This window comes from Lissotriton helveticus, chromosome 5_1 (genome assembly GCF_964261635.1).
Source record: "Lissotriton helveticus chromosome 5_1, aLisHel1.1, whole genome shotgun sequence".
Taxonomy (NCBI): domain Eukaryota; kingdom Metazoa; phylum Chordata; class Amphibia; order Caudata; family Salamandridae; genus Lissotriton; species Lissotriton helveticus.
The window spans coordinates 631,167,811-631,239,899 of NC_136065.1; positions in this window are offsets into that span (position 1 = coordinate 631,167,811).

Sequence of the window (72,089 nt, forward strand, 5' to 3'; positions counted from 1 at the left end):
AGGTGGGGAATGAGCAGTGAGTTGACAGTCATGGGCGCAGAGATGCAAGAGTAGACACCACATGGATGTGGTGACCCAGTCCAACAGACAGGTGACATTGCCAAGGCAATGTGGGGAAAGATAGTCCAAAACAGTCAATGCAGTTGGGGAGAGGGTTGTCTTCACGGCTGGCTCCGTGACTGGCGTGTGGCAGGTGCTTGGCTTCCAAAGACTCCCAGGCTCTTCTTCGGACGCCCCCTAGATCTTTTTGGCGGTGGGGGGCCTGCTGAATGGCCAGCGGCGTCAGAGGACTCGCCCCTCTCTGTTGGTGCAGGGGAGGATGGTGGACTGTCATCCTGCTGCACAACAGGAGGGGACGGCGGTGATGGTTGGGACACAGGCCTGTCCCTCTGCAACGCCACTTGCTGGCCCATGAGGTCCACCATCTGTCCCAGGCGGTTATCGATGGACCTCATCAGCAAGATGAGCTCCCTTAATAGTTCATCCGACCGGCCACTTTGTCCCTGGACCTCTTGGTAGGCGTCCACAACTCTGGTGAAGTGGTCCAGGGATGGTGTCCACTCCTCCCGAGGTCTGGTGTTGACCCTAGCCCTCCCACCTGCTCTGCTGCCACGGACCTCTTCCCTCGCCACTGGTGCGCCACGCACTGGCTCCCTGCCCTCCACAGTTGTTGGTGTGGGCTGGTCATCCCTAGGAACACGGAGGGTGCTGCAGGTGGTACTGGTGGTAGTGGTGGTGTTGGTGCCAGTGGCTGCGGTGGTGGTTGCGGTGGTGGTTGCGGTGGAGGCAGAGGCCGTGACAGCAGGGGTCTGCTGCGTTGTTGTTGCAGCAGTGGTGGTGGTGGGGAGGATGGGGGCCTGGGACCTCTGGGTCTGTGGAACACCGGATGGGCCGGCCTGGAGCTCATCATCCAAACTGTCCTGGGAGTCTGCATCTGTGAGTCCATGTGCCGGAGTTGGAGACTGGCTCTGCTGGTCGTTGGTGTTGTCCCCAGCAGTGAGTTCTTCATCACCTGTGGAGTAGATGGGGAGTGGTCAGTGTTTGTGTCATCTGCGTATCATCAGCTGTCTGTACACTAGTGCATTTTGCTGTCCTCAGTTGTACAAATCATGGCAACACCGTGTTACATTACATAGTGGAGAGTTACATCATGGTGTCCTAAAGGTTGATTGTCTATGCATTTTGTACAATAGTAAATTGATTAATACACACACACACTTCATGAAGATATACGGTAGTTACATACCTGTAAGGTGAGTGTGCAGGGTACAATGGCTGACACTTTCTCCTGGGTGGGGCAGGCCTCCATGCTGCTGGGCTGTGGGACAGGGGGGCATGCTGGGAGTAGTGAGACAGGCCTCCCTCCACACTCCCACCCACAAACAGGCTCCAAGTGAAGATGGCTACCAACCTGTAAGTTTGTTTGTTCAACAGTGCAATGGCTGACACTTTCTCCCTGGTGGGGCAGGCCTCCATGCTGCTGGGCTGTGGGACAGGGGGGCATGCTGGGAGTAGTGAGACAGGCCTCCCTCCACACTCCCACCCACAAACAGGCTCCAAGTGAAGATGGCTACCAACCTGTAAGTTTGTTTGTTCAACAGTGCAATGGCTGACACTTTCTCCTGGGTGGGGCAAGCCTCCATGCTGCTGGGCTGTGGGACAGGGGGGCATGCTGGGAGTAGTGAGACAGGCCTCCCTCCACACTCCCACCCACAAACAGGCTCCAAGTGCAGATGGCTACCAACCTGTGAGTTTGTTTGTTCAACAGTGCAATGGCTGACACTTTCTCCTGGGTGGGGCAGGCCTCCATGCTGCTGGGCTGTGGGACAGGGGGGCATGCTGGGAGTAGTGAGACAGGCCTCCCTCCACACTCCCACCCACAAACAGGCTCCAAGTGCAGATGGCTACCAACCTGTGAGTTTGTTTGTTCAACAGTGCAATGGCTGACACTTTCTCCTGGGTGGGGCAGGCCTCCATGCTGCTGGGCTGTGGGACAGGGGGGCATGCTGGGAGTGGTGAGACAGGCCTCCCTCCACACTCCCACCCACAAACAGGCTCCAAGTGCAGATGGCTACCAACCTGTGAGTTTGTTTGTTCAACAGTGCAATGGCTGACACTTTCTCCTGGGTGGGGCAGGCCTCTATGCTGCTGGGCTGTGGGACAAGGGGACATGCTGGGAGTTGTTGTACTGACATTCCGGCCCCATACAGGCCTCCTCAGCAGAATGGCTGGCTACATGTTGGTTAGGGATGGACAGTGTATTGGTGGTTGGGTATTGCAAGGAGGTAAATGTCAATGTGGTCTTAAACATTTGTCTGTACTTACCAGCCTCCGCTCCCCCGGCTACTCCTGTGTAACTCTCAGGTAGCAGGATAGCAAGCACCTTCTCCTCCCATGGTGTGAATGTCTTCATTGGGATGGGAGGGCCACTGCCAGTCACGTTTGCCAGATTCCAGTTCTTGCTCCTCTTCTCCTTGACAACCCTCTTGAGATCATGCCACCGCTTCTGGATCTCCTTCTTGGATCTTGGGGTGGCCCCAACTGCATTCACCCTTTGGACAATCCTTTCCCACATTTGTGTCCTGGTGGCTAATGGTGTCTGTTGGACCAGGTTCCCAAACATTGTGGTTCTACTCTCACAATCTCGTTGACCATGACTGTCAACTCACTCTCTGTGAATTTTGGCATTTTTAGTGATGTCATGGTGTGGGGGGGTTGAGGTGTTTGTGGGTGCAGGGGGGTGTGGGTGCAGGGGTGTGGTGATGAGGTGTGTTATGTGCTGGGGGTTTGATTGTGATGGTGTGATGGTGGTGTTGATGGTGGTTTTGGGTGGGTGGGTGTGGTGTGCGATTTTGCCTCTCCTCTCAGATGTGGTGTTTGGCCTTCTGTTCTGGAAAGATGCAAAGGATTGTGGTGAGTGGATGGGGTGGCTTTGTACTCAGCTGTGTGGGTGTGTCCAATTGGATAGTGGTTGTCAGGTGTGTTGTGGGTGTTGTTATGTAGTATTGTATATTTTTTTCCCATTTCTGTATCTGTGTGTGTGTGTTGTATCTATTGGAGGCTGGGCTACTTTGTTTATGCAGTATTTGGCATCACTGCGGTGTTTTGACATCGACCGCCATGGATTTCATGTTCGTCCGCTGCGGTGACTTTGCTGGTGCTTGTCCGCCATTTATCCCATGCAATCCTGCCTTCGACCGCGGTGGTCGGTGCCTACGGTTCCGCCCGCGCCACCCTCGGGGATATCGTAATTTCCTGTGCGGTGTCTCCGCTTTCCCTGTGGGCGGTTTTGTATTTTCCGCTGCTTTTCCGACCGCCGCGGTCGGAGTTTTGTCATGACCGCACACGTCGGGCGGTTTTATTTTCACCGCTACCGCCGTGGTCGGTCTCTAGTGGCGGTCGATCCTAATTTGTCTGCCGGTTGCACCGCCTCCATGGCGGGCGGTTGTTTTCTGCCTCCATGGCGGGCGGGGTGGTTTTCCGCCCGCTATCCTAATGGGGCCCATAGTATTTAATATAACATTTTTAAATATATTAATTAAAATGAATTTTCAAATTTCTAATTTCGAATTTTAAATTATTTGTCATTTAATTTGTAAAATTTCAAAAAAAATTGCTAACAATATTTTTTATTTACTACCCACCCTTATCCCCTATATAACTAACAACCCACTACTAAAACATTAACAGATTTTATTTATTATAAAAATTATAAATATATTAATTAAAATCGATATCCAAAATTCAAATTACGAAATAAAATTTGAACACACAAAATTTAAATTAATACCCACCCTTATCCCCTATATAACCAACAACCCGCGACTAAAACATTCACACATTTTATTTAATATAAAATTTATAAATATATTATTTAATTTTGAATTTCAAAAATCAAATTTGGAAATAAAAATTTTTTTTATTTACATTTTTGATTTTAAAATTAATTTTGAACACACAAATTTTAAATTACTACCCACCCTTATCCCCTATATAACCAACAACTCGCTACTAAAACATTCACACATTTTATTTAATATAAAAATTATAAATATATTATTTAATTTCGAAATAGAAATTTCAATTTTCGAAATACATTTTTTTAATTTAAATTTTAAATTTAAAATTAATTTTTAACACACAAATTTTAATTTACTACCCACCCTTATCCCCTATATAACCACTAACCCACTATTAAAACATTCACACATTTTATTTAATATAACATTTATAAATATATTAATTAATTTCGAATTTCGAATAAAAAATTTTTTTTCATTAAAATTGTAAATTAAATTAGATATTTTAATTTACTACCCACCCTTATCCCCTATATAACCAACAACCCGCTACTAAAACATTCACACATTTTATTAAAAAAATATTTATAAATAAATGAAAGATTTTAGATTTTCAAATTTCAATTTAAAAATTGATTTTCATTAAATTTGTAATTTAAAAAAATATTTTTAACGCACAAATTTTAAATTACTACCCACCCTTATCCCCTATAAAACCAAGAACCCGCTCCTAAAATATTTACTAAAAATGATTAAGAAATATTATATTGTTAAATTTATTACTCACATAAAAACATTAAATATGAAAATATAATTTACAGAACTATTCAAAAATATCCTAAATATACCACTAAAAACATAATATCGACATTATTTACATCGATATTTATATCAACTATATTAACTACAACGATATTTAAAAATGTCGATATTTCTGTTATACTAAAAAACGATATTTACAACATCGATATTAGATTCGTCGATATTTAACAAAGTCAATATTCTTACCTCAATATTTCTGCTTGTCGATATTTCCACGTCGATATTCATGCTGTATACCATAATTGTAGTGTCTTTGACTGAACCTCTTGATGGTATTCTTGTGTCTCACTCCACTTCTGTTTTACAGGCCTGTTGACTGTCCTCCCCTGGTGGAGTATGATATAGGTCATCCCACAAAGTGGTAATTTCATACCATCAATTTGGTAAGAACAGAGCCCTTTTCTTTTTAGTCCTGATGAATGCCGTGGAACCATTGGGCCAAGAAGGCAGAAACATGTCGACCATAGCAATCACTACAGTGAGGGGACAATAATATCCCCAAATTCACTGCTTTCGTAATTTTAGTACCATATAGCTACCTTTTTTATTAAATGTAATTTGGTAACTGTACTGGTTTTTAACTCCACTCACTTTCACAGGCCCCCACTTAGCTTTAAAGTGCCTCCCTGTCTCCAGGTAAAGGCCCGTCCTCTACCACACCGAGTTTCTAGAGGGCGAGGGCTGCCGATGATGATAAAGCATGACATGGTGGTGTGTGAGGACAGTCCTTCACTTTTTGTGAGATGCCAGCATTCTCAGATAATACCTAAAGAAGTTTTATTTGGTCATTATCTTAGGAGCAGCTTCTGTTGTGTAATATCATTAACTGCAGGACATCTGGCTCCCTTGGAATGAGGAGGATTACCACACCTAAGACATGAATTCAAACCCATAATAAATGTCGTTTTAGATCTGATGGACTTGGTAACAACATTTTCACTGCCTTTCCCTGGTTTTTTGTGTGGTTTAACAGAAGAATTGATATCGATAACATTAACGGAATCCAACACCTTGTCATCCAATTCCTTTAAAGAAACCATACAAATGTCAATGCTCTTAGCTAATTTGATTGTCTCTTCTAAGGATTGATCACCCATGCTCAATCATTTTTGCCTAATGTTCTTGTCCTTGCAGTGGCATGCGAATTGATCCCTAATAAGTTGGTCTGTAAAATGTTCGAATTTGCATTTGCCTGCCAACCTGCATAAAACAGAAATGTACAAATCAAAGTCTTCTGCTCCACATTTTTTCCTTTAAAAAAAACTCATGCCTGAGGACCCTCAGACTGGGTTGTCCGTCAAACCTAATTTTAAGTTTGAGTACCGTTTCTCTATATTCATCGTTTGTTACACCTTCATCTTGTGGTAAATTAGGTAAGTGTTTGAATACAGACCTTCCTTCAAACCTGAGGGAATGCAATATTAAATATTTCTTGGTGCCGCTCGCCTTGAGGTTTCCAGACAGACCCTTGAACTTTCTTCGTGGCTACAGGCGTAGCTTTTGCCAGTGTTCCAGTCCTTTGTGTGCCTTCGGTGAGAGGAGGATACCAGCTGCGAGGCCGCAGAGGAGGTGAGAGGCGCGGCCCCGGGACTGCGAGGATCAGCGTCTAATACCATCAGCTGTTTCCTCTTCCCGCGTGAGCCGCGCCCCCTCCCAGTGCCCCGCCCCCACCAAAAGTGCTCTTTACCTCTCGCGGCCCCCGCTTTGCGGGAGCCGCTCGCCTTGAGGTTTCCAGATAGACCCTTGAACTTTCTTCGTGGCTACAGGCGTAGCTTTTGCCAGTGTTCCAGCCCTTTGTGTGCCTTCGGTGAGAGGAGGATACCAGCTGCGAGGCCGCAGAGGAGGTGAGAGGCGCGGCCCCGGGACTGCGAGGATCAGCGTCTAATACCATCAGCTGTTTCCTCTTCCCGCGTGAGCCGCGCCCCCTCCCAGTGCCCCGCCCCCACCAAAAGTGCTCTTTACCTCTCGCGGCCCCCGCTTCGCGGGAGCCGCTCGCCTTGAGGTTTCCAGACAGACCCTTGAACTTTCTTCGTGGCTACAGGCGTAGCTTTTGCCAGTGTTCCAGCCCTTTGTGTGCCTTCGGTGAGAGGAGGATACCAGCTGCGAGGCCGCAGAGGAGGTGAGAGGCGCGGCCCCGGGACTGCGAGGATCAGCGTCTAATACCATCAGCTGTTTCCTCTTCCCGCGTGAGCCGCGCCCCCTCCCAGTGCCCCGCCCCCACCAAAAGTGCTCTTTACCTCTCGCGGCCCCCGCTTCGCGGGAGCCGCTCGCCTTGAGGTTTCCAGACAGACCCTTGAACTTTCTTCGTGGCTACAGGCGTAGCTTTTGCCAGTGTTCCAGCCCTTTGTGTGCCTTCGGTGAGAGGAGGATACCAGCTGCGAGGCCGCAGAGGAGGTGAGAGGCGCGGCCCCGGGACTGCGAGGATCAGCGTCTAATACCATCAGCTGTTTCCTCTTCCCGCGTGAGCCGCGCCCCCTCCCAGTGCCCCGCCCCCACCAAAAGTGCTCTTTACCTCTCGCGGCCCCCGCTTCGCGGGAGCCGCTCGCCTTGAGGTTTCCAGACAGACCCTTGAACTTTCTTCGTGGCTACAGGCGTAGCTTTTGCCAGTGTTCCAGCCCTTTGTGTGCCTTCGGTGAGAGGAGGATACCAGCTGCGAGGCCGCAGAGGAGGTGAGAGGCGCGGCCCCGGGACTGCGAGGATCAGCGTCTAATACCAACAGCTGTTTCCTCTTCCCGCGTGAGCCGCGCCCCCTCCCAGTGCCCCGCCCCCACCAAAAGTACTCTTTACCTCTCGCGGCCCCCGCTTCGCGGGAGCCGCTCGCCTTGAGGTTTCCAGACAGACCCTTGAACTTTCTTCGTGGCTACAGGCGTAGCTTTTGCCAGTGTTCCAGCCCTTTGTGTGCCTTCGGTGAGAGGAGGATACCAGCTGCGAGGCCGCAGAGGAGGTGAGAGGCGCGGCCCCGGGACTGCGAGGATCAGCGTCTAATACCATCAGCTGTTTCCTCTTCCCGCGTGAGCCGCGCCCCCTCCCAGTGCCCCGCCCCCTCTCACTCTAAAGGAACTTAAGCAAGGCCACTGACGCGCATCGCGGGACGCGCATCGCGGGACGCGCGCGGGCCGCAGCCCGGGCAAAGCCCGGGCCAAGGGCGGGCCCATTGTTGCCCGTTAGAGCCCGGTAGAGACCGGACCAGGCCATCTCTCTTGGTTCTTCTTTCTGCTTATAAATTCACTTCACTCCATTTTAGAAAGACTTTATATATGTTTGTCATGCCTGGAAGAACCAGAAGCAAAACTAAATCAGCGATGGCCGTATCCCAAATCACTGGGCCTATAGACCAATTTATTTCCCGGGTTAACGAGACAATTGATCATAGCATCTCTATACTGGAACGAAGAGTATCTTTGGACCTTATGAACGCTAAACGCTCGTCCTTGGGCCTTTTAGCAACTGCATGCTCACCTGCCCAGCAAATTTTAACTAATCGCTCCCTTCCTATACCTCAGCCTGTTGCTGATACACTCACAGTACCAAACTCAGTAGACTTATCAGTGTCTCAATTAGAGTCTGATCCATCCTTTGTTGACCTAGAGGCTACTCCAGACCTTGAAGCTTGCCAAACACTCGAAAGGTCAGAGTCTACCACAGATAAATGTTCTCGAGGATCAGGGGAAGGAAGCATTCCTGTTTTGCCAGAGCCAAGGAATATACCTAAGATCAAGAAAAAACCTAAAACTACCACTAGGAATCACAATCTTGTGTCACCAGCCCCAAATTCTGCATCAGGCATACCTTGTTGGGTTGAAAATATGGTAGCAGATCTAAAATTGGATCTTGAGGCTACAATAACGGCTCAAATCAAGCCCCTAATGTCCAAAATTGACAGACTTACATCTTTAATCAATACTAAATGGACCAATAAGGCAAGTGGAAATGTGTCCACACAGATACAAGGGAACACAAAAGAAGCGCCCCTGGTAAATAACACCAATAGCAATTTATCAAAAGAACTTAATGCAAAAGCTAATTCATTACCAGACAAATCAGGAGCAGCAACACAACATTTGCCACAAAGGGGGGAAAAAGCTGCTGTGCCCTTACCATCTTCTAGTGATATAGACCTCACTACAAAGCCCCAGACACCTTTTGGTTCTAAAAAAGTGCTTAATCAATCTGCAAAGGGCTCTAAAAGTTCAGCCACCAATTTGACAGCAACTACTTCCCCCAATAAGATTCAAGATCCAAAAACAAGGCCGGCTCGCTTTAAGTCAATCAACTTACCGCCGGAAGTTTCACCCTTTGTGGTTGTACTGACGGGTGTGCCACCACTGAAGGAGGGTAGAAGAGAAACCCTTGTTGAACTAAAAAATAAATGTGCCCAGTGGCTCCAACTGCACAAGCCACTACCCATTAACATGTGTGGGGATATACACGCAGTTAGAAGAGGAGATTGGGTGGGCAGAAATACTAGGACCATAGCAGGAGATGTTATAACTATTAACTTTAGGGATACAGGGGTAGTGAATTACATATGTAATACACCAAGTAGTGGGCCGGCTACTCAAATTCACCCACTTCCCTTGTCTTATTTTCTACCCATGCCCCAAAGACAATATCCCCCTCGATTCAGCTTCCCAATAAATAGAGGGTACACACATGCTCCACAACATACTATGCACCAGTGGCAGCAACCATGGCAAGGTCCACCTCCTCCTTTCGACCCCTTTGTATCTCAGTTTGCCCACTGGAATAGATTCAGTGTGTTGGAAGAGGTAGACTGACTCAACTCTGACGAAGTTTCCTCTATTCATTCTGCCACCATTAGGGGCGAGGAGGAGGGTTCTCCATGCACGTCTTTCCTGTTATGCCCTTATTCTTCAACTGCGGCAGCCACCAGCCTGACTAAGTCACCACTTTCTGTTTTAGAGAGGGAATGTTTAGCACCCCTAAGCCTTAGAGACACTGATGGTATTAGAGGAGAAACCACTAAGGATAAAATAAAAATCCTTAGTTGGAATCTTGCGGGCATTCATAGGAAACTGGGCCTGCCTGAGTGGAGTGATCTGGTTGAAGCACATAAGATCTGTATGTTTCAAGAGACCTGGAGTACAGAACCCCTCCACCGGGTTGGGTTTGTTACCTTTTTTGTCCCAGCACAGAAACCCATGCATGGGAAGGGGCGTCCCTCTGGGGGCCTTATTACTTGGGTAAGCATCTCCCTAAACTGCCGAATAACATCTAAGCAGATAAATAATCCAGATAACTTAGGCATTTCACTATGTAATCCCTGCAGAGGTCCGACTCTAGCTCTTTACAATGTTTATGCTAGAGGCACAAAAAATGGGTGCACCTCACCTGTAGTTTCCGATCTTGAGGTGCAACTTAGGGATTGCAAAGAAGCTGATCACACCCTAGTAGCAGGTGATTTTAATTGCACCTATGAGCCACTTCCTCTGGATGGCATCCCTGATCTGGGTGAAGAAGACAGTAGATGGGGTATCCCTTCACTTTCCATCCCTCCGATTAAGCGCTGGACCCGCAGTGCAGTGCAGTTGAATGCACTGACTCTGGAGTTTGGGCTAAGAGCCACCAATGGTCGTACATCTTCTGACCGGATGGGTGCCTCGACGTTCAACAGGGTTGGTCATACCTCGAGGATTGACTACATCCTGTTGGAGTTGGGGCTTTGGAGCAGGGTCGAAGACATGACAGTCATACCGACTGTTGAGAGCGATCATAATTCGCTTTCCCTAATTATCACGAATCCCTGGTCTAATGAAGCATTGGTAGCACCTTCCAAATGCTTGCACAAGGTCACTGTCTCCTCCTGTGGAAGGCGATTAAAGTGGAATAAAGTTGCCAGTAACCCTGACAAACTTTCCAGTATTGAGGTGGTACTTGTGGCCTCACAAACAGAACTTGATACCATTGATTTAGCCACGACAGCGGGCAGGGTAACACCCATTTTTGAAGCGGCTGTCAAGACTATAGGGGAAGTTTTTTGGGTTAAGGGTCATGCAGGGAAGGCCATGTCCCAGAATAAAACCAAGGGGATGCATGGCTGGTATACAGTAGCATGTAGGAAAGCTAAGTCTCGGCTAATTGAGGCCGTTAAGGGTAAATCTCATTCCCAAATACAGTTAGCTAGGAAAGAATATAAGAAAATACTGGAGCTAGCAAAAAAGGAGTGGGAAGAGGCCTACTGGTCTATCCTTAAAGAAGCTAGCTCTAAGAAAGATTCAAAATGTTTTTGGGATACCATTAGAGCTCGTAATAGGCCTGATAGTGATTTAATAACCTGTAATATCCCAAGTCAGGCGTGGGTCAAACATTTTTCAAAGCTCTACACCCGCCAAGTTGACCAACCGCTGTTGAGCGACCCCCAAGGGGGGGTCGTGTCCCCATCATTCCTCCCTCCAATTTGGAACATCCAGCCTAGCGATTTCGACTTTACCATTAAGGAGGTCGAATATGCAATAGGCACTATTATTCCCCACAAAGCGGCTGGCCCGGACGGTATCCCTGGCGACCTCTTAAGATCAGACACCTCAAAGTGGGGAAAATTGATCCATTCCCTACTTGTCGCTATCTGTAGGGGCGCCCCTGTCCCCTCCTCGTGGAAAGGGGCGGAGGTGGTCCCTATTTATAAAAAAGGCCCCAGAGAAGACCCGTCAAATTATAGGCCCATTAGCCTGTTAGACATCAGCCAAAAAGTAGTCGGCAAGGTTCTACTGGTAAGAATCTTAAACTGGGTAGAAGAAAACAAAATCCTTACTGACTACCAGGCGGGCTTTAGAGTGGGAACTGGGACAATTGAGCAAGCTTTTAGGCTCATGATGGTCTACTGGAAAATTGTGGTCATTGGCAAGGGCAGTCTTTATCTCGCGTTCATCGATTTAAAGACTGCCTTTGACCTTGTACCTAGGGAGACCCTGTGGAGCGTATTGGCCGATATGGGGTTGCCGCACTATTTGCTCGCACTACTTGTTAGGTTGCACGAAAATAGTTTTGCCCAGATTAGGTGGGGCCCAGGAGGGGAAAAAACTAATAGTATCCCGGTTGAGAGAGGAGTTCGCCAGGGATGCGTGTTAGCTCCCACCCTGTTCTCCCTTTATATCAATGGGGTGGTTGAGCACCTTCGAAAACACCCCTCAGATGAACCATCCCTGGCTGGTGAGCGTATACCAACCCTCCTCTTCGCGGATGATACGCTTTTAATATCCAAAACCCCAATAGGCCTCCAAAGACTCCTAAATAACTTTCAATCTTTTTGCGCTAATCGAGGCCTGGTAATCAACACAAGTAAAACAAAATATCTTGTACTGAATCCTCCGAAAAAATCAGTCCGCCCTCCTACCCTGAATGCTGAACCCCTGGAGAGGGTAGATGTCTTTGATTATCTTGAGATACGCCTTTCACATAAAATGGAATGGACACCTCACTTGGACAAAATGCTCCTAACCCATAAGAGAATAACAGGAGCTCTCTTGAAAGAACAACGCTACTGTATAATAAGACCAATAGCTACAGTCTTGGAGATCTACTCGGCCAAGGGTGTTAGCTCTGCTCTCTATGGGGCTGAACTCTGGGGGTCATCCATTTCCGATGCTCTAGTAAGATCTGAGATGAAATTTTGTAGAGCGATAATGTCTTTACCGCAGGGCACTCCCACGGTCCCGCTAATGTTGGACTTAGGCTGTCGCCCAATTGATGACCTCGCAAAGTTTCGTCCACTTTTGCTATGGGCGCGTCTGTGGCGTGTGGAGGAACTCAGCAAATATGCCCAAGGCCTTGCAGAAATCATGTCACTTCCAGGGTGGCATAAAGTTAAATGGTTGAGAGACATGAAGTCGCTGCTATTTAATCTGGGCTTAAATGAAGCTTGGATAAATAGAACTTCACCCCCGAAGCTAACCCTCAAGAAACTCTACTGGGACTGGATCTCCACACAAAGAATCTCTAGTACCACTATGGGCAGACTTACAGAGGATTTCTTGAAGTTTAAAGATCAACCTAAACGGGAAGTGTACCTTGATATTATTGAAAAACCCTTCGATAGGGCTCTATATTTTAAATTTAGAGTAGGAACCCTTCCCCTTTATTCTTTTACTTCGAGTTGGAAATCCAGTGCACAATCTACAGAGCTTTGCCCAGCGTGTTTAGCTAAACCAGAGTCATTGGCACATTTTATGTTTGAGTGTAGAGAGTATGTAACACCAAGGAGGGTTTGGCTTAAAAACTTATGCCGGCAGTTGGGTACCAAGAGTCATGTGAATGCAATCAGGATATTAATGTCTGATAGTCGTGCCACTTATGCTTGTGTTTTAGCCAAATTTTTAGCATGGGCTTGGTCCATTCGAACAAAAAGGCTAAAATTGACTGTTTAATTCTTTTTTAAAAATAAGTTGATTGCTTAATGAACTGCTTGTAAATTTGTAAAAAGGTTTACATATGCTTCTCTGATTTTATAAATTGTCCTATTGTGATTTATGTGTTGCTTTTATGATAATTTTTTTTATCGAAATAAAGCCTTTTTGACTTTGACTTTGAAATATTTCTTTCTATCAGCACTGAATCTGGATGTGCCAATTGGCACCTAGGTAAGTTTCGAAGGCATCCTGCCAAACCTCCCATCTAATGGATGGTTCTCCTGGAGTCTCTAAAAACGCAGCAGGATTTACAGAGTGTAAGGTGCACACGGTCAAGGCCAAATAGATATGACACAACATTCTTTTTTACAAATGTGAAAGTTTATGAATGTGTGCGCACCACCGTATATAACAGGTAGATAAGCAAGAGAAGGCAATAGGTGTAACTAAAACTCTATAACTGTAAAAAACTAAGTGTGATACTTGTACTTCATATAATAGTATACCGTACTGGGAAAAGAGAAAAAAAATAAGTGTCAAGGTGTGCCCATCACCGCATGATGGGCACTAACAACAGTTCAAAGTATTTGCCAATTAAATAGCAGAAAGATAAGTATGAGGTGTGAACACCACTGAATAGTACACTGTACTGAAGAAAATATAAATGTCAAGGTGCGCACCAAGGGATGAGCACTAACAACTGTATGAAGTAGTTGCTAATAGCTTCATGAAAAATACAAAATCCTTAGGATGATGATAGTCAAGGTGTACACATCACCGTGTGATGAGCACAAACAAAGATGTACAGAATTGCCAAGGATTGTAAACCAAAGCGTTGTAGTCTGTAGAAGCTTAATCAGTAGTGTGATTATCCCAATCAGTTCAAATTGTTGCTGCCGTCTGTAAATACAAGTGAGCCCCAGTAGTTAAGATGATTCAGAAAAGGGGGTGGTGATGAACAGAGTGCCCGAACTAAGCAGACCACTCTAACCCAGTCCAAAGATCAGGGCTTGATCCATCACCGTTTTTTAGCTCACTGCACCATCCCAGCTCAGAACTTGGTTATATGCAAGTTAGTCTGTTCCTGTCCCAGTGCATGATGGGAACAGGGCAAACCAAACTACCAAGCCAATTCTTATACTGGGAAGGAAACAAGCTTCCGGGGACCGGTTTCTGCCATTTCAGGCGTCGTCGGCCCGGCTTCCTTGAATCCTGATGGTGCAATGAGCAAGGGACTCACATCTGAGTATACCCTTCCACGCTTATGGTGGACAAAATGATTCAGAAAAGGGGGTGGTGATGAACAGAGTGCCCGAACTAAGCAGACCACTCTTACACAGTCCAAAGATCAGGGCTTGATCCATCACCGTTTTTTAGCTCACTGCACCATCCCAGCTCAGAACTTGGCTATATGCAAATTAGTCTGTTCCTGTCCCAGTGCATGATGGGAACAGGGCAAACCAAACTACCAAGCCAATTCTTATACTGGGAAGGAAACAAGCTTCCGGGGACCGGTTTCTGCCATTTCAGGCGTCGTCGGCCCGGCTTGCTTGAATCCTGATGGTGCAATGAGCAAGGGACTCACATCTGAGTATACCCTTCCACGCTTATGGTGGACAAAATGATTCAGAAAAGGGGGTGGTGATGAACAGAGTGCCCGAACTAAGCAGACCACTCTTACCCAGTCCAAAGATCAGGGCTTGATCCATCACCGTTTTTTAGCTCACTGCACCATCCCAGCTCAGAACTTGGCTATATGCAAATTAGTCTGTTCCTGTCCCAGTGCATGATGGGAACAGGGCAAACCAAACTACCAAGCCAATTCTTATACTGGGAAGGAAACAAGCTTCCGGGGACCGGTTTCAGCCATTTCAGGCGTCGTTGGCCCGGTTTGCTTGAATCCTGATGGTGCAATGAGCAAGGGACTCACATCTGAGTATACCCTTCCACGCTTATGGTGGAAAAAATGATTCAGAAAAGGGGGTGGTGATGAACAGAGTGCCCGAACTAAGCAGACCACTCTTACCCAGTCCAAAGATCAGGGATTGATCCGTCACCGTTTTTTAGCTCACTGCACCATCCCAGCTCAAACCTTGGCTATATGCAAATTAGTCTGTTCCTGTCCCTGTGCATGATGGGAACAGGGCAAACCAAACTACCAAGCCAATTCTTATACTGGGAAGGAAACAAGCTTCCGGGGACCGGTTTCTGCCATTTCAGGCGTCGTCGGCCCGGCTTGCTTGAATCCTGATGGTGCAATGAGCAAGGGACTCACATCTGAGTATACCCTTCCACGCTTAAGGTGGACAAAATGATTCAGAAAAGGGGGTGGTGATGAACAGAGTGCCCGAACTAAGCAGACCACTCTTACCCAGTCCAAAGATCAGGGCTTGATCCATCACCGTTTTTTAGCTCACTGCACCATCCCAGCTCAGAACTTGGCTATATGCAAATTAGTCTGTTCCTGTCCCAGTGCATGATGGGAACAGGGCAAAGCAAACTACCAAGCCAATTCTTATACTGGGAAGGAAACAAGCTTCCGGGGACCGGTTTCTGCCATTTCAGGCGTCGTCGGCCCGGCTTGCTTGAATCCTGATGGTGCAATGAGCCAGGGACTCACATCTGAGTATACCCTTCCACGCTTATGGTGGACAAAATGATTCAGAAAAGGGGGTGGTGATGAACAGAGTGCCCGAACTAAGCAGACCACTCTTACCCAGTCCAAAGATCAGGGCTTGATCCATCACCATTTTTTAGCTCACTGAACCATCCCAGCTCAGAACTTGGCTATATGCAAATTAGTCTGTTCCTGTCCCAGTGCATGATGGGAACAGGGCAAACCAAACTACCAAGCCAATTCTTATACTGTGAAGGAAACAAGCTTCCGGGGACCGGTTTCTGCCATTTCAGGCGTCGTCGGCCCGGCTTGCTTGAATCCTGATGGTGCAATGAGCAAGGGACTCACATCTGAGTATACCCTTCCACGCTTATGGTGGACAAAATGATTCAGAAAAGGGGGTGGTGATGAACAGAGTGCCCGAACTAAGCAGACCACTCTTACCCAGTCCAAAGATCAGGGCTTGATCCATCACCGTTTTTTAGCTCACTGCACCATCCCAGCTCAGAACTTGGCTATATGCAAATTAGTCCGTTCCTGTCCCAGTGCATGATGGGAACAGGGCAAACCAAACTACCAAGCCAATTCTTATACTGGGAAGGAAACAAGCTTCCGGGGACCGGTTTCTGCCATTTCAGGCGTCGTCGGCCCGGCTTGCTTGAATCCTGATGGTGCAATGAGCAAGGGACTCACATCTGAGTATACCCTTCCACGCTTATGGTGGACAAAATGATTCAGAAAAGGGGGTGGTGATGAACAGAGTGCCCGAACTAAGCAGACCACTCTTACCCAGTCCAAAGATCAGGGCTTGATCCATCACCGTTTTTTAGCTCACTGCACCATCCCATCTCAGAACTTGGCTATATGCAAATTAGTCTGTTCCTGTCCCAGTGCATGATGGGAACAGGGCAAACCAAACTACCAAGCCAATTCTTATACTGGGAAGGAAACAAGCTTCCGGGGACCGGTTTCTGCCATTTCAGGCGTCGTCGGCCCGGCTTGCTTGAATCCTGATGGTGCAATGAGCAAGGGACTCACATCTGAGTATACCCTTCCACGCTTATGGTGGACAAAATGATTCAGAAAAGGGGGTGGTGATGAACAGAGTGCCCGAACTAAGCAGACCACTCTTACCCAGTCCAAAGATCAGGGCTTGATCCATCACCGTTTTTTAGCTCACTGCACCATCCCAGCTCAGAACTTGGCTATATGCAAATTAGTCTGTTCCTGTCCCAGTGCATGATGGGAACAGGGCAAACCAAACTACCAAGCCAATTCTTATACTGGGAAGGAAACAAGCTTCCGGGGACCGGTTTCTGCCATTTCAGGCGTCGTCTGCCCGGCTTGCTTGAATCCTGATGGTGCAATGAGCAAGGGACTCACATCTGAGTATACCCTTCCACGCTTATGGTGGACAAAATGATTCAGAAAAGGGGGTGGTGACAACAGAGTGCCCGAACTAAGCAGACCACTCTTACCCAGTCCAAAGATCAGGGCTTGATCCATCACCGTTTTTTAGCTCACTGCACCATCCCAGCTCAGAACTTGGCTATATGCAAATTAGTCTGTTCCTGTCCCAGTGCATGATGGGAACAGGGCAAACCAAACTACCAAGCCAATTCTTATACTGGGAAGGAAACAAGCTTCCGGGGACCGGTTTCTGCCATTTCAGGCGTCGTCGGCCCGGCTTGCTTGAATCCTGATGGTGCAATGAGCAAGGGACTCACATCTGAGTATACCCTTCCACGCTTATGGTGGACAAAATGATTCAGAAAAGGGGGTGGTGATGAACAGAGTGCCCGAACTAAGCAGACCACTCTTACCCAGTCCAAAGATCAGGGCTTGATCCATCCCCCTTTTTTAGCTCACTGCACCATCCCAGCTCAGAACTTGACTATATGCAAATTAGTCTGTTCCTGTCCCAGTGCATGATGGGAACAGGGCAAACCAAACTACCAAGCCAATTCTTATACTGGGAAGGAAACAAGCTTCCGTGGACCGGTTTCTGCCATTTCAGGTGTCGTCGGCCCGGCTTGCTTGAATCCTGATGGTGCAATGAGCAAGGGACTCACATCTGAGTATACCCTTCCACGCTTATGGTGGACAAAATGATTCAGAAAAGGGTGTGGTGATGAACAGAGTGCCCGAACTAAGCAGACCACTCTTACACAGTCCAAAGATCAGGGCTTGATCCATCACCGTTTTTTAGCTCACTGCACCATCGCAGCTCAGAACTTGGCTATATGCAAATTAGTCTGTTCCTGTCCAAGTGCATGATGGGAACAGGGCAAACCAAACTACCAAGCCAATTCTTATACTGGGAAGGAAACAAGCTTCCGGGGACCGGTTTCTGCCATTTCAGGCGTCGTCGGCCCGGCTTGCTTGAATCCTGATGGTGCAATGAGCAAGGAACTCACATCTGAGTATACCCTTCCACGCTTATGGTGGACAAAATGATTCAGAAAAGGGGGTGGTGATGAACAGAGTGCCCGAACTAAGCAGACCACTCTTACCCAGTCCAAAGATCAGGGCTTGATCCATCACCGTTTTTTAGCTCACTGCACCATCCCAGCTCAGAACTTGGCTATATGCAAATTAGTCTGTTCCTGTCCCAGTGCATGATGGGAACAGGGCAAACCAAACTACCAAGCCAATTCTTATACTGGGAAGGAAACAAGCTTCCGGGGACCGGTTTCAGCCATTTCCGGCGTCGTCGGCCCGGTTTGCTTGAATCCTGATGGTGCAATGAGCAAGGGACTCACATCTGAGTATACCCTTCCACGCTTATGGTGGAAAAAATGATTCAGAAAAGGGGGTGGTGATGAACAGAGTGCCCGAACTAAGCAGACCACTCTTACCCAGTCCAAAGATCAGGGATTGATCCGTCACCGTTTTTTAGCTCACTGCACCATCCCAGCTCAGAACTTGGCTATATGCAAATTAGTCTGTTCCTGTCCCAGTGCATGATGGGAACAGGGCAAACCAAACTACCAAGCCAATTCTTATACTGGGAAGGAAACAAGCTTCCGGGGACCGGTTTCTGCCATTTCAGGCGTCGTCGGCCCGGCTTGCTTGAATCCTGATGGTGCAATGAGCCAGGGACTCACATCTGAGTATACCCTTCCACGCTTATGGTGGACAAAATGATTCAGAAAAGGGGGTGGTGATGAACAGAGTGCCCGAACTAAGCAGACCACTCTTACCCAGTCCAAAGATCAGGGCTTGATCCATCACCGTTTTTTAGCTCACTTAACCATCCCAGCTCAGAACTTGGCTATATGCAAATTAGTCTGTTCCTGTCCCAGTGCATGATGGGAACAGGGCAAACCAAACTACCAAGCCAATTCTTATACTGGGAAGGAAACAAGCTTCCGGGGACCGGTTTCTGCCATTTCAGGCGTCGTCGGCCCGGCTTGCTTGAATCCTGATGGTGCAATGAGCAAGGGACTCACATCTGAGTATACCCTTCCACGCTTATGGTGGACAAAATGATTCAGAAAAGGGGGTGGTGATGAACAGAGTGCCCGAACTAAGCAGACCACTCTTACCCAGTCCAAAGATCAGGGCTTGATCCATCACCGTTTTTTAGCTCACTGCACCATCCCAGCTCAGAACTTGGCTATATGCAAATTAGTCCGTTCCTGTCCCAGTGCATGATGGGAACAGGGCAAACCAAACCACCAAGCCAATTCTTATACTGGGAAGGAAACAAGCTTCCGGGGACCGGTTTCTGCCATTTCAGGCGTCGTCGGCCCGGCTTGCTTGAATCCTGATGGTGCAATGAGCAAGGGACTCACATCTGAGTATACCCTTCCACGCTTATGGTGGACAAAATGATTCAGAAAAGGGGGTGGTGATGAACAGAGTGCCCGAACTAAGCAGACCACTCTTACCCAGTCCAAAGATCAGGGCTTGATCCATCACCGTTTTTTAGCTCACTGCACCATCCCAGCTCAGAACTTGGCTATATGCAAATTAGTCTGTTCCTGTCCCAGTGCATGATGGGAACAGGGCAAACCAAACTACCAAGCCAATTCTTATACTGGGAAGGAAACAAGCTTCCGGGGACCGGTTTCTGCCATTTCAGGCGTCGTCGGCCCGGCTTGCTTGAATCCTGATGGTGCAATGAGCAAGGGACTCACATCTGAGTATACCCTTCCACGCTTATGGTGGACAAAATGATTCAGAAAAGGGGGTGGTGATGAACAGAGTGCCCGAACTAAGCAGACCACTCTTACCCAGTCCAAAGATCAGGGCTTGATCCATCACCGTTTTTTAGCTCACTGCACCATCCCAGCTCAGAACTTGGCTATATGCAAATTAGTCTGTTCCTGTCCCAGTTGTGGAAAAGTAAATTTTGCCATGTTCTGTGTCCCTACGTGCCATCCATCATATGTTATGTATGCATGATTAAATATGCATATGTATTCCCCATGTCTGATTAATGACGCAATTATAGTTGTGTCCACCTCTAGTATGCCAGTTTCCAGTCCTCGTGAATACTACGAATATCAGGCCTATGTAAAGTAATGTTGCCACGTTTCTCAGTGTGCACGTTATTCCATTATAAAGTCCCCGTTTCTAGGCCTCAAAAGGGCCCGGACATCAGATTCAGCTCCTGTCTCCTGAAGTCCTCGCTAAGGAGCGATACAGCCCCCACCTGTATCCTCGACCTTTCACTTACTTCCTGCCTCGCAGTGCCCGGTGCAGCCTGGCTCAGTCTCTGAGTCTGCCAAGAATATGTTATGATTCCAGTTATCAGTTCAGTCCTCCTTCTCTGCATTCCTAAGCTACTGAACTGCATCAATAGTTTCCGTCATTGTCTAGCCTATGCGGCTCCATGTTAAGAGAAATACTGCATTTAATGGTCATTTAATATTCTCCATCACGCACTACATGTAGAATAATGCATGGTCCAGTCTTAGAGTCAAGTTAGCCTTTCCTCTCTTGACTTCTAGTTTATATCAACATGTTCTCTAAACATCAGATACTAGATAGGGTTTAGGTACATGTCGCCCCGACTCTCCAGACTTTAGTCTCTGCTCCTAGCACAGAGTTCATAGCCCCCAGCTTCTCCTAGTGATACGTCATTGCCAGTTTGCGCGCACCACCAGGTTAGAGGTCCCGGCTCCTTAGGTAGCCCCCTCCTATGTTCCCGCCCCATTCATGACATATTCTGTTACGTCTGCACCACATGTCTATGTATACGCCCAGTTACACCTCTTTTTACTCTTATCTCTCGCGACTGCTACGCGTCACGCCTCCTGCTCCACCCACTGCTACGCCTACTGCAATGTAATGCTATGTGTTTGCGTTATGTATATAAGTTCATGTATTGTTATTAAAAGTTAGCGCGCTCATCCCAGACCCAGCCCCGGCAGCTGCCGGGCCCTGCCATCCTATTCCCGTGCAGGTTGTCCTGATCCTGTCCTTATGCTGTAATAAACCTGCAGAAACTCCTACTACCTCGAATCTTGACTCTTATTTATTGAGCTATCTGTTATGATATATGCCTAGTCAAAAATAGGGTATTATTTATTTATTTACCACATAATGGCGCCCGAATAGGGACTTGCCCTTTCCCCACGCGTCGGTGAAGCCACGCCGACCCCCTGACCCTCTGCAGCCGTGACGGAACCATACCGGCCACGTGCAGATATTTCTGCTTCAAGTATCCCTCAGGCCCACGGAGGAGACGGAGGAGGCGGTCCAGCATCCAAACGAGACGGTGGAGGAAACGCGGCGAGTCCCGACCAGAGCCCAAGCCAAGAGTCCAAGGTCCGAGGTATCCGGAGGCCCACCCGTAACTGAAGTCCGAAGTTCGTCGTCCGTCGTCGTAGCAGTCCAGTCCAGTCCGAAGCTTCCGTTCTTGCTGCCCGGTGAGTACCATTACTGGGGTAGTATCTAGACAGGGTCAATCTAAATTGACTCTGGTCCGTGGGTAGGTGGTACCCAGGCCCACAAACGAAGTGTTCACCTAGGTGGATACGGGTCTTGATGCGTCCCTTTATGGGACCGGTATGTTCCGTACTGTTTCAGCAGTGCATCCAGTAACTCTAGTCTGTTCCGTTCTCGAGAAATTCTTGTGTTTCTGTTCTCAGTATTCCAGGTAATATTTCTGTCCGAACTGTAATGTTATGATGTTGTTCAATGTATTTCCAATGTCGTGGTATGCCTGAATTGTTCTCCCAATTGTTATTGTTCCTCGTCTATTGTATTGTGTTCCGATTCAAGTTTACAATGTCTCTCTTTTCGAGATTACGTCAGTTAAAAACTAGAAAGGGTCTGTTAGAAGAAGCAGTTCCTGTCCCGCCTAGGGACAGTCCAGGTCACTTTATGTATCAGAAACATGGCATAAGCGCCATATTATATCTAGATTTATGGGTAGATTATACCAAACAGTTAGAAGAAAAGTATAGATGGCCCGTATCGGGTACATGGGATGCCGAATGTATCATGCGAGTAGAAGAAGCATTATGGAAAAAGAAAGCCAGACAGTCACAGAAAGATGCCATCGAGTTATGGCGCAAGGAAGCTCATAAAAGAACCGAAAAAGAAATCAGAAAGTCAGAGTTAAGTAGAGAATCCCAAGAACGAGCCCAAGAAAGAGAATTAATCGAGATAGGTGAACGAGTTAGAGCCGAACAGTCAGACAGACAGAGGCATGCCCTTATTAAGGGTATGTATCCTCTTCTTGCTGAGGGCTTGCCAAAAGCGACCCCAGAGGCATCCAGTAATGTCCCGCCACCACTAGTTCCGACCAAGCTACGTCACAAACAGACCGCAGCTGATATTTTTATTTCGTCCTATCTGGACGACACAGTCCCCGAATATGCAAATCCTGTTCACGCTCCGCCAGTCCCTGTAAATCAGGTAATTCCTGCTCCTCCAGACACCGGGGTGCCCTTAACAGCCCCCCCGGGTCAGCCCGCCATACAAGTCCAGCCCACGTTACAATTACCGACCCTGCCAGGACGAAAAGCATCAGTTGATGATTCCAGTTTAGGGGCCGCAGGGGGAGGTCTTCCTCAAACCCCGCCGCCATACAAGCGTTTATCAGCACTCGAATTACATGCTCAAGCATCACAGCGTACCCCTAAAAGTAATAAGTCTGTTGCAGAAATCAGGCAAACCCTTGGCGAATGTGTCTATGACCCAGTTCCAGGCGAGTTTAATATGGTTTTATATTCCGTACGCGTAAGGAGGGTGACCGAGTATCTAGTCACCTTGCCGAATATGAAAGAAGATCTAGACAGAATATATCGTTTCATCCGTACAGGGGATGATCCAGAAAGTATTAGTGATGCCATGTCTCAAAGGAAAGCCGAGATTCAGCGTATGATATTAAAGTTCTTAATTAACTGTCTAATAAGAGAACAAGATTACCCGTCTAAAGATCCAGCCGAAATGAAAACTCTGACAAAGTGGAGTGATAATATAGCCGAAGGAAAGCACAATACTATTAGTGCCATGGAAAGTATGTACAAGAAAATCCGTAGAGAGATAATAAAGATACACGAACAACGTAAAGCAGCACAAGTAAGCGAGAAAGAAAGTACCTCTGATCCTGAAGAGGAAGACGACGAGAATACGGCCAGAATAGCGTATGTAGGGAAACCTAGATTTCCAGATCGCCATTTACGTCTAGAACACAAGTCTATTTTCCATCATTCAGCACCAGAACAAGGTTCCCTAGAACAAGTATTTCAAGCTACCGATCACATTCTGAAATCACGAATCGGTTATAGTGAGTTAAGTACTATGCATGAACAAGAACTAGTCCGATCAGCAGTCCGATGGATTACTGATTCTACCACTTTTCCAGACGAAATAGTGGCACAAATGTTTCTGAAAATGCCCCCAGCCGAACAGCGACTGGTGGGTATGTATATGATTCAGCACCTCATTTCTCTGTATGAGGGTCAACACTCTGATCCAGGTCCGTTACATGATGTCCTGAACGAGTTACTCCAGTATAGATGGAGAGGTCTAGGTACCGATTTAATTAGTGTCATTCTAGAACAGCGCCACAAATATAGAACGTTTCTGAATCCGCATTTTGTTCATGTCTCACCCCCAGAAAGTAAATCATTCTACATAGACAGACAGAATCCGTTACGAGAAGTCCACCCAGTTAGAGGAACGGGTGGCGAAATGCAGCGAGTGTTTGTATACACTCCAATCACAAAGATGGAACTCCTTGAAATGAAGAAATTAATTCCCTGTCATGACAAAGATCCAGCAGGGTTCCATAGAGAATTAAAAGACATGCTCCGTATGGGAGAATACACTTACCCAGATATCATTAAAATGTTAAAGGTCCTGTTGCCTGCAGGGGTGTATGAAAAGCTAAAGGAAAAAGAATGGGAGGTGGGAGAGAAAAAGATCGATTGGGCAGCTCTAGAAGCTGAAGACAAGGCACGAGTACCAGGTACCGGCCTTGGAGATAAATGTAAAGAATTACCAGAATTATTGATTCAAGTTTTACCCAGATTATTGACAACGAGAAAAGAAGACTGGGATGCAATCTCAGCCTGTAAACAGAAACAAGATGAAGATATTAGTGATTTTTATTCTAGATTTGAGAAATGTTTCAGTATCAACAGTGGTCTCAAGACAAGTAGTGAGTCATACCCTCACCTTTTTGTTACTAAATTAGTCGAGAATTCAAGTCCACCAATTAAAAACCGAGTTTTGAAAGTCGAAAGCACCTGGCAAGCTAATACTCCGTCCCAGATGCTCCAGATGCTCCAGTATCACCAGAATAGAATCAGGGAAGAGCAAGAACACGAAAGAAAACGTATGAAAGACACGAAAATGAAAGTACTAGTTGCACAATCTGTTCCTCAAGACAGTCAGAAGAGGGGTCCGAATCAAGCCAGTCATCCTGCAGCTCCCGTTATAGGGGAACTGCAATTATTGTAAACAACCAGGTCATTTTATAAATGAGTGTGCAGTTCTGAAACACAACATAGCTACTGGTAAGACTAAAGAAAGACCACGTCCGCCTAGACAAGAACAAGTTTCACAGACTCCTCAGTCACAGAATGCACCACAGACAGTTACAGTACCGCAGCCTATCGCTGCAACACAGCATGTTACATCGCAGATGTACCAGTATGCACAGTCTGAGTATCCAGAGTACCAGCCATATTCATGAAACAGCCTAGAGAGGGAGGTAGGCTTGCCTCTCATCGAGATACCTGTAGATCAAGAAGGTCCCTATGTTCACAGTCAAGTATTAGGGAAAGACAGAAAGTTTTTGATTGATACAGGGGCAAGTAGGACCACAATTAGTCATGCCGAAGTTCCAGGGGCTCCGCTCTCAGGCTCAAGAAATGTTTCCCTTGGATTTTCAGGAAAGCCCATTATAAATGAAATATCAAAGCCAGTCACTCTAGAAGTAGGTCCATTGTCCCGTACTACTGATCTGTTACTTACTAAGTCATGTCCAGAAAACCTATTAGGCATTAAAACACTGAAAGAGTTAGGTGCAGTCATATGCTGTTCCCCAGAGGGAATACGTCTGTTCCTACGTGACTTTAAGGGTCACTATGTATTACGAGATTTTGATTCCAGACTGTCTAATGTTCCGCAGCATTTATGGGCGCAAGGTCCAACTGATGTAGGTTACATGCAAATCACACCCTATCGTGTGACTCTCAAGCCAGGTGTAGTGTTACCACGAATCAGGCAGTATAGATTGCCACCCGAGGCTGTAGCAGACTTATCCAAAATTATTGACGAGCTCATCGCTCAAGGAGTAGTTGTAGAAACTGACTCCAATGTATGTAATTCTCCGATCATTCCAGTCATGAAACGTACTGATCCAAATGCACCCCCAGTATATCGATTAGTGATTGATTTACGAGAACTTAATAAATGTATTATTCCGCAGTACCCAGTTGTCCCAGACATCTCTTCCCTATTAACAGCCATTGATTCCGAAGCCACGTTCTTCACTGTCATAGACCTCAAGAACGCATTTTTTAGTGTTCCGATTCATCCAGACAGCCAGTTTCTTTTCGGATTCTGTTTAAATGGAAGGAGCTATATGTTTACACGCGCTCCTCAAGGTTTCACAGAAAGTCCTAGTATTTACAGTCAAGCACTTAAGAGACAACTAGATAATATTCACATGCCAACTGACACTGCCCTGCTCCAGTATGTCGATGATCTCCTGATCACAGCCCGTTCTGAACGTGATTGCGAGCGAGCGTCACTGACGGTTCTGTATTTTCTAGCCGAGATGGGGCACAAGGTGTCACCTTCGAAGCTTCAATTCTGTGTCCAGCAAGTGGTATACTTAGGACACTTGCTGTCCAAGAGGGGTAGGCAGTTGACACCAGACCGTATCCAGTTAATAGCGAGTCTTCCCCAGCCCAGAACCCAGAAGGAGGTACGTGCCTTTATCGGCCTTACTTCTTATTGTAGACAATGGATTCCTCAGTATGCATTTCTAGCCAAGGCACTGATACAGTTAACGACACAGGAGGCAGCCGTATCGACTGTTCTCCCTTGGACATCTGAACATACACTTAGTTTCAACGAGTTAAAGAAAGCCCTATGCCAAGCTCCAGTTCTAGCTACACCGAACTACAGTAAGCCTTTTACACTTTTCGTTACTGAACGCGAAGGTACAGCATTATCTGTTCTTACACAAGATCAAGCAGGACAATACAAGCCATGTGCTTATTTTTCTAGCACATTAGATCCAGTCGCCCAGGCGTTGCCTGCGTGCCTCAAGTCAGTTGCCGCCACAGCATTAGCTATCAGACAAAGTGATTCCATAGTCTTAGGACATACCTTGACAGTACAAGTCCCACATTCAGTAGAAGTTCTTTTGAACCGAACACAAACTCAGCACTTGACAATTGCACGTTTAACAGGTTATGAATTGACACTGTTCCAGCCACACATAGAAATCAGAAGCTTCAACGTCCTGAATCCTGCTACACTGTTACCATCAGTTAATCCAAATTCTGCCACACACGACTGTGTGGAAGTAGTTAACATTACGACAAAGCCAAGACAAGACCTGACAGACATTCCGTTACCAGATCCCGACCTGACACTTTATGTGGATGGTTCATGTATGAGAACTAGTACAGGAGAACTAGTCGCCGCGTATGCAGTGACTACTGACACCGAAGTTATTGAAACACACCGTATTGATACCCTGTCCGCTCAAGCAGCAGAGCTAGTTGCTCTGACACAAGCCTGCATACATGCCAAGAACCTGAAAGTTAATGTTTACACAGATTCACGTTACGCATTTGGAGTTGTACACGACTTTGGAGTGCTCTGGCAGGAGAGAGGTTTTATGACTTCTCATGGAACCAAGATTCAGCATGGTCTCCTTATTCAAGCTCTGTTAGATGCCATACACTTACCGACATCTATCGCTATTATGAAATGCAAAGCACATACGAAAGTTACTGACATTATTTCTCAAGGTAATGATCTAGCAGATCGCACAGCCAAGCTTACAGCACAGACTCCAGACAGTCCAGTTAACCTGACACATACTCTAGATCCGGCTACATGTATGACAGTTAAGGACCCTACACAAGATGTCATAAATATCCAGTTACATGCTACTCCCGATGAAATCAAGAAATGGTCCGAACAAGGAGGGGTCCAGACAGATCAAGGATGGTTAACGAAGGGTAGAGCCGCATGGTTTCTCCCCGACTCTATGGTTCAAGTCATCATTAATACCGCACATAGTCCAGCACATTTAGGAGAAAAAGCTATGTTAGACAGTATCCAGAACATTTGGTTCAACAAGCATTTACGAGCTGCAGCCAAGCAGAGAGTCCGTACCTGTATGATATGTTGTCAGTTTAATCCAGGTAAAAGTGTCCCGGTGGAACAAGGTGGTTTCCAGCCTCCTGACCACCCTTTTGAAGTCCTCCAGATGGATTATATTCAGATGGAGCGATGTCGAGGTTTCAAGTATGTCCTTGTAGTTGTATGCGCTTTGTCCAGATGGACAGAAGCATATCCAGTCCCAGATTACACAGCCGCTACCACTGCCAAACAGTTGGTTCGTGAATTCTTCCCTCGATATGGACTCCCTAGAGTCGTATATTCTGATAACGGTCAGCCATTCTCCTCAGAACTCATGAAGCACGTTTCCCTGTTGTTGGGGTACCAGTGGAAGTTTCATTGTGTACGCCATCCTGAAGCAGCCGGTCTAGTCGAGAGACATAATCAGACTCTGAAAATCCGTATTGCCAAAGTATGCAAAGATAAGGGTGTGGACTGGCTAGTAGCTCTGCCAGTCGCTTTGTTTTACATGCGCATGGTCGCACATTCCAGATCAGGTCTGTCCCCGTATGAGGTCGTATTCGGCCGCCCCCCTAACATGTGGGGTACTCCAAGACCCCGAAGTATTACTGATGTTTCATGTAATATGCTGACAGATTACCTAGCTTCCTTGATGTCTGCCCTCAACTCATGTCGTTCACAGGTTGCTGCCGCATTTCCAGACAATACCGAGGTGGCACCGCACGAGATCGTTCCAGGTTCCATGGTGATGGTCCGGAACTTTGACAGATCAAGTCCGCTGGAGCCTAGATGGAAGGAGCCCCGTCAGGTCCTCCTCACCACCCGTACAGCCGTGAAGTTGGAAGGCCGAAAAGGATGGATACACCTTTCTCACGTTAAACTTTTTAAAGGACTGAAACCGGTCTCTAAAAACATTTTCCAGGATATCAAGACTTGCCAGAACATTGTTCCTAAGGACTGTCCCGCAAATGACATTGATACAACCCCTCCCTTGGTAGAGAAAACTCCGCAGCAGGAGTATAAGCAAAAACTACGGTCTAGTAAAATAAGTCAGCCAGTTTGATTGTATAAGTCCTCCCCTAGGTGAAACGGTTAGACTGTTTCTGACATGTATAAAATAGACCCCCATAGTGAGAGAGTTAGCAAGAACTCGATTCAATGTATCGTTTTTCTAAGTTTCATACTATTCATCAGCATTTTTATTTCCTGCACCAGTTATGCCTTTTTCCTATATTTTCCAGTTCTTCATGTAAATAAGTCCTCTAATGTTACAGCAGAGCACACGTTTAGTGATCTGCCTCCTCATGAACTCTCTTACCGCCTCGCTATGCGTAATAATTCTTTCATCCGTATGTTACATTACTCACACCAGACCAGCAATGCCACTAATTGTTGGGTGTGTGGTCGACTCCCCCCTTTCCAGACACCGAAGGGAGTTCTGCCACTTTTTCCTTATCCATTCTCACATAATGGTTCATGTGGAGCATGGTCCACGTTAACGTCATCCTCAACAGATATGTCTTTTCTTAACAGTACATGTTTCCCAGACAAGCAAGGTCTCCCCCACAGAACAGGTTTAGATCTAGAAAATGAAGTGTATAATTTAGGTAATTATTCGTCGAATTTCATGGTCCTGAATGTTCAGTCTGATACTACTCCAGACTTACCTGCTATTTCAGTACTACCAGTCAAAGGCGAATTATGTGTCCGAAATAAGGGTTCCGTACATGTAGGACATAGTGATTGTACTACTGTTGTCAAGTATAGTGACAGTGGGAAATCTATTTTCAAAGCTTCACGTCATTCATATTTTGTTTGTGGTCAAACCGCATATGTTCGTCTGCCCCTCGATTGGGAGGGAACCTGTTACATTGCCTTCCTACTGCCACCTGTTTTTCTAGCCCCACCTGACTACCATAGAAATTCCTTCCTAGTACATACTAGACACAAGAGAAATCTCCCGATTGTCGATTATACTGAAACTGCTGCAGAGCAATTCATTGATATTGATAAAGGTGTGTTCCCTTATTTAGGTACAATTGTAAATAGTAAGCTAATTCGTAGATTAACAAGAACCCTTGAAGCTGTAGTAGATGAGACTGCCTCTGCTCTAGGTAACTTAACCGAAGAGCAATCCTTTATGAGAATTGTCGTTTTACAGAATCGTCTCGTCCTTGACGTCATACTGGCCGATAGGGGCGGGGCCTGTAGAGTCATCGGATCTAGTTGCTGCATTTTCATTCCAAATAACGCGCCGTCTGTTTATTCAGCTATAACCAGACTCCATAAAATTGCCCATCTGTTACACCAAGATCCAGGCACCTGGACATGGTCCGGTTGGTTCTGGAATATAATTTCCGCATGGGGATGGAAAGTCCTGTCCTTTTTAGGTATTGCAGTAGCGATCATATTCAGCTGCTGCCTCTGTATACAATGTGGCCCTGCGATTTGCGGCATTTGTGCTACCTCTTGTATTCCTAGTCCCAAGCCCCGTTCTAAATCCCGTTCCAAGACAATTCGAGACGAGCAAATGATACTATATGAAATGATAGATGGTATCATGAATATTGATGTTTCCTGATGGAAACGTAGTGACAAGGAGGGAATGTGGAAAAGTAAATTTTGCCATGTTCTGTGTCCCTACGTGCCATCCATCATATGTTATGTATGCATGATTAAATATGCATATGTATTCCCCATGTCTGATTAATGACGCAATTATAGTTGTGTCCACCTCTAGTATGCCAGTTTCCAGTCCTCGTGAATACTACGAATATCAGGCCTATGTAAAGTAATGTTGCCACGTTTCTCAGTGTGCACGTTATTCCATTATAAAGTCCCCGTTTCTAGGCCTCAAAAGGGCCCGGACATCAGATTCAGCTCCTGTCTCCTGAAGTCCTCGCTAAGGAGCGATACAGCCCCCACCTGTATCCTCGACCTTTCACTTACTTCCTGCCTCGCAGTGCCCGGTGCAGCCTGGCTCAGTCTCTGAGTCTGCCAAGAATATGTTATGATTCCAGTTATCAGTTCAGTCCTCCTTCTCTGCATTCCTAAGCTACTGAACTGCATCAATAGTTTCCGTCATTGTCTAGCCTATGCGGCTCCATGTTAAGAGAAATACTGCATTTAATGGTCATTTAATATTCTCCATCACGCACTACATGTAGAATAATGCATGGTCCAGTCTTAGAGTCAAGTTAGCCTTTCCTCTCTTGACTTCTAGTTTATATCAACATGTTCTCTAAACATCAGATACTAGATAGGGTTTAGGTACATGTCGCCCCGACTCTCCAGACTTTAGTCTCTGCTCCTAGCACAGAGTTCATAGCCCCCAGCTTCTCCTAGTGATACGTCATTGCCAGTTTGCGCGCACCACCAGGTTAGAGGTCCCGGCTCCTTAGGTAGCCCCCTCCTATGTTCCCGCCCCATTCATGACATATTCTGTTACGTCTGCACCACATGTCTATGTATACGCCCAGTTACACCTCTTTTTACTCTTATCTCTCGCGACTGCTACGCGTCACGCCTCCTGCTCCACCCACTGCTACGCCTACTGCAATGTAATGCTATGTGTTTGCGTTATGTATATAAGTTCATGTATTGTTATTAAAAGTTAGCGCGCTCATCCCAGACCCAGCCCCGGCAGCTGCCGGGCCCTGCCATCCTATTCCCGTGCAGGTTGTCCTGATCCTGTCCTTATGCTGTAATAAACCTGCAGAAACTCCTACTACCTCGAATCTTGACTCTTATTTATTGAGCTATCTGTTATGATATATGCCTAGTCAAAAATAGGGTATTATTTATTTATTTACCACACAGTGCATGATGGGAACAGGGCAAACCAAACTACCAAGCCAATTCTTATACTGGGAAGGAAACAAGCTTCCGGGGACCGGTTTCTGCCATTTCAGGCGTCGTCGGCCCGGCTTGCTTGAATCCTGATGGTGCAATGAGCAAGGGACTCACATCTGAGTATACCCTTCCACGCTTATGGTGGACAAAATGATTCAGAAAAGGGGGTGGTGATGAACAGAGTGCCCGAACTAAGCAGACCACTCTTACCCAGTCCAAAGATCAGGGCTTGATCCATCACCGTTTTTTAGCTCACTGCACCATCCCAGCTCAGAACTTGGCTATATGCAAATTAGTCCGTTCCTGTCCCAGTGCATGATGGGAACAGGGCAAACCAAACTACCAAGCCAATTCTTATACTGGGAAGGAAACAAGCTTCCGTGGACCGGTTTCTGCCATTTCAGGCGTCGTCGGCCTGGCTTGCTTGAATCCTGATGGTGCAATGAGCAAGGGACTCACATCTGAGTATACCCTTCCACGCTTATGGTGGACAAAATGATTCAGAAAAGGGGGTGGTGATGAACAGAGTGCCCGAACTAAGCAGACCACTCTTACCCAGTCCAAAGATCAGGGCTTGATCCATCACCGTTTTTTAGCTCACTGCACCATCCCAGCTCAGAACTTGGCTATATGCAAATTAGTCTGTTCCTGTCCCAGTGCATGATGGGAACAGGGCAAACCAAACTACCAAGCCAATTCTTATACTGGGAAGGAAACAAGCTTCCGGGGACCGGTTTCTGCCATTTCAGGCGTCGTCGGCCCGGCTTGCTTGAATCCTGATGGTGCAATGAGCAAGGGACTCACATCTGAGTATACCCTTCCACGCTTATGGTGGACAAAATGATTCAGAAAAGGGGGTGGTGATGAACAGAGTGCCCGAACTAAGCAGACCACTCTTACCCAGTCCAAAGATCAGGGCTTGATCCATCACCGTTTTTTAGCTCACTGCACCATCCCAGCTCAGAACTTGGCTATATGCAAATTAGTCCGTTCCTGTCCCAGTGCATGATGGGAACAGGGCAAACCAAACCACCAAGCCAATTCCTATACTGGGAAGGAAACAAGCTTCCGGGGACCGGTTTCTGCCATTTCAGGCGTCGTCGGCCCGGCTTGCTTGAATCCTGATGGTGCAATGAGCAAGGGACTCACATCTGAGTATACCCTTCCACGCTTATGGTGGACAAAATGATTCAGAAAAGGGGGTGGTGATGAACAGAGTGCCCGAACTAAGCAGACCACTCTTACCCAGTCCAAAGATCAGGGCTTGATCCATCACCCTTTTTTAGCTCACTGCACCATCCCAGCTCAGAACTTGGCTATATGCAAATTAGTCTGTTCCTGTCCCAGTGCATGATGGGAACAGGGCAAACCAAACTACCAAGCCAATTCTTATACTGGGAAGGAAACAAGCTTCCGGGGACCGGTTTCTGCCATTTCAGGCGTCGTCGGCCCGGCTTGCTTGAACCCTGATGGTGCAATGAGCAAGGGACTCACATCTGAGTATACCCTTCCACGCTTATGGTGGACAAAATGATTCAGAAAAGGGGGTGGTGATGAACAGAGTGCCCGAACTAAGCAGACCACTCTTACCCAGTCCAAAGATCAGGGCTTGATCCATCACAGTTTTTTAGCTCACTGCACCATCCCAGCTCAGAACTTGGCTATATGCAAATTAGTCTGTTCCTGTCCCAGTGCATGATGGGAACAGGGCAAACCAAACTACCAAGCCAATTCTTATACTGGGAAGGAAACAAGCTTCCGGGGACCGGTTTCTGCCATTTCAGGCGTCGTCGGCCCGGCTTGCTTGAATCCTGATGGTGCAATGAGCAAGGGACTCACATCTGAGTATACCCTTCCACGCTTATGGTGGACAAAATGATTCAGAAAAGGGGGTGGTGATGAACAGAGTGCCCGAACTAAGCAGACCACTCTTACCCAGTCCAAAGATCAGGGCTTGATCCATCACCCTTTTTTAGCTCACTGCACCATCCCAGCTCAGAACTTGACTATATGCAAATTAGTCTGTTCCTGTCCCAGTGCATGATGGGAACAGGGCAAACCAAACTACCAAGCCAATTCTTATACTGGGAAGGAAACAAGCTTCCGGGGACCGGTTTCTGCCATTTCAGGTGTCGTCGGCCCGGCTTGCTTGAATCCTGATGGTGCAATGAGCAAGGGACTCACATCTGAGCATACCCTTCCACGCTTATGGTGGACAAAATGATTCAGAAAAGGGGGTGGTGATGAACAGAGTGCCCGAACTAAGCAGACCACTCTTACCCAGTCCAAAGATCAGGGCTTGATCCATCACCGTTTTTTAGCTCACTGCACCATCCCAGCTCAGAACTTGGCTATATGCAAATTAGTCTGTTCCTGTCCCAGTGCATGATGGGAACAGGGCAAACCAAACTACCAAGCCAATTCTTATACTGGGAAGGAAACAAGCTTCCGGGGACCGGTTTCTGCCATTTCAGGCGTCGTCGGCCCGGCTTGCTTGAATCCTGATGGTGCAATGAGCAAGGGACTCACATCTGAGTATACCTTTCCACGCTTATGGTGGACAAAATGATTCAGAAAAGGGGGTGGTGATGAACAGAGTGCCCGAACTAAGCAGACCACTCTTACCCAGTCCAAAGATCAGGGCTTGATACATCACCGTTTTTTAGCTCACTGCACCATCCCAGCTCAGAACTTGGCTATATGCAAATTAGTCTGTTCCTGTCCCAGTGCATGATGGGAACAGGGCAAACCAAACTACCAAGCCAATTCTTATACTGGGAAGGAAACAAGCTTCCGGGGACCGGTTTCTGCCATTTCAGGCGTCGTCGGCCCGGCTTGCTTGAATCCTGATGGTGCAATGAGCAAGGGACTCACATCTGAGTATACCCTTCCACGCTTATGGTGGACAAAATGATTCAGAAAAGGGGGTGGTGATGAACAGAGTGCCCGAACTAAGCAGACCACTCTTACCCAGTCCAAAGATCAGGGCTTGATCCATCACCGTTTTTTAGCTCACTGCACCATCCCAGCTCAGAACTTGGCTATATGCAAATTAGTCTGTTCCTGTCCCAGTGCATGATGGGAACAGGGCAAACCAAACTACCAAGCCAATTCTTATACTGGGAAGGAAACAAGCTTCCGGGGACCGGTTTCTGCCATTTCATGCGTCGTCGGCCCGGCTTGCTTGAATCCTGATGGTGCAATGAGCAAGGGACTCACATCTGAGTATACCCTTCCACGCTTATGGTGGACAAAATGATTCAGAAAAGGGGGTGGTGATGAACAGAGTGCCCAAACTAAGCAGACCACTCTTACCCAGTCCAAAGATCAGGGCTTGATCCATCACCGTTTTTTAGCTCACTGCACCATCCCAGCTCAAAACTTGGCTATATGCAAATTAGTCTGTTCCTGTCCCAGAGCATGATGGGAACAGGGCAAACCAAACTACCAAGCCAATTCTTATACTGGGAAGGAAACAAGCTTCCGGGGACCGGTTTCTGCCATTTCAGGCGTCGTCGGCCCGGCTTGCTTGAATCCTGATGGTGCAATGAGCAAGGGACTCACATCTGAGTATACCCTTCCACGCTTATGGTGGACAAAATGATTCAGAAAAGGGGGTGGTGATGAACAGAGTGCCCGAACTAAGCAGACCACTCTTACCCAGTCCAAAGATCAGGGCTTGATCCATCACCGTTTTTCAGCTCACTGCACCATCCCAGCTCAGAACTTGGCTATATGCAAATTAGTCTGTTCCTGTCCCAGTGCATGATGGGAACAGGGCAAACCAAACTACCAAGCCAATTCTTATACTGGGAAGGAAACAAGCTTCCGGGGACCGGTTTCTGCCATTTCAGGCGTCGTCGGCCCGGCTTGCTTGAACCCTGATGGTGCAGTGAGCAAGGGACTCACATCTGAGTATACCCTTCCACGCTTATGGTGGACAAAATGATTCAGAAAAGGGGGTGGTGATGAACAGAGTGCCCGAACTAAGCAGACCACTCTTACCCAGTCCAAAGATCAGGGCTTGATCCATCACCGTTTTTTAGCTCACTGCACCATCCCAGCTCAGAACTTGGCTATATGCAAATTAGTCTGTTCCTGTCCCAGTGCATGATGGGAACAGGGCAAACCAAACTACCAAGCCAATTCTTATACTGGGAAGGAAACAAGCTTCCGGGGACCGGTTTCTGCCATTTCAGGCGTCGTCGGCCCGGCTTGCTTGAACCCTGATGGTGCAATGAGCAAGGGACTCACATCTGAGTATACCCTTCCACGCTTATGGTGGACAAAATGATTCAGAAAAGGGGGTGGTGATGAACAGAGTGCCCGAACTAAGCAGACCACTCTTACCCAGTCCAAAGATCAGGGCTTGATCCATCACAGTTTTTTAGCTCACTGCACCATCCCAGCTCAGAACTTGGCTATATGCAAATTAGTCTGTTCCTGTCCCAGTGCATGATGGGAACAGGGCAAACCAAACTACCAAGCCAATTCTTATACTGGGAAGGAAACAAGCTTCCGGGGACCGGTTTCTGCCATTTCAGGCGTCGTCGGCCCGGCTTGCTTGAATCCTGATGGTGCAATGAGCAAGGGACTCACATCTGAGTATACCCTTCCACGCTTATGGTGGACAAAATGATTCAGAAAAGGGGGTGGTGATGAACAGAGTGCCCGAACTAAGCAGACCACTCTTACCCAGTCCAAAGATCAGGGCTTGATCCATCACCGTTTTTTAGCTCACTGCACCATCCCAGCTCAGAACTTGGCTATATGCAAATTAGTCTGTTCCTGTCCCAGTGCATGATGGGAACAGGGCAAACCAAACTACCAAGCCAATTCTTATACTGGGAAGGAAACAAGCTTCCGGGGACCGGTTTCTGCCATTTCAGGCGTCGTCGGCCCGGCTTGCTTGAATCCTGATGGTGCAATGAGCAAGGGACTCACATCTGAGTATACCCTTCCACGCTTATGGTGGACAAAATGATTCAGAAAAGGGGGTGGTGATGAACAGAGTGCCCGAACTAAGCAGACCACTCTTACCCAGTCCAAAGATCAGGGCTTGATCCATCACCGTTTTTTAGCTCACTGCACCATCCCAGCTCAGAACTTGGCTATATGCAAATTAGTCCGTTCCTGTCCCAGTGCATGATGGGAACAGGGCAAACCAAACCACCAAGCCAATTCCTATACTGGGAAGGAAACAAGCTTCCGGGGACCGGTTTCTGCCATTTCAGGCGTCGTCGGCCCGGCTTGCTTGAATCCTGATGGTGCAATGAGCAAGGGACTCACATCTGAGTATACCCTTCCACGCTTATGGTGGACAAAATGATTCAGAAAAGGGGGTGGTGATGAACAGAGTGCCCGAACTAAGCAGACCACTCTTACCCAGTCCAAAGATCAGGGCTTGATCCATCACCCTTTTTTAGCTCACTGCACCATCCCAGCTCAGAACTTGGCTATATGCAAATTAGTCTGTTCCTGTCCCAGTGCATGATGGGAACAGGGCAAACCAAACTACCAAGCCAATTCTTATACTGGGAAGGAAACAAGCTTCCGGGGACCGGTTTCTGCCATTTCAGGCGTCGTCGGCCCGGCTTGCTTGAACCCTGATGGTGCAATGAGCAAGGGACTCACATCTGAGTATACCCTTCCACGCTTATGGTGGACAAAATGATTCAGAAAAGGGGGTGGTGATGAACAGAGTGCCCGAACTAAGCAGACCACTCTTACCCAGTCCAAAGATCAGGGCTTGATCCATCACAGTTTTTTAGCTCACTGCACCATCCCAGCTCAGAACTTGGCTATATGCAAATTAGTCTGTTCCTGTCCCAGTGCATGATGGGAACAGGGCAAACCAAACTACCAAGCCAATTCTTATACTGGGAAGGAAACAAGCTTCCGGGGACCGGTTTCTGCCATTTCAGGCGTCGTCGGCCCGGCTTGCTTGAATCCTGATGGTGCAATGAGCAAGGGACTCACATCTGAGTATACCCTTCCACGCTTATGGTGGACAAAATGATTCAGAAAAGGGGGTGGTGATGAACAGAGTGCCCGAACTAAGCAGACCACTCTTACCCAGTCCAAAGATCAGGGCTTGATCCATCACCCTTTTTTAGCTCACTGCACCATCCCAGCTCAGAACTTGACTATATGCAAATTAGTCTGTTCCTGTCCCAGTGCATGATGGGAACAGGGCAAACCAAACTACCAAGCCAATTCTTATACTGGGAAGGAAACAAGCTTCCGGGGACCGGTTTCTGCCATTTCAGGTGTCGTCGGCCCGGCTTGCTTGAATCCTGATGGTGCAATGAGCAAGGGACTCACATCTGAGCATACCCTTCCACGCTTATGGTGGACAAAATGATTCAGAAAAGGGGGTGGTGATGAACAGAGTGCCCGAACTAAGCAGACCACTCTTACCCAGTCCAAAGATCAGGGCTTGATCCATCACCGTTTTTTAGCTCACTGCACCATCCCAGCTCAGAACTTGGCTATATGCAAATTAGTCTGTTCCTGTCCCAGTGCATGATGGGAACAGGGCAAACCAAACTACCAAGCCAATTCTTATACTGGGAAGGAAACAAGCTTCCGGGGACCGGTTTCTGCCATTTCAGGCGTCGTCGGCCCGGCTTGCTTGAATCCTGATGGTGCAATGAGCAAGGGACTCACATCTGAGTATACCTTTCCACGCTTATGGTGGACAAAATGATTCAGAAAAGGGGGTGGTGATGAACAGAGTGCCCGAACTAAGCAGACCACTCTTACCCAGTCCAAAGATCAGGGCTTGATACATCACCGTTTTTTAGCTCACTGCACCATCCCAGCTCAGAACTTGGCTATATGCAAATTAGTCTGTTCCTGTCCCAGTGCATGATGGGAACAGGGCAAACCAAACTACCAAGCCAATTCTTATACTGGGAAGGAAACAAGCTTCCGGGGACCGGTTTCTGCCATTTCAGGCGTCGTCGGCCCGGCTTGCTTGAATCCTGATGGTGCAATGAGCAAGGGACTCACATCTGAGTATACCCTTCCACGCTTATGGTGGACAAAATGATTCAGAAAAGGGGGTGGTGATGAACAGAGTGCCCGAACTAAGCAGACCACTCTTACCCAGTCCAAAGATCAGGGCTTGATCCATCACCGTTTTTTAGCTCACTGCACCATCCCAGCTCAGAACTTGGCTATATGCAAATTAGTCTGTTCCTGTCCCAGTGCATGATGGGAACAGGGCAAACCAAACTACCAAGCCAATTCTTATACTGGGAAGGAAACAAGCTTCCGGGGACCGGTTTCTGCCATTTCATGCGTCGTCGGCCCGGCTTGCTTGAATCCTGATGGTGCAATGAGCAAGGGACTCACATCTGAGTATACCCTTCCACGCTTATGGTGGACAAAATGATTCAGAAAAGGGGGTGGTGATGAACAGAGTGCCCAAACTAAGCAGACCACTCTTACCCAGTCCAAAGATCAGGGCTTGATCCATCACCGTTTTTTAGCTCACTGCACCATCCCAGCTCAAAACTTGGCTATATGCAAATTAGTCTGTTCCTGTCCCAGAGCATGATGGGAACAGGGCAAACCAAACTACCAAGCCAATTCTTATACTGGGAAGGAAACAAGCTTCCGGGGACCGGTTTCTGCCATTTCAGGCGTCGTCGGCCCGGCTTGCTTGAATCCTGATGGTGCAATGAGCAAGGGACTCACATCTGAGTATACCCTTCCACGCTTATGGTGGACAAAATGATTCAGAAAAGGGGGTGGTGATGAACAGAGTGCCCGAACTAAGCAGACCACTCTTACCCAGTCCAAAGATCAGGGCTTGATCCATCACCGTTTTTCAGCTCACTGCACCATCCCAGCTCAGAACTTGGCTATATGCAAATTAGTCTGTTCCTGTCCCAGTGCATGATGGGAACAGGGCAAACCAAACTACCAAGCCAATTCTTATACTGGGAAGGAAACAAGCTTCCGGGGACCGGTTTCTGCCATTTCAGGCGTCGTCGGCCCGGCTTGCTTGAACCCTGATGGTGCAGTGAGCAAGGGACTCACATCTGAGTATACCCTTCCACGCTTATGGTGGACAAAATGATTCAGAAAAGGGGGTGGTGATGAACAGAGTGCCCGAACTAAGCAGACCACTCTTACCCAGTCCAAAGATCAGGGCTTGATCCATCACCGTTTTTTAGCTCACTGCACCATCCCAGCTCAGAACTTGGCTATATGCAAATTAGTCTGTTCCTGTCCCAGTGCATGATGGGAACAGGGCAAACCAAACTACCAAGCCAATTCTTATACTGGGAAGGAAACAAGCTTCCGGGGACCGGTTTCTGCCATTTCAGGCGTCGTCGGCCCGGCTTGCTTGAACCCTGATGGTGCAATGAGCAAGGGACTCACATCTGAGTATACCCTTCCACGCTTATGGTGGACAAAATGATTCAGAAAAGGGGGTGGTGATGAACAGAGTGCCCGAACTAAGCAGACCACTCTTACCCAGTCCAAAGATCAGGGCTTGATCCATCACAGTTTTTTAGCTCACTGCACCATCCCAGCTCAGAACTTGGCTATATGCAAATTAGTCTGTTCCTGTCCCAGTGCATGATGGGAACAGGGCAAACCAAACTACCAAGCCAATTCTTATACTGGGAAGGAAACAAGCTTCCGGGGACCGGTTTCTGCCATTTCAGGCGTCGTCGGCCCGGCTTGCTTGAATCCTGATGGTGCAATGAGCAAGGGACTCACATCTGAGTATACCCTTCCACGCTTATGGTGGACAAAATGATTCAGAAAAGGGGGTGGTGATGAACAGAGTGCCCGAACTAAGCAGACCACTCTTACCCAGTCCAAAGATCAGGGCTTGATCCATCACCCTTTTTTAGCTCACTGCACCATCCCAGCTCAGAACTTGACTATATGCAAATTAGTCTGTTCCTGTCCCAGTGCATGATGGGAACAGGGCAAACCAAACTACCAAGCCAATTCTTATACTGGGAAGGAAACAAGCTTCCGGGGACCGGTTTCTGCCATTTCAGGTGTCGTCGGCCCGGCTTGCTTGAATCCTGATGGTGCAATGAGCAAGGGACTCACATCTGAGCATACCCTTCCACGCTTATGGTGGACAAAATGATTCAGAAAAGGGGGTGGTGATGAACAGAGTGCCCGAACTAAGCAGACCACTCTTACCCAGTCCAAAGATCAGGGCTTGATCCATCACCGTTTTTTAGCTCACTGCACCATCCCAGCTCAGAACTTGGCTATATGCAAATTAGTCTGTTCCTGTCCCAGTGCATGATGGGAACAGGGCAAACCAAACTACCAAGCCAATTCTTATACTGGGAAGGAAACAAGCTTCCGGGGACCGGTTTCTGCCATTTCAGGCGTCGTCGGCCCGGCTTGCTTGAATCCTGATGGTGCAATGAGCAAGGGACTCACATCTGAGTATACCTTTCCACGCTTATGGTGGACAAAATGATTCAGAAAAGGGGGTGGTGATGAACAGAGTGCCCGAACTAAGCAGACCACTCTTACCCAGTCCAAAGATCAGGGCTTGATACATCACCGTTTTTTAGCTCACTGCACCATCCCAGCTCAGAACTTGGCTATATGCAAATTAGTCTGTTCCTGTCCCAGTGCATGATGGGAACAGGGCAAACCAAACTACCAAGCCAATTCTTATACTGGGAAGGAAACAAGCTTCCGGGGACCGGTTTCTGCCATTTCAGGCGTCGTCGGCCCGGCTTGCTTGAATCCTGATGGTGCAATGAGCAAGGGACTCACATCTGAGTATACCCTTCCACGCTTATGGTGGACAAAATGATTCAGAAAAGGGGGTGGTGATGAACAGAGTGCCCGAACTAAGCAGACCACTCTTACCCAGTCCAAAGATCAGGGCTTGATCCATCACCGTTTTTTAGCTCACTGCACCATCCCAGCTCAGAACTTGGCTATATGCAAATTAGTCTGTTCCTGTCCCAGTGCATGATGGGAACAGGGCAAACCAAACTACCAAGCCAATTCTTATACTGGGAAGGAAACAAGCTTCCGGGGACCGGTTTCTGCCATTTCATGCGTCGTCGGCCCGGCTTGCTTGAATCCTGATGGTGCAATGAGCAAGGGACTCACATCTGAGTATACCCTTCCACGCTTATGGTGGACAAAATGATTCAGAAAAGGGGGTGGTGATGAACAGAGTGCCCAAACTAAGCAGACCACTCTTACCCAGTCCAAAGATCAGGGCTTGATCCATCACCGTTTTTTAGCTCACTGCACCATCCCAGCTCAAAACTTGGCTATATGCAAATTAGTCTGTTCCTGTCCCAGAGCATGATGGGAACAGGGCAAACCAAACTACCAAGCCAATTCTTATACTGGGAAGGAAACAAGCTTCCGGGGACCGGTTTCTGCCATTTCAGGCGTCGTCGGCCCGGCTTGCTTGAATCCTGATGGTGCAATGAGCAAGGGACTCACATCTGAGTATACCCTTCCACGCTTATGGTGGACAAAATGATTCAGAAAAGGGGGTGGTGATGAACAGAGTGCCCGAACTAAGCAGACCACTCTTACCCAGTCCAAAGATCAGGGCTTGATCCATCACCGTTTTTCAGCTCACTGCACCATCCCAGCTCAGAACTTGGCTATATGCAAATTAGTCTGTTCCTGTCCCAGTGCATGATGGGAACAGGGCAAACCAAACTACCAAGCCAATTCTTATACTGGGAAGGAAACAAGCTTCCGGGGACCGGTTTCTGCCATTTCAGGCGTCGTCGGCCCGGCTTGCTTGAACCCTGATGGTGCAGTGAGCAAGGGACTCACATCTGAGTATACCCTTCCACGCTTATGGTGGACAAAATGATTCAGAAAAGGGGGTGGTGATGAACAGAGTGCCCGAACTAAGCAGACCACTCTTACCCAGTCCAAAGATCAGGGCTTGATCCATCACCGTTTTTTAGCTCACTGCACCATCCCAGCTCAGAACTTGGCTATATGCAAATTAGTCTGTTCCTGTCCCAGTGCATGATGGGAACAGGGCAAACCAAACTACCAAGCCAATTCTTATACTGGGAAGGAAACAAGCTTCCGGGGACCGGTTTCTGCCATTTCAGGCGTCGTCGGCCCGGCTTGCTTGAACCCTGATGGTGCAATGAGCAAGGGACTCACATCTGAGTATACCCTTCCACGCTTATGGTGGACAAAATGATTCAGAAAAGGGGGTGGTGATGAACAGAGTGCCCGAACTAAGCAGACCACTCTTACCCAGTCCAAAGATCAGGGCTTGATCCATCACAGTTTTTTAGCTCACTGCACCATCCCAGCTCAGAACTTGGCTATATGCAAATTAGTCTGTTCCTGTCCCAGTGCATGATGGGAACAGGGCAAACCAAACTACCAAGCCAATTCTTATACTGGGAAGGAAACAAGCTTCCGGGGACCGGTTTCTGCCATTTCAGGCGTCGTCGGCCCGGCTTGCTTGAATCCTGATGGTGCAATGAGCAAGGGACTCACATCTGAGTATACCTTTCCACGCTTATGGTGGACAAAATGATTCAGAAAAGGGGGTGGTGATGAACAGAGTGCCCGAACTAAGCAGACCACTCTTACCCAGTCCAAAGATCAGGGCTTGATCCATCACCCTTTTTTAGCTCACTGCACCATCCCAGCTCAGAACTTGACTATATGCAAATTAGTCTGTTCCTGTCCCAGTGCATGATGGGAACAGGGCAAACCAAACTACCAAGCCAATTCTTATACTGGGAAGGAAACAAGCTTCCGGGGACCGGTTTCTGCCATTTCAGGCGTCGTCGGCCCGGCTTGCTTGAATCCTGATGGTGCAATGAGCAAGGGACTCACATCTGAGTATACCCTTCCACGCTTATGGTGGACAAAATGATTCAGAAAAGGGGGTGGTGATGAACAGAGTGCCTGAACTAAGCAGACCACTCTTACCCAGTCCAAAGATCAGGGCTTGATCCATCACCGTTTTTTAGCTCACTGCACCATCCCAGCTCAGAATTTGGCTATATGCAAATTAGTCTGTTCCTGTCCCAGTGCATGATGGGAACAGGGCAAACCAAACTACCAAGCCAATTCTTATACTGGGAAGGAAACAAGCTTCCGGGGACCGGTTTCTGCCATTTCATGCGTCGTCGGCCCGGCTTGCTTGAATCCTGATGGTGCAATGAGCAAGGGACTCACATCTGAGTATACCCTTCCACGCTTATGGTGGACAAAATGATTCAGAAAAGGGGGTGGTGATGAACAGAGTGCCCAAACTAAGCAGACCACTCTTACCCAGTCCAAAGATCAGGGCTTGATCCATCACCGTTTTTTAGCTCACTGCACCATCCCAGCTCAAAACTTGGCTATATGCAAATTAGTCTGTTCCTGTCCCAGAGCATGATGGGAACAGGGCAAACCAAACTACCAAGCCAATTCTTATACTGGGAAGGAAACAAGCTTCCGGGGACCGGTTTCTGCCATTTCAGGCGTCGTCGGCCCGGCTTGCTTGAATCCTGATGGTGCAATGAGCAAGGGACTCACATCTGAGTATACCCTTCCACGCTTATGGTGGACAAAATGATTCAGAAAAGGGGGTGGTGATGAACAGAGTGCCCGAACTAAGCAGACCACTCTTACCCAGTCCAAAGATCAGGGCTTGATCCATCACCGTTTTTCAGCTCACTGCACCATCCCAGCTCAGAACTTGGCTATATGCAAATTAGTCTGTTCCTGTCCCAGTGCATGATGGGAACAGGGCAAACCAAACTACCAAGCCAATTCTTATACTGGGAAGGAAACAAGCTTCCGGGGACCGGTTTCTGCCATTTCAGGCGTCGTCGGCCCGGCTTGCTTGAACCCTGATGGTGCAGTGAGCAAGGGACTCACATCTGAGTATACCCTTCCACGCTTATGGTGGACAAAATGATTCAGAAAAGGGGGTGGTGATGAACAGAGTGCCCGAACTAAGCAGACCACTCTTACCCAGTCCAAAGATCAGGGCTTGATCCATCACCGTTTTTTAGCTCACTGCACCATCCCAGCTCAGAACTTGGCTATATGCAAATTAGTCTGTTCCTGTCCCAGTGCATGATGGGAACAGGGCAAACCAAACTACCAAGCCAATTCTTATACTGGGAAGGAAACAAGCTTCCGGGGACCGGTTTCTGCCATTTCAGGCGTCGTCGGCCCGGCTTGCTTGAATCCTGATGGTGCACCCCCTTTTCTGAACCATTAGTTAAGATGGCCGCCGACAGGTGAGTATGACAAGACGCCAATGAAAAGAAAGTTACGCCGGGTGTGCGCACAGCCACAGCGCATGAGATGGATGCCAGAAGACAAGAGTTATTGGGATACGTATGAAGCCAAAGTTCGAGCAGGTGCATGCAGGTTCACAGCACGTGAAATTTGTCTCAGAACACTGGAACAATGGTACTGCGCATGAAGACAGCGAGTGGTGGATGCGCGTGACGGCAGCACGAGAGCCGCAGTTAGAAGGTGAGCGAGAATAGTGCAGAAAATTTTAAAAAGTAAAAGCTTGCAGCCAGATTCATCAAGCACAAAACGGCTCGCAAAGGGCCAGATTCTGAGAATCTGGCCCTTGGAGAGTGCAATTTTTGCATTTGGGATTCATCATCCCAAATGCAAAAATCGCCAATTTCGAAATCGCTAAATTGCGAGGAATTGCATTTAAGGAATCTCTATTTGAGATTCCTTAAATGCAATTCATGAACCAATTTAGAATTGCGAAATCGCAATTTGTGGCCGCTATTTACCGCGAAGTCTGACTTCGTGGTAAATAGAGAAAACTTAGAAAAATTCACTTGAGTGCATTTTTCTAAGTTGTATGTTACACACACACATCTCCTGTGGACATGTGTGTGCACAACATCAGTCTACATTTTCATTTCATGGGTGCTACAGGGTGTACTTTGGACACCCCTGGCACCCTTGAAATCGCATCCTTATTTGCGATTAGCAAATTGCTAATCGCAAATAAGGAATGACTCCCCATTCAGGAATGAATGGGGAGTCATTCCTTATTTGCGATTAGCAATTTGCTAATCGCAAATAAGGAAGCTGTAGAAATTGCAAATAATATTGCGATATCTACATGAATCCCGTTTTGTGAGTCTTTAATAGCGATTCCTTAATAATCGCTTTTAAGGACTCGCAAAACAGGACAATGATTAATCTGGGGGTTGCTACCTTGGTAGAATAGAAGGCAGAGTACTGGACCTTACAGATATGCGTCTCCCACTTGGTTTGAAGAAGGTTATGAAATCTTTTTGAGGGCTTGAAGTTCTGCACGAGTAGATTAGTTAAATCTTGAGGTATAGTGCATGCTGGGTATGTCCATGTAGCTAAGATCATCGCCAATAAAATGTAGTAAAGATGCAGGAAACGAGCCTTGTCTTGAATCAGTTTATTGCTAGACTACATGGAAAGGAGCCAGCATAGAAACAGCTAGCTCCAACAGAACAGCTTCAAGAGTCAACACACATACATCCTAATGTTTCCAAGCAACAAGGAACATTCTAAATTGAACAGAAGTAGTATGTATAATAAGGTAACAAGATACAAACAATATAACACTTCAATAATATACTACAAACATGCTTTGCATTCTGTACGTTTTTGCTCACTGATGAACACGATTCCTCCAGGATAGTTAGGGTGGTTGCAGGAGCTCACCTAGGCTGCGGCCATCTTGGAGTCAGGCAAGCTCTGCCTCTCCGATCTTCTTTATGAACTGTTGTTGAACCGTTCGGGTTCTGGTTTTGCTGCTTGGGTGACGCTAGTGAGGGAAGGGGTGCGAAAGCTTGAGAACGGAGCCAAGGGGGTGTCAGGTTGAAGGTGTTGTAGAGTTTACTCAAGGTGCAGTGTATAGTAAAGGTAGTGGTAGCTGGGCTGGCCCCCAACAAGCATTGGTAGTAGCAAACACAGCTTTTGGTTACTTCGATGTCCTGGGTCCAGGGGAAAAATAGTAGCAATCTTCAACTTGTTGAATGTCAGGGCTACGTTTCCCACAATGCACTAGACCATTTACTTCAAGGTGATCCCACGGTGGGTCTGTTGGCCAGTGATTCTTTGATTCCGGGAGATCAATTTGACTGCGACAGCAGAAGACCTTTAGTCTAGTCCAAAGAAGTTCCGGAGTTGCTTTTGACTTTCAGAGCGTTTCCTCTTTCCTGGGGAACTGGCCTCTGGTCCAGGACGAGTCACAGTTGTGCAGTTGCAGGGTGTTTGTCACAGGTGCAGGGTATCGCACCTTTGATTTGTGCAGAACCTGAAGTCGCAGACTCTGATCTCTTCTTTGTCCCTGGTTACTAGTCCATTCAGAGCTGAGATTCTGGTGCTAGGGGTGACCCTTAAATCCTAGATTTAGGGGTGTAGAACCATCTATTGTGCCACTTCTAAAAATGGCAGAAAGCTTCCTTGGCTGCAGAGACCAGGTAGCCCATTCTAGGGGTGTGGCTAGCCTTCTGGGGGTGTACTCCTTTTGACTACCTAATTTCCCACCTGACCAGGAGCAAATGTGCCTGGGGCAGGGGGTTGGCTGTTTCCTCCTCTGGGAGGCAGCCTGGTTGCTTATCAGAGACGGTGTAAGCTTTGAAGCCCACTGCCTTGGTGTGCCACTTCATTAGCCATCTTCTCAGGGAGGGAGGTTTCATGTCCTTCCCAGGCAGGCTTTGTTTCTGACTTCTGAGAGTGTTCACACTTCCGGGCAGGGGTCAGATTCCTGTTTTGGTGACAGCAGATGTGGGATGTCAGTTAGGGCCAGGAAAGGCTGGAGCAATCTGATGAGCAACATTACATCTGACTTTGGGAAAAGTTGGATTTGAGGAGACAAGTTGTTTGATACCAAACATGATACTTCTCAGTGGGACCATATTGTAACTGGTAACCTGGGGGTGCCGGGGTGCTAGCCCATGTTATCCTATAGCCCCCTGAACACTTATAGCAGCCGATAATGGAAGAAAACTACCATAGGGACATAAAAGCGTGCACGTATATGTCCACACCTTTAATATAATGCACCCTGCCTCCTTGGCTCAAGAGGCCTGCCTTGGTGGTGACTGACAAATATTAAAAATAGTGCTGTGACTTAGCAACTCACGATGAGGGCAAAGTCGAATTTGACCAATTTGCCCTGCTTTTGCTGTCTGTCAGGCATGCTTTCAACTGCTTACTTGGGTCACTAAGGGTGGCACAATCAGTGCTGCAGAACCTGGTGACCCCTTTCACGTCCATGTCCTGGCTACCACTGGTACTGCTTACCAGGGACTTATGAGGGGGTTAAAGCCCTTTCCAATTAGGGTTACCAATTCACATACATCATATTTTGAGGAGAGCGCACTAACACAGACACCTGGTTAGCAAGCTCCAGTGGCGTTTCAGAGTCAAAATCATCAGCATTGGAGAAAAAAGTGTGGGGGTGACCATACAAAAAAAGGCACTTTCCTACATTTGCATTTTGTTTCGACTTGATGCACATCAGTGAAATTTAGAAAGCGTCTGTGGTGTTTGTGCGGACCTTTGATTCCCTGGTCACTGGAAGAAAGTCCTTTAAGCCAAGAAAGAACAACTTTAGCTGCAACATGTTTACATAAAGGGATGTATTAGTTCTGTCCCACAAAACACATAGAGGCATACCTGCAGTAAGTCACCAACCCAATCTCTTAAGCTAGACACCCCCTCAGTGGGTGGGTGGCCTGGATCCATGAGTTAGATGAATAGTTGAAGAAATATTAATGAACAGGCTTTCTACTAATCACAATGTTCTGGCAGGTGGAGTTGGAGGGAGCATGCAGGGTTTTGTTCAGGGACCCACCATAAAGCACAATGATCACAGTACCAGTGCCCCTGTAACTGCCAGTTTCCCCTTGTGATTTTTTTCTCGTCATGGCAGGACACCCTGTGGGACTGGAGGCTCCTACAACAGTCCAAGATGTCACTGGATGTACATTGTTACAACGCATGCTTTTACCACGCATGCTGTTACAACGCAAGTTTTATAACGCAAGCCTTTACAACGCATTGTTTTGCGGGGTGCTGGATAGTGAATAGTTTAATTTACTATTCCAACTCCAGTCCCCGTGGATAGTAGGGAAGGTGTTGGATAGTAAATTAAAACTATTCCCTATCCTAGAGCTCCCCTCAGTGCAATGCTTTGTAATGGTTTTCGTTGTGAAACCTGCGTTGTAAAGGCACTGCGTAGTAAAAGTTGCAAATGGCTGCTGGCCAAATTGGGGATTGCACCTTTAAAAAATAATAACTTGTGAATTCTCCCTTCTTCCAGACCCAGCCTCACTCCAGAGGTGTGAAGACAACTATATCCTTCTCCCTCAGGTAGTGAAAACATGTATATATGGGCACCCTATGAGCACATGGCAGTTTAGGGAAGATGCTTGTTTACCCTTCTTGATGTCAGAAGAGGATAGAGCTTGAATTGGTGGTAGTTCTTGCTTCCTATATACAACTTGGCTCAGTGCAGCTTTCTGACTACGGGGAAGTATTGCTTCCTTGAGATTGCCTCTTGATTTTCCATTGAATCAGCTGGGCCTTGTGCTTTCTACTTGCAATCAGATTACTTCTTTACAGATACAGTACCAGCTCCTTGTTCAGGCAGATAGGAATTTCCTCTCTACCTGATCATGAAGCAATTTGTCTCCTCCAGCTTTCCAGAGTTAGGTTCAGACTAGAGGAAGAATGGGAATAACAAAGAAGTTCTATTCCTCATCTGCTTTCCACACTGGTGTGTGATCTTGTGATGTTCATTCAACAGAGATGAAACACATACTCACTGAAGGGCCAGTACTTCTCCTATCTGATGGCCAAGCCAGACTGCCAGACCCTATGAGCGAGCCTGCAGTTTGTAAAAGTCCCAAGGTTTCCTCAATCCTGAAGAAGCCCACAGTCCCCCTGTTGCTCTCCAGACTTTCAGGCTACCCGCTGTCCTCACCGAGAGCAGTATGGCTAGTTCAGGAGTTTTGCGTATTGGCTTCCATCTGAAATGCTGTTCTCAGGTGAGATCGTCACAACACAGGCAATTAAATGGGTAGGGATGAGGTTTACTCTGGAAGGGAAAACCTAAGCAGAAAAAATTACTGGTCAGCTAACTCCCCCATTCACCAGTTATACGAGCCCCAGGAAGGGGGACAGGCATGCTTTATGTATGCTGCACACACAACGAAGGTCAAGGACCTCAATTATGGCCACTAAATCATGTTTTACAGAGGAGAGCCCTTAGGCAGTCTGCACACAGGGTACAGTATAATGGTGATGGAGCCTAAATGTTAAATGACGCTTGCCTCTATGGATTCTGCCTTTCAAAAGAGATTACAATTAATATTTCTTGATGAAAATATGTAAAACGGCTTAGTTGAAAAACAATAGAGTGCACACTGTATCGTAAAAGCATGCAGAAGTGTTTGAAACATGAAAACGTAAAAAATGTAAGCAAAGAGAGAGAAGAAACAATGATATTTACTTTGCATGTAACCACATGATTAAAGAAACAACCCTTAGTTAACATAGTATTTGTGGTGACAATAACTTCTAATATGTATCAAAATGAAATAATGTTGCATAATAAAGCTCCCAAAATGATTAAAAATGCTTAATTTATTAATAATCAATAGTATAAAAAACTGCAGCTTTCTCTAATGTTATGTGATAAAACGTGTATTTCGGCGTGACACGTTAATATTTGTTTTGAAACATTATGAACATGCAAAAGATATTATACATTCTTTTTTAGTAGTGCCTAATATTGACATGCAACTACTTAAGAAGAAAAGGGATTGAAGAGAAATCAAAATACTATTAATGTGTCTTTTTATTAATAATACTGTGGTAGTGATTCAGCAAAATTTCATGTAAGCCTCAGATGCTTTTTCTTTCATGCTCAAACGGCAAAATTAAGCTGAAGAGTCACTTTAGATGCTGTGAGGACTTTTTGTGATGCTTCTTTTCCGTACGTTACAACAATAAGTTTACTTTCGATTGAGTAACATTCTTTTTTTTAAAATACTTTTTATTAACATACATCAGCATTAAAATCACATTACAGAGGAAGGATGAATCCGGCGTCATGCCTACAATAGGCAATAGGAATCATTACAGAATATAGTCCAGAAAGTCCAGGGCAAAGGGGGATTTTCGTTGCATGTAGCAAGGGGAGGTTAACATATATCCCCCGATAGGCATTCCACAAACCCCATATTCGAGTCCACTTCTTAGGGCACCCTCGGGACACATGCACTGTTTTCTCCCGGAACATTGACCAGTCCAAGTCTTTCTCCCAGTCTCGTACTGTATGTGGGAGTAGCGCCCCCCACTGCGGAGCAATATTTCTTTTGGCAATCAAAATCCCTAAAGTAGCCCACTGCGTCGTTCAGGTATTAAGATCAGTCGGCTCCCATATATTTAGTAATTCATAAAAGGGGGTGGTGATGGACAGAGTATCTAAATTAAGCAGAACACTCCTACCCAGTCAAAAGATCAGGGCTTGATCCATCACCGTTTTTTAGCTCACTGCACCATCCCAGCTCAGAACCTGGCTACATGCAAATTAGTCTGACCCTGACCCAGTGAATCATGGGAACAGGGCAGACCAAACTATCAAGCCAATTCTTTACTAGAAAGGAAACAAGCTTCCGGGGACCGGTTTCTGGCATTACAGCCGTCTTCGGCCCGGCTTGCTTGAATCCTGATGGTGCAGTGAGCAAGGGACTCACATCTGAGCATACCCTTCCACACTTGTGGTGGCCAAAACGATTCATAAAAGGGGGTGGAGATGGACAGAGTATCTGAATTAAGCAGAACACTCCTACCCAGTCAAAAGATCAGGGCTTGATCCATCACCGTTTTTTAGCTCACTGCACCATCCCAGCTCAGAACATGGCTACATGCAAATTAGTCTGACCCTGGCCCAGTGCATCATGGGAACAGGGCAGACCAAACTACCATGCCAATTCTTTACTGGAAAGGAAACAAGCTTCTGGGGACCGGTTTCTGGCATTACAGCCGTCTTCGGCCCGGCTTGCTTGAATCCTGATGGTGCACCATCAGGATTCAAGCAAGCCGGGCCGAAGACGGCTGTAATGCCAGAAACCGGTCCCCGGAAGCTTGTTTCCTTTCCAGTAAAGAATTGGCTTGGTAGTTTGGTCTGCCCTGTTCCCATGATGCACTGGGTCAGGGACAGACTAATTTGCATGTAGCCAGGTTCTGAACTGGGATGGTGCAGTGAGCTAAAAAACGGTGATGGATCAAGCCCTGATCTCTTGACTGGGTAGGAGTGTTCTGCTTAATTCAGATGCTCTGTCCATCACCACCCCCTTTATGAATCGTTTTGGCCACTATAGGAGTGGAGGGGTATGCTCAGACATGAGTCCCTTGCTCACTGCACCATCAGAATTCAAGCAAGCCGGGCTGAAGACGGCTGTAATGCCAGAAACTGGACCCCGGAAGCTTTTTTCCTTTCCAGTAAAGAATTGGCTTGGTAGTTTGGTCTGCCCTGTTCCCATGACGCACTGGGCCAGGGACAGACTAATTTGCATGTAGCCAGGTTCTGAACTGGGATGGTGCAGTGAGCTAAAAAACGGTGATGGATCAAGCCCTGATCTCTTGACTGAGTAGGAGTGTTCTGCTTAATTCAGATGCTCTGTCCATCACCACCCCCTTTATGAATCGTTTTGGCCACTATAGGAGTTGAAGGGTATGCTCAGACATGAGTCCCTTGCTCACTGCACCATCAGGATTCAAGCAAGCCGGGCCGAAGACGGCTGTAATGCCAGAAACCGGTCCCCGGAAGCTTGTTTCCTTTCCAGTAAAGAATTGGCTTGGTAGTTTGGTCTGCCCTGTTCCCATGATGCACTGGGCCAGGGACAGACTAATTTGCATGTAGCCAGGTTCTGAACTGGGATGGTGCAGTGAGCTAAAAAACGGTGATGGATCAAGCCCTGATCTCTTGACTGGGTAGGAGTGTTCTGCTTAATTCAGATGCTCTGTCCATCACCACCCCCTTTATGAATCGTTTTGGCCACTATAGGAGTGGAAGGGTATGCTCAGACATGAGTCCCTTGCTCACTGCACCATCAGGATTCAAGCAAGCCGGGCCGAAGACGGCTGTAATGCCAGAAACCGGTCCCCGGAAGCTTGTTTCCTTTCCAGTAAAGAATTGGCTTGGTAGTTTGGTCTGCCCTGTTCCCATGATGCACTGGGCCAGGGACAGACTAATTTGCATGTAGCCAGGTTCTGAACTGGGATGGTGCAGTGAGCTAAAAAACGGTGATGGATCAAGCCCTGATCTCTTGACTGGGTAGGAGTGTTCTGCTTAATTCAGATGCTCTGTCCATCACCACCCCCTTTATGAATCGTTTTGGCCACTATAGGAGTAGAAGGGTATGCTCAGACATGAGTCCCTTGCTCACTGCACCCTCAGGATTCAAGCAAGCCGGGCCGAAGACGGCTGTAATGCCAGAAACCGGTCCCCGGAAGCTTGTTTCCTTTCCAGTAAAGAATTGGCTTGGTAGTTTGGTCTGCCCTGTTCCCATGATGCACTGGGCCAGGGACAGACTAATTTGCATGTAGCCAGGTTCTGAACTGGGATGGTGCAGTGAGCTAAAAAACGGTGATGGATCAAGCCCTGATCTCTTGACTGGGTAGGAGTGTTCTTCTTAATTCAGATGCTCTGTCCATCACCACCCCCTTTATGAATCGTTTTGGCCACTATAGGAGTGGAAGGGTATGCTCAGACATGAGTCCCTTGCTCACTGCACCATCAGGATTCAAGCAAGCCGGGCCGAAGACGGCTGTAATGCCAACACCGATCCCCGGAAGCTTGTTTCCTTTCCAGTAAAGAATTGGCTTGGTAGTTTGGTCTGCCCTGTTCCCATGATGCACTGGGCCAGGGACAGACTAATTTGCATGTAGCCAGGCTCTGAACTGGGATGGTGCAGTGAGCTAAAAAACGGTGATGGATCAAGCCCTGATCTCTTGACTGGGTAGGAGTGTTCTGCTTAATTCAGATGCTCTGTCCATCACCACCCCCTTTATGAATCGTTTTGGCCACTATAGGAGTGGAAGGGTATGCTCAGACATGAGTCCCTTGCTCACTGCACCATCAGGATTCAAGCAAGCCGGGCTGAAGACGGCTGTAATGCCAGAAACCGGACCCCGGAAGCTTGTTTCCTTTCCAGTAAAGAATTGGCTTGGTAGTTTGGTCTGCCCTGTTCCCATGATGCACTGGGCCAGGGACAGACTAATTTGCATGTAGCCAGGTTCTGAACTGGGATGGTGCAGTGAGCTAAAAAACGGTGATGGATCAAGCCCTGATCTCTTGACTATGTAGGAGTGTTCTGCTTAATTCAGATGCTCTGTCCATCACCACCCCCTTTATGAATCGTTTTGGCCACTATAGGAGTGGAAGGGTATGCTCAGACATGAGTCCCTTGCTCACTGCACCATCAGGATTCAAGCAAGCCGGGCCGAAGACGGCTGTAATGCCAGAAACCGGTCCCCGGAAGCTTGTTTCCTTTCCAGTAAAGAATTGGCTTGGTAGTTTGGTTTGCCCTGTTCCCATGATGCACTGGGCCAGGGACAGACTAATTTGCATGTAGCCAGGTTCTGAACTGGGATGGTGCAGTGAGCTAAAAAACGGTGATGGATCAAGCCCTGATCTCTTGACTGGGTAGGAGTGTTCTGCTTAATTCAGATGCTCTGTCCATCACCACCCCCTTTATGAATCGTTTTGGCCACTATAGGAGTGGAAGGGTATGCTCAGACATGAGTCCCTTGCTCACTGCAACATCAGGATTCAAGCCAGCCGGGCCGAAGACGGCTGTATTGCCAGAAATCGGTCCCCGGAAGCTGGTTTCCTTTCCAGTAAAGAATTGGCTTGGTAGTTTGGTCTGCCCTGTTCCCATGATGCACTGGGCCAGGGACAGACTAATTTGCATGTAGCCAGGTTCTGAACTGGGATGGTGCAGTGAGCTAAAAAACGGTGATGGATCAAACCCTGATCTCTTGACTGGGTAGGATTGTTCTGCTTAATTCAGATGCTCTGTCCATCACCACCCCCTTTATGAATCGTTTTGGCCACTATAGGAGTGGAAGGGTATGCTCAGACATGAGTCCCTTGCTCACTGCACCATCAGGATTCAAGCAAGCCGGGCCGAAGACGGCTGTAATGCCAGAAACCGGTCCCCGGAAGCTTGTTTCCTTTCCAGTAAAGAATTGGCTTGGTAGTTTGGTCTGCCTTGTTCCCATGATGCACCGGGCCAGGGACAGACTAATTTGCATGTAGCCAGGTTCTGAACTGGGATGGTGCAGTGGGCTAAAAAACGGTGATGGATCAAGCCCTGATCTCTTGACTGGGTAGGAGTGTTCTGCTTAATTCAGATGCTCTGTCCATCACCACCCCCTTTATGAATCGTTTTGGCCACTATAGGAGTGGAAGGGTATGCTCAGACATGAGTCCCTTGCTCACTGCACCATCAGGATTCACGCAAGCCAGGCCGAAGACGGCTGTAATGCCAGAAACCGGTCCCCGGAAGCTTGTTTCCTTTCCAGTAAAGAATTGGCTTGGTAGTTTGGTCTGCCCTGTTCCCATGATGCACTGGGCCAGGGACAGACTAATTTGCATGTAGCCAGGTTCTGAACTTGGATGGTGCAGTGAGCTAAAAAACGGTGATGGATCAAACCCTGATCTCTTGACTGGGTAGGAGTGTTCTGCTTAATTCAGATGCTCTGTCCATCACCACCCCCTTTATGAATCGTTTTGGCCACTATAGGAGTGGAAGGGTATGCTCAGACATGAGTCCCTTGCTCACTGCACCATCAAGATTCAAGCAAGCCGGGCCGAAGACGGCTGTAATGCCAGAAACCGGTCCCCGTAAGCTTGTTTCCTTTCCAGTAAAGAATTGGCTTGGTAGTTTGGTCTGCCCTGTTCCCATGATGCACTGGGCCAGGGACAGACTAATTTGCATGTAGCCAGGTTCTGAACTGGGATGGTGCAGTGAGCTAAAAAACGGTGATGGATCAAGCCCTGATCTCTTGACTGGGTAGGAGTGTTCTCCTTAATTCAGATGCTCTGTCCATCACCACCCCCTTTATGAATCGTTTTGGCCACTATAGGAGTGGAGGGGTATGCTCAGACATGAGTCCCTTGCTCACTGCACCATCAGAATTCAAGCAAGCCGGGCTGAAGACGGCTGTAATGCCAGAAACCGGACCCCGGAAGCTTTTTTCCTTTCCAGTAAAGAATTGGCTTGGTAGTTTGGTCTGCCCTGTTCCCATGACGCACTGGGCCAGGGACAGACTAATTTGCATGTAGCCAGGTTCTGAACTGGGATGGTGCAGTGAGCTAAAAAACGGTGATGGATCAAGCCCTGATCTCTTGACTGGGTAGGAGTGTTCTGCTTAATTCAGATGCTCTGTCCATCACCACCCCCTTTATGAATCGTTTTGGCCACTATAGGAGTTGAAGGGTATGCTCAGACATGAGTCCCTTGCTCACTGCACCATCAGGATTCAAGCAAGCCGGGCCGAAGACGGCTGTAATGCCAGAAACCGGTCCCCGGAAGCTTGTTTCCTTTCCAGTAAAGAATTGGCTTGGTAGTTTGGTCTGCCCTGTTCCCATGATGCACTGGGCCAGGGACAGACTAATTTGCATGTAGCCAGGTTCTGAACTGGGATGGTGCAGTGAGCTAAAAAACGGTGATGGATCAAGCCCTGATCTCTTGACTGGGTAGGAGTGTTCTGCTTAATTCAGATGCCCTGTCCATCACCACCCCCTTTATGAATCGTTTTGGCCACTATAGGAGTGGAAGGGTATGCTCAGACATGAGTCCCTTGCTCACTGCACCATCAGGATTCAAGCAAGCCGGGCCGAAGACGGCTGTAATGCCAGAAACCGGTCCCCGGAAGCTTGTTTCCTTTCCAGTAAAGAATTGGCTTGGTAGTTTGGTCTGCCCTGTTCCCATGATGCACTGGGCCAGGGACAGACTAATTTGCATGTAGCCAGGTTCTGAACTGGGATGGTGCAGTGAGCTAAAAAACGGTGATGGATCAAGCCCTGATCTCTTGACTGGGTAGGAGTGTTCTGCTTAATTCAGATGCTCTGTCCATCACCACCCCCTTTATGAATCGTTTTGGCCACTATAGGAGTAGAAGGGTATGCTCAGACATGAGTCCCTTGCTCACTGCACCCTCAGGATTCAAGCAAGCCGGGCCGAAGACGGCTGTAATGCCAGAAACCGGTCCCCGGAAGCTTGTTTCCTTTCCAGTAAAGAATTGGCTTGGTAGTTTGGTCTGCCCTGTTCCCATGATGCACTGGGCCAGGGACAGACTAATTTGCATGTAGCCAGGTTCTGAACTGGGATGGTGCAGTGAGCTAAAAAACGGTGATGGATCAAGCCCTGATCTCTTGACTGGGTAGGAGTGTTCTTCTTAATTCAGATGCTCTGTCCATCACCACCCCCTTTATGAATCGTTTTGGCCACTATAGGAGTGGAAGGGTATGCTCAGACATGAGTCCCTTGCTCACTGCACCATCAGGATTCAAGCAAGCCGGGCCGAAGACGGCTGTAATGCCAACACCGATCCCCGGAAGCTTGTTTCCTTTCCAGTAAAGAATTGGCTTGGTAGTTTGGTCTGCCCTGTTCCCATGATGCACTGGGCCAGGGACAGACTAATTTGCATGTAGCCAGGCTCTGAACTGGGATGGTGCAGTGAGCTAAAAAACGGTGATGGATCAAGCCCTGATCTCTTGACTGGGTAGGAGTGTTCTGCTTAATTCAGATGCTCTGTCCATCACCACCCCCTTTATGAATCGTTTTGGCCACTATAGGAGTGGAAGGGTATGCTCAGACATGAGTCCCTTGCTCACTGCACCATCAGGATTCAAGCAAGCCGGGCTGAAGACGGCTGTAATGCCAGAAACCGGACCCCGGAAGCTTGTTTCCTTTCCAGTAAAGAATTGGCTTGGTAGTTTGGTCTGCCCTGTTCCCATGATGCACTGGGCCAGGGACAGACTAATTTGCATGTAGCCAGGTTCTGAACTGGGATGGTGCAGTGAGCTAAAAAACGGTGATGGATCAAGCCCTGATCTCTTGACTGGGTAGGAGTGTTCTGCTTAATTCAATTGCTCTGTCCATCACCACCCCCTTTATGAATCGTTTTGGCCACTATAGGAGTGGAAGGGTATGCTCAGACATGAGTCCCTTGCTCACTGCACCATCAGGATTCAAGCAAGCCGGGCCGAAGACGGCTGTAATGCCAGAAACCGGTCCCCGGAAGCTTGTTTCCTTTCCAGTAAAGAATTGGCTTGGTAGTTTGGTCTGCCCTGTTCCCATGATGCACTGGGCCAGGGACAGACTAATTTGCATGTAGCCAGGTTCTGAACTGGGATGGTGCAGTGAGCTAAAAAACGGTGATGGATCAAGCCCTGATCTCTTGACTGGGTAGGAGTGTTCTGCTTAATTCAGATGCTCTGTCCATCACCACCCCCTTTATGAATCGTTTTGGCCACTATAGGAGTGGAAGGGTATGCTCAGACATGAGTCCCTTGCTCACTGCACCATCAGGATTCAAGCCAGCCGGGCCGAAGACGGCTGTATTGCCAGAAACCGGTCCCCGGAAGCTGGTTTCCTTTCCAGTAAAGAATTGGCTTGGTAGTTTGGTCTGCCCTGTTCCCATGATGCACTGGGCCAGGGACAGACTAATTTGCATGTAGCCAGGTTCTGAACTGGGATGGTGCAGTGAGCTAAAAAACGGTGATGGATCAAGCCCTGATCTCTTGACTGGGTAGGATTGTTCTGCTTAATTCAGATGCTCTGTCCATCACCACCCCCTTTATGAATCGTTTTGGCCACTATAGGAGTGGAAGGGTATGCTCAGACATGAGTCCCTTGCTCACTGCACCATCAGGATTCAAGCAAGCCGGGCCGAAGACGGCTGTAATGCCAGAAACCGGTCCCCGGAAGCTTGTTTCCTTTCCAGTAAAGAATTGGCTTGGTAGTTTGGTCTGCCTTGTTCCCATGATGCACCGGGCCAGGGACAGACTAATTTGCATGTAGCCAGGTTCTGAACTGGGATGGTGCAGTGGGCTAAAAAACGGTGATGGATCAAGCCCTGATCTCTTGACTGGGTAGGAGTGTTCTGCTTAATTCAGATGCTCTGTCCATCACCACCCCCTTTATGAATCGTTTTGGCCACTATAGGAGTGGAAGGGTATGCTCAGACATGAGTCCCTTGCTCACTGCACCATCAGGATTCACGCAAGCCAGGCCGAAGACGGCTGTAATGCCAGAAACCGGTCCCCGGAAGCTTGTTTCCTTTCCAGTAAAGAATTGGCTTGGTAGTTTGGTCTGCCCTGTTCCCATGATGCACTGGGCCAGGGACAGACTAATTTGCATGTAGCCAGGTTCTGAACTTGGATGGTGCAGTGAGCTAAAAAACGGTGATGGATCAAACCCTGATCTCTTGACTGGGTAGGAGTGTTCTGCTTAATTCAGATGCTCTGTCCATCACCACCCCCTTTATGAATCGTTTTGGCCACTATAGGAGTGGAAGGGTATGCTCAGACATGAGTCCCTTGCTCACTGCACCATCAAGATTCAAGCAAGCCGGGCCGAAGACGGCTGTAATGCCAGAAACCGGTCCCCGGAAGCTTGTTTCCTTTCCAGTAAAGAATTGGCTTGGTAGTTTGGTCTGCCCTGTTCCCATGAAGCACTGGGCCAGGGACAGACTAATTTGCATGTAGCCAGGTTCTGAACTGGGATGGTGCAGTGAGCTAAAAAACGGTGATGGATCAAGCCCTGATCTCTTGACTGGGTAGGAGTGTTCTGCTTAATTCAGATGCTCTGTCCATCACCACCCCCTTTTATGAATTGTTTTGTCCACTATAGGAGTGGAAGGGTATGCTCAGACATGAGTCCCTTGCTCACTGCACCATCAGGATTCAAGCAAGCCGGGCCGAAGACGGCTGTAATGCCAGAAACCGGTCCCCGGAAGCTTGTTTCCTTTCCAGTAAAGAATTGGCTTGGTAGTTTGGTCTGCCCTGTTCCCATGATGCACTGGGCCAGGGACAGACTAATTTGCATGTAGCCAGGTTCTGAACTGGGATGGTGCAGTGAGCTAAAAAACGGTGATGGATCAAGCCCTGATCTCTTGACTGGGTAGGAGTGTTCTGCCTAATTCAGATGCTCTGTCCATCACCACCCCCTTTATGAATCGTTTTGTCCACTATAGGAGTGGAAGGGTATGCTCAGACATGAGTCCCTTGCTCACTGCACCCTCAGGATTCAAGCAAGCCGGGCCGAAGACGGCTGTAATGCCAGAAACCGGTTCCTGGAAGCTTGTTTCCTTTCCAGTAAAGAATTGGCTTGGTAGTTTGGTCTGCCCTGTTCCCATGATGCACTGGGCCAGGGACAGACTAATTTGCATCAAGCCAGGTTCTGAACTGGGATGGTGCAGTAAGCTAAAAAACGGTGATGGATCAAGCCCTGTGTTACATCTTGCTCATACTTTACATTTCCCTTACTTAGATTTCCCCATTGCTTAGCCACTGCATGTAATAGAATGATTGATGTCATATTAGAATGTTAAGTACCTGACTGCTCTAGGTAGAGACAGTTGATGACAGACAGGCTGAGCAAGAGAAGAACTGCTCCTGGTAGGATTTTTATCATTATATCTATTGATCATATAACATGGATTAATCAACAATAAATCATACCTAATTATACTTACTGGAATTAAGAACATTATTTATTACAAAATGGCGACGAGGGACGGAACTGAACTTATGCATGGAAAGAAAACGGATTTAATGGATAACTACAGCAACTAAAGGAACTACTTAAGCCGGAAAAGAAAAGGTAAATTTACAGAAACGCCCTAATTAGCCCCACCAGTGTCCCCAGTCATCTGGACAGCCTACCATCCCAGGGTGTTTGAGTTCTTACTACATGATTTGGAAGATCTATGTGTTATAGTGAGAGTTTTACTTGCCTCATTTTGATTTTAAAAAAGCCCGGTCACTAATACAAACTATTTGTCTTTGAGGAGTCTTGGCACTATTGGATTAAAGAGACCTGCATACAAGCTTGTGCGGTGTGATATACATTAGCCCACTTTGATGTGTGTCAAGTTTGAAAAGAAATACATTTTTATTTTTGGGCACTACGAGAAAAAGGCTGCCATTTATGAATAGAGCACATCGGCAAAAGATGTGCAGTTTTATTTTGGAAATGTGTCAATCCCTGGTGGTGATTTTCTGCATATTTTCAATGTCTTACTCATGTGGCAATTTTTAAAGGTAAAGGAAAAACAAGCAAAATTGGTGACATTGCCTTGAGGAGATTAAAATGTGGATTCCAAACACTGGATTTAAAACTGTAAAATTTTAAGTGCTGCGTGGAAGATTTTGTGATTTTTGAACAGTTTGGGGCATTTTTTTTAAAAATAAACTCATGCTCGTGAAAGAAAACGCTCACCTCACGCGCTGCATTCTCGTGAGGTTCTGAGAATCACATTGTGGAATAACTGGCTGCTTCTGAAGTTCTTCATGAGAGACGACGATCTAATTTTGATGTCACAGAGATTTTACAGAAGGACGCTGAACGTCACTACGTCACTACACTACGACGCTAGCAGCCATTTTGGGATTTGAGGTTACCATAACAACGCAATAACAATGTTCTTTTGTAATAAATAATGTTCTTAATTCCAGTAAATATAATTAGGTATGATTTATTGTTGATTAATCCAAGTTATATGATCAATAGATATAATGATAAAAGTCTCACCAGGAGCAGTTCTTCTCTTGCTCAGCCTGTCTGCCATCAACTGTCTCTACCTTTTCTTTTCCGGCTTAAGTAGTTCCTTTAGTTGCTGTAGTTATCCATTAAATCCGTTTTCTTTCCATGTATAAGTTCAGTTCCGTCCCTCGTCGCCATTTTGTAATAAATAATGTTCTTAATTCCAGTAAATATAATTAGGTATGATTTATTGTTGATTAATCCAAGTTATATGATCAATAGATATAATGATAAATATTAAGAACATTATTTATTACACCCTGATCTCTTGACTGGGTAGAAGTGTTCTGCTTAATTCAGATGCTCTGTCCATCACCACCCCCTTTATGAATCATTTTGGCCACTATAGGAGTGGAAGGGTATGCTCAGACATGAGTCCCTTGCTCACTGCACCATCAGGATTCAAGCAAGCCGGGCCGAAAACGGCTGTAATGCCAGAAACTGGTCCCCGGAATCTTGTTTCCTTTCCAGTAAAGAATTGGCTTGGTTTTTTGGTCTGCCCTGTTCCCATGATGCACTGGGCCAGGGACAGACTAATTTGCATGTAGCCAGGTTCTGAACTGGGATGGTGCAGTGAGCTAAAAAACGGTGATGGATCAAGCCCTGATCTCTTGACTGGGTAGGAGTGTTCTGCTTAATTCAGATGCTCTGTCCATCACCACCCCCTTTATGAATCGTTTTGGCCACTATAGGAGTGGAAGGGTATGCTCAGACATGAGTCCCTTGCTCACTGCACCATCAGGATTCAAGCAAGCCGGGCCGAAGACGGCTGTAATGCCAGAAACCGGTCCCCGGAAGCTTGTTTCCTTTCCAGTAAAGAATTGGCTTGGTAGTTTGGTCTGCCCTGTTCCCATGATGCACTGGGCCAGGGACAGACTAATTTGCATGTAGCCAGGTTCTGAACTGGGATGGTGCAGTGAGCTAAAAAACGGTGATGGATCAAGCCCTGATCTCTTGACTGGGTAGTAGTGTTCTGCTTAATTCAGATGCTCTGTCCATCACCACCCCCTTTATGAATCGTTTTGGCCACTATAGGAGTGGAAGGGTATGCTCAGACATGAGTCCCTTGCTCACTGCACCATCAGGATTCAAGCAAGCCGGGCCGAAGACGGCTGTAATGCCAGAAACCGGTCCCCAGAAGCTGGTTTGCTTTCCAGTAAAGAATTGGCTTGGTAGTTTGGTCTGCCCTGTTCCCATGATGCACTGGGCCAGGGACAGACTAATTTGCATGTAGCCAGGTTCTGAACTGGAATGGTGCAGTGAGCTAAAAAACGGTGATGGATCAAGCCCTGATCTCTTGACTGGGTAGGAGTGTTCTGCTTAATTCAGATGCTCTGTCCATCACCACCCCCTTTATGAATCGTTTTGGCCACTATAGGAGTGGAAGGGTATGCTCAGACATGAGCCCCTTGCTCACTGCACCATCAGGATTCAAGCAAGCCGGGCCGAAGACGGCTGTAATGCCAGAAACCGGTCCCCGGAAGATTGTTTCCTTTCCAGTAAAGAATTGGCTTGGTAGTTTGGTCTGCCCTGTTCCCATGATGCACTGGGCCAGGGACAGACTAATTTGCATGTAGCCAGGTTCTGAACTGGGATGGTGCAGTGAGCTAAAAAACGGTGATGGATCAAGCCCTGATCTCTTGACTGGGTAGGAGTGTTCTGCTTAATTCAGATGCTCTGTCCATCACCACCCCCTTTATGAATCGTTTTGGCCACTATAGGAGTGGAAGGGTATGCTCAGACATGAGTCCCTTGCTCACTGCACCATCAGGATTCAAGCAAGCCGGGCCGAAGACGGCTGTAATGCCAGAAACCGGTCCCCGGAAGCTTGTTTCCTTTCCAGTAAAGAATTGGCTTGGTAGCTTGGTCTGCCCTGTTCCCATGATGCACTGGGCCAGGGACAGACTAATTTGCATGTAGCCAGGTTCTGAACTGGGATGGTGCAGTGAGCTAAAAAACGGTGATGGATCAAGCCCTGATCTCTTGACTGGGTAGGAGTGTTCTGCTTAATTCAGATGCTCTGTCCATCACCACCCCCTTTATGAATCGTTTTGGCCACTATAGGAGTGGAAGGGTATGCTCAGACATGAGTCCCATGCTCACTGCACCATCAAGATTCAAGCAAGCCGGGCCGAAGACGGCTGTAATGCCAGAAACCGGTCCCCGGAAGCTTGTTTCCTTTCCAGTAAAGAATTGGCTTGGTAGTTTGGTCTGCCCTGTTCCCATGATGCACTGGGCCAGGGACAGACTAATTTGCATGTAGCCAGGTTCTGAACTGGGATGGTGCAGTGAGCTAAAAAACGGTGATGGATCAAGCCCTGATCTCTTGACTGGGTAGGAGTGTTCTGCTTAATTCAGATGCTCTGTCCATCACCACCCCCTTTATGAATCGTTTTGGCCACTATAGGAGTGGAAGGGTATGCTCAGACATGAGTCCCTTGCTCACTGCACCATCAGGATTCAAGCAAGCCGGGCCGAAGACGGCTGTAATGCCAGAAACCGGTCCCCGGAAGATTGTTTCCTTTCCAGTAAAGAATTGGCTTGGTAGTTTGGTCTGCCCTGTTCCCATGATGCACTGGGCCAGGGACAGACTAATTTGCATGTAGCCAGGTTCTGAACTGGGATGGTGCAGTGAGCTAAAAAACGGTGATGGATCAAGCCCTGATCTCTTGACTGGGTAGGAGTGTTCTGCTTAATTCAGATGCTCTGTCCATCACCACCCCCTTTATGAATCGTTTTGGCCACTATAGGAGTGGAAGGGTATGCTCAGACATGAGTCCCTTGCTCACTGCACCATCAGGATTCAAGCAAGCCGGGCCGAAGACGGCTGTAATGCCAGAAACCGGTCCCCGGAAGCTTGTTTCCTTTCCAGTAAAGAATTGGCTTGGTAGCTTGGTCTGCCCTGTTCCCATGATGCACTGGGCCAGGGACAGACTAATTTGCATGTAGCCAGGTTCTGAACTGGGATGGTGCAGTGAGCTAAAAAACGGTGATGGATCAAGCCCTGATCTCTTGACTGGGTAGGAGTGTTCTGCTTAATTCAGATGCTCTGTCCATCACCACCCCCTTTATGAATCGTTTTGGCCACTATAGGAGTGGAAGGGTATGCTCAGACATGAGTCCCATGCTCACTGCACCATCAAGATTCAAGCAAGCCGGGCCGAAGACGGCTGTAATGCCAGAAACCGGTCCCCGGAAGCTTGTTTCCTTTCCAGTAAAGAATTGGCTTGGTAGTTTGGTCTGCCCTGTTCCCATGATGCACTGGGCCAGGGACAGACTAATTTGCATGTAGCCAGGTTCTGACCTGGGATGGTGCAGTGAGCTAAAAAACGGTGATGGATCAAGCCCTGATCTCTTGACTGGGTAGGAGTGTTCTGCTTAATTCAGATGCTCTGTCCATCACCACCCCCTTTATGAATCGTTTTGGCCACTATAGGAGTGGAAGGGTATGCTCAGACATGAGTCCCTTGCTCACTGCACCATCAGGATTCAAGCAAGCCGGGCCGAAGATGGCTGTAATGCCAGAAACCGGTCCCCGGAAGCTTGTTTCCTTTCCAGTAAAGAATTGGCTTGGTAGTTTGGTCTGCCCTGTTCCCATGATGCACTGGGCCAGGGACAGACTAATTTGCATGTAGCCAGGTTCTGAACTGGGATGGTGCAGTGAGCTAAAAAACGGTGATGGATCAAGCCCTGATCTCTTGACTGGGTAGGAGTGTTCTGCTTAATTCAGATGCTCTGTCCATCACCACCCCCTTTATGAATCGTTTTGGCCACTATAGGAGTGGAAGGGTATGCTCAGACATGAGTCCCTTGCTCACTGCACCATCAGGATTCAAGCAAGCCGGGCCTAAGACGGCTGTAATGCCAGAAACCGGTCCCCAGAAGCTGGTTTCCTTTCCAGTAAAGAATTGGCTTGGAAGTTTGGTCTGCCCTGTTCCCATGATGCACTGGGCCAGGGACAGACTAATTTGCATGTAGCCAGGTTCTGAACTGGAATGGTGCAGTGAGCTAAAAAACGGTGATGGATCAAGCCCTGATCTCTTGACTGGGTAGGAGTGTTCTGCTTAATTCAGATGCTCTGTCCATCACCACCCCCTTTATGAATCGTTTTGGCCACTATAGGAGTGGAAGGGTATGCTCAGACATGAGTCCCTTGCTCACTGCACCATCAGGATTCGAGCAAGCCGGGCCGAAGACGGCTGTAATGCCAGAAACCGGTCCCCGGAAGCTTGTTTCCTTTCCAGTAAAGAATTGGCTTGGTAGTTTGGTCTGCCCTGTTCCCATGATGCACTGGGCCAGGGACAGACTAATTTGCATGTAGCCAGGTTCTGGACTGGGATGGTGCAGTGAGCTAAAAAACGGTGATGGATCAAGCCCTGATCACTTGACTGGGTAGGAGTGTTCTGCTTAATTCAGATGCTCTGTCCATCACCACCCCCTTTATGAATCGTTTTGGCCACTATAGGAGTGGAAGGGTATGCTCAGACATGAGTCCCTTGCTCACTGCACCATCAAGATTCAAGCAAGCTGGGCCGAAGACGGCTGTAATGCCAGAAACCGGACCCCGGAAGCTTGTTTCCTTTCCAGTAAAGAATTGGCTTGGTAGTTTGGTCTGCCCTGTTCCCATGATGCACTGGGCCAGGGACAGACTAATTTGCATGTAGCCAGGTTCTGAACTGGGATGGTGCAGTGAGCTAAAAAACGGTGATGGATCAAGCCCTGATCTCTTGACTGGGTAGGAGTGTTCTGCTTAATTCAGATGCTCTGTCCATCACCACCCCCTTTATGAATCGTTTTGGCCACTATAGGAGTGGAAGGGTATGCTCAGACATGAGTCCCTTGCTCACTGCACCATCAGGATTCAAGCAAGCCGGGCCGAAGATGGCTGTAATGCCAGAAACAGGTCCCCGGAAGCTTGTTTCCTTTCCAGTAAAGAATTGGCTTGGTAGTTTGGTCTGCCCTGTTCCCATGATGCACTGGGCCAGGGACAGACTAATTTGCATGTAGCCAGGTTCTGAACTGGGATGGTGCAGTGAGCTAAAAAACGGTGATGGATCAAGCCCTGATCTCTTGACTGGGTAGGAGTGTTCTGCTTAATTCAGATGCTCTGTCCATCACCACCCCCTTTATGAATCGTTTTGGCCACTATAGGAGTGGAAGGGTATGCTCAGACATGAGTCCCTTGCTCACTGCACCATCAGGATTCAAGCAAGCCGGGCCTAAGACGGCTGTAATGCCAGAAACCGGTCCCCAGAAGCTGGTTTCCTTTCCAGTAAAGAATTGGCTTGGAAGTTTGGTCTGCCCTGTTCCCATGATGCACTGGGCCAGGGACAGACTAATTTGCATGTAGCCAGGTTCTGAACTGGAATGGTGCAGTGAGCTAAAAAACGGTGATGGATCAAGCCCTGATCTCTTGACTGGGTAGGAGTGTTCTGCTTAATTCAGATGCTCTGTCCATCACCACCCCCTTTATGAATCGTTTTGGCCACTATAGGAGTGGAAGGGTATGCTCAGACATGAGTCCCTTGCTCACTGCACCATCAGGATTCGAGCAAGCCGGGCCGAAGACGGCTGTAATGCCAGAAACCGGTCCCCGGAAGCTTGTTTCCTTTCCAGTAAAGAATTGGCTTGGTAGTTTGGTCTGCCCTGTTCCCATGATGCACTGGGCCAGGGACAGACTAATTTGCATGTAGCCAGGTTCTGGACTGGGATGGTGCAGTGAGCTAAAAAACGGTGATGGATCAAGCCCTGATCACTTGACTGGGTAGGAGTGTTCTGCTTAATTCAGATGCTCTGTCCATCACCACCCCCTTTATGAATCGTTTTGGCCACTATAGGAGTGGAAGGGTATGCTCAGACATGAGTCCCTTGCTCACTGCACCATCAAGATTCAAGCAAGCTGGGCCGAAGACGGCTGTAATGCCAGAAACCGGACCCCGGAAGCTTGTTTCCTTTCCAGTAAAGAATTGGCTTGGTAGTTTGGTCTGCCCTGTTCCCATGATGCACTGGGCCAGGGACAGACTAATTTGCATGTAGCCAGGTTCTGAACTGGGATGGTGCAGTGAGCTAAAAAACGGTGATGGATCAAGCCCTGATCTCTTGACTGGGTAGGAGTGTTCTGCTTAATTCAGATGCTCTGTCCATCACCACCCCCTTTATGAATCGTTTTGGCCACTATAGGAGTGGAAGGGTATGCTCAGACATGAGTCCCTTGCTCACTGCACCATCAGGATTCAAGCAAGCCGGGCCGAAGATGGCTGTAATGCCAGAAACAGGTCCCCGGAAGCTTGTTTCCTTTCCAGTAAAGAATTGGCTTGGTAGTTTGGTCTGCCCTGTTCCCATGATGCACTGGGCCAGGGACAGACTAATTTGCATGTAGCCAGTTTCTGAACTGGGATGGTGCAGTGAGCTAAAAAACGGTGATGGATCAAGCCCTGATCTCTTGACTGGGTAGGAGTGTTCTGCTTAATTCAGATGCTCTGTCCATCACCACCCCCTTTATGAATCGTTTTGGCCACTATAGGAGTGGAAGGGTATGCTCAGACATGAGTCCCTTGCTCACTGCACCATCGGGATTCAAGCAAGCCGGGCCGAAGACGGCTGTAATGCCAGAAACCGGTCCCCGGAAGCTTGTTTCCTTTCCAGTAAAGAATTGGCTTGGTAGTTTGGTCTGCCCTGTTCCCATGATGCACTGGGCCAGGGACAGACTAATTTGCATGTAGCCAGGTTCTGAACTGGGATGGTGCAGTGAGTTAAAAAACGGTAATGGATCAAGCCCTGATCTCTTGACTGGTTAGGAGTGTTCTGCTTAATTCAGATGCTCTGTCCATCACCACCCCCTTTATGAATCATTTTGGCCACTATAGGAGTGGAAGGGTATGCTCAGACATGAGTCCCTTGCTCACTGCACCATCAGGATTCAAGCAAGCCGGGCCGAAGACGGATGTAATGCCAGAAACCGGTCCCCGGAAGCTTGTTCCCTTTCCAGTAAAGAATTGGCTTGGTAGTTTGGTCTGCCCTGTTCCCATGATGCACTGGGCCAGGGACAGACTAATTTGCATGTAGCCAGGTTCTGAACTGGGATGGTGTAGTGAGCTAAAAAATGGTGATGGATCAAGCCCTGATCTCTTGACTGGGTAGGAGTGTTCTGCTTAATTCAGATGCTCTGTCCATCACCACCCCCTTTATGAATTGTTTTGTCCACTATAGGATTGGAAGGGTATGCTCAGACATGAGTCCCTTGCTCACTGCACCATCAGGATTCAAGCAAACCGGGCCGAAGACGGCTGTAATGCCAGAAACCGGTCCCCGGAAGCTGGTTTCCTTTCCAGTAAAGAATTGGCTTGGTAGTTTGGTCTGCCCTGTTCCCATGATGCACTGGGCCAGGGACAGACTAATTTGCATGTAGCCAGGTTCTGAACTGGGATGGTGCAGTGAGCTAAAAAACGGTGATGGATCAAGCCCTGATCTCTTGACTGGGTAGGAGTGTTCTGCTTAATTCAGATGCTCTGTCCATCACCACCCCCTTTATGAATCGTTTTGGCCACTATAGGAGTGAAAGGGTATGCTCAGACATGAGTCCCTTGCTCACTGCACCATCAGGATTCAAGAAAGCCGGGCCGAAGATGGCTGTAATGCCAGAAACCGGTCCCCGGAAGCTTGTTTCCTTTCCAGTAAAGAATTGGCTTGGTAGTTTGGTCTGCCCTGTTCCCATGATGCACTGAGCCAGGGACAGACTAATTTCCATGTAGCCAGGTTCTGAACTGGGATGGTGCAGTGAGCTAAAAAACGGTGATGGATCAAGCCCTGATCTCTTGACTGGGTAGGAGTGTTCTGCTTAATTCAGATGCTCTGTCCATCACCACCCCCTTTATGAATCGCTTTGGCCACTATAGGAGTGGAAGGGTATGCTCAGACATGAGTCCCTTGCTCACTGCACCATCAGGAGTCAAGCAAGCCGGGCCGAAGATGGCTGTAATGCCAGAAACCGTTCCCCGGAAACTTGTTTCCTTTCCAGTAAAGAATTGGCTTGGTAGTTTGGTCTGCCCTGTTCCCATGATGCACTGGGCCAGGGACAGACTAATTTGCATGTAGCCAGGTTCTGAACTGGGATGGTGCAGTGAGCTAAAAAACGGTGATGGATCAAGCCCTGATCTCTTGACTGGGTAGGAGTGTTCTGCTTAATTCAGATGCTCTGTCCATCACCACCCCCTTTATGAATCGTTTTGGCCACTATAGGAGTGGAAGGGTATGCTCAGACATGAGTCCCTTGCTCACTGCACCCTCAGGATTCAAGCAAGCCGGGCCGAAGACGGCTGTAATGCCAGAAACCGGTCCCCGGAAGCTTGTTTCCTTTCCAGTAAAGAATTGGCTTGGTAGTTTGGTCTGCCCTGTTCCCATGATGCACTGGGCCAGGGACAGACTAATTTGCATGTAGCCAGGTTCTGAACTGGGATGGTGCAGTAAGCTAAAAAACGGTGATGGATCAAGCCCTGATCTCTTGACTGGGTAGGAGTGTTCTGCTTAATTCAGATGCTCTGTCCATCACCACCCCCTTTATGAATCATTTTGGCCACTATAGAAGTGGAAGGGTATGCTCAGACATGAGTCCCTTGCTCACTGCACCATCAGGATTCAAGCAAGCCGGGCCGAAGACGGCTGTAATGCCAGAAACCGGTCCCCGGAAGCTTGTTTCCTTTCCAGTAAAGAATTGGCTTGGTAGTTTGGTCTGCCCTGTTCCCATGATGCACTGGGTCAGGGACAGACTAATTTGCATGTAGCCAGGTTCTGAACTGGGATGGTGCAGTGAGCTAAAAAACGGTGATGGATCAAGCCCTGATCTCTTGACTGGGTAGGAGTGTTCTGCTTAATTCAGATGCTCTGTCCATCACCACCCCCTTTATGAATCGTTTTGGTCACTATAGGAGTGGAAGGGTATGCTCAGACATGAGTCCCTTGCTCACTGCACCATCAGGATTCAAGCAAACCGGGCCGAAGACGGCTGTAATGCCAGAAACCGGTCCCCAGAAGCTGGTTTCCTTTCCAGTAAAGAATTGGCTTGGTAGTTTGGTCTGCCCTGTTCCCATGATGCACTGGGCCAGGGACAGACTAATTTGCATTTAGCCAGGTTCTGAACTGGGATGGTGCAGTGAGCTAAAAAACGGTGATGGATCAAGCCCTGATCTCTTGACTGGGTAGGAGTGTTCTGCTTAATTCAGATGCTCTGTCCATCACCACCCCCTTTATGAATCGTTTTGGCCACTATAGGAGTGGAAGGGTATGCTCAGACATGAGTTCCTTGCTCACTGCACCATCAGGATTCAAGCAAGCCGGGCCGAAGACGGCTGTAATGCCAGAAACCGGTCCCCGGAAGCTTGTTTCCTTTCCAGTAAAGAATTGGCTTGGTAGTTTGGTCTGCCCTGTTCCCATGATGCACTGGGCCAGGGACAGACTAATTTGCATGTAGCCAGGTTCTGGACTGGGATGGTGCAGTGAGCTAAAAAACGGTGATGGATCAAGCCCTGATCACTTGACTGGGTAGGAGTGTTCTGCTTAATTCAGATGCTCTGTCCATCACCACCCCCTTTATGAATCGTTTTGGCCACTATAGGAGTGGAAGGGTATGCTCAGACATGAGTCCCTTGCTCACTGCACCATCAAGATTCAAGCAAGCTGGGCCGAAGACGGCTGTAATGCCAGAAACCGGTCCCCGGAAGCTTGTTTCCTTTCCAGTAAAGAATTGGCTTGGTAGTTTGGTCTGCCCTGTTCCCATGATGCACTGGGCCAGAGACAGACTAATTTGCATGTAGCCAGGTTCTGAACTGGGATGGTGCAGTGAGCTAAAAAACGGTGATGGATCAAGCCCTGATCTCTTGACTGGGTAGGAGTGTTCTGCTTAATTCAGATGCTCTGTCCATCACCACCCCCTTTATGAATCGTTTTGGCCACTATAGGAGTGGAAGGGTATGCTCAGACATGAGTCCCTTGCTCACTGCACCATCAGGATTCAAGCAAGCCGGGCCGAAGATGGCTGTAATGCCAGAAACAGGTCCCCGGAAGCTTGTTTCCTTTCCAGTAAAGAATTGGCTTGGTAGTTTGGTCTGCCCTGTTCCCATGATGCACTGGGCCAGGGACAGACTAATTAGCATGTAGCCAGGTTCTGAACTGGGATGGTGCAGTGAGCTAAAAAACGGTGATGGATCAAGCCCTGATCTCTTGACTGGGTAGGAGTGTTCTGCTTAATTCAGATGCTCTGTCCATCACCACCCCCTTTATGAATCGTTTTGGCCACTATAGGAGTGGAAGGGTATGCTCAGACATGAGTCCCTTGCTCACTGCACCATCAGGATTCAAGCAAGCCGGGCCGAAGACGGCTGTAATGCCAGAAACCGGTCCCCGGAAGCTTGTTTCCTTTCCAGTAAAGAATTGGCTTGGTAGTTTGGTCTGCCCTGTTCCCATGATGCACTGGGCCAGGGACAGACTAATTTGCATGTAGCCAGGTTCTGAACTGGGATGGTGCAGTGAGCTAAAAAACGGTGATGGATCAAGCCCTGATCTCTTGACTGGGTAGGAGTGTTCTGCTTAATTCAGATGCTCTGTCCATCACCACCCCCTTTATGAATCGTTTTGGCCACTATAGGAGTGGAAGGGTATGCTCAGACATGAGTCCCTTGCTCACTGGACCCTCAGGATTCAAGCAAGCCGGGCCGAAGACGGCTGTAATGCCAGAAACCGGTCCCCGGAAGCTTGTTTCCTTTCCAGTAAAGAATTGGCTTGGTAGTTTGGTCTGCCCTGTTCCCATGATGCACTGGGCCAGGGACCGACTAATTTGCAAGTAGCCAGGTTCTGAACTGGGATGGTGCAGTAAGCTAAAAAACGGTGATGGATCAAGCCCTGATCTCTTGACTGGGTAGGAGTGTTCTGCTTAATTCAGATGCTCTGTCCATCACCACCACCTTTATGAATCATTTTGGCCACTATAGGAGTGGAAGGGTGTGCTCAGACATGAGTCCCTTGCTCA